Source organism: Centruroides vittatus, unplaced genomic scaffold (assembly GCF_030686945.1).
Source record: "Centruroides vittatus isolate TY-2023 unplaced genomic scaffold, ASM3068694v2 contig_747, whole genome shotgun sequence".
Classification (NCBI taxonomy): domain Eukaryota; kingdom Metazoa; phylum Arthropoda; class Arachnida; order Scorpiones; family Buthidae; genus Centruroides; species Centruroides vittatus.
This window is the reverse complement of record NW_027122483.1, coordinates 1,153,314-1,209,830: the sequence shown is the minus strand read 5'-3', so window position 1 is coordinate 1,209,830 and position 56,517 is coordinate 1,153,314. Positions and strand designations below refer to the sequence as shown.

The 56,517-nt window shown below is 34.8% G+C and overlaps 5 protein-coding genes across 7 annotated transcripts in view; 2 read left to right on the top strand and 3 right to left on the bottom strand.

Annotated features, from left to right (window-relative positions):
* The window catches only part of LOC136981152 (non-homologous end-joining factor 1-like), a 21,778-nt gene extending 3,167 nt beyond the window's left edge, over nucleotides 1–18,611 (top strand). For all 3 annotated transcript variants that reach the window (XM_067277426.1, XM_067277425.1, XM_067277424.1), the window contains 2 exons: nucleotides 18,235–18,347; nucleotides 18,418–18,611. In XM_067277426.1, coding sequence (XP_067133527.1) covers nucleotides 18,235–18,347; nucleotides 18,418–18,501 — 197 coding nt within the window. In that variant the 3' untranslated portion in view covers nucleotides 18,502–18,611. The remainder of the gene's footprint in view (nucleotides 1–18,234; nucleotides 18,348–18,417) is intronic.
* A 3,708-nt stretch (nucleotides 18,612–22,319) lies between these two features.
* Nucleotides 22,320–32,506, bottom strand: LOC136981162 (CDK5 regulatory subunit-associated protein 3). Its single transcript, XM_067277435.1, is given in 15 exon segments — nucleotides 22,320–22,464; nucleotides 22,534–22,705; nucleotides 22,774–22,812; nucleotides 22,814–22,980; nucleotides 23,214–23,305; nucleotides 24,007–24,094; nucleotides 24,159–24,245; nucleotides 24,318–24,480; nucleotides 24,550–24,686; nucleotides 25,271–25,360; nucleotides 25,786–25,874; nucleotides 25,984–26,133; nucleotides 27,301–27,432; nucleotides 28,793–28,844; nucleotides 32,467–32,506. Coding segments are annotated over 14 exon segments (1,530 nt in total). The 5' UTR covers nucleotides 32,467–32,506; the 3' UTR covers nucleotides 22,320–22,392.
* Nucleotides 32,507–34,500: 1,994 nt separating this feature from the next.
* LOC136981176 (pancreatic lipase-related protein 3-like) lies at nucleotides 34,501–41,895 on the top strand. Its single transcript, XM_067277459.1, has 8 exons — nucleotides 34,501–34,603; nucleotides 37,720–38,003; nucleotides 38,073–38,222; nucleotides 38,367–38,475; nucleotides 40,403–40,516; nucleotides 40,610–40,726; nucleotides 41,098–41,356; nucleotides 41,861–41,895. The coding sequence occupies exons 1-8, from the start codon at nucleotides 34,501–34,503 to the stop codon at nucleotides 41,868–41,870; spliced, it is 1,146 nt and encodes a 381-aa protein (XP_067133560.1). The 3' UTR covers nucleotides 41,871–41,895.
* A 3,227-nt stretch (nucleotides 41,896–45,122) lies between these two features.
* LOC136981203 (uncharacterized) lies at nucleotides 45,123–46,246 on the bottom strand. Its single transcript, XM_067277484.1, has 6 exons — nucleotides 46,228–46,246; nucleotides 46,073–46,158; nucleotides 45,921–45,996; nucleotides 45,719–45,850; nucleotides 45,564–45,649; nucleotides 45,123–45,203 (listed from the first exon to the last, which is right to left on the bottom strand). Exons 1-6 carry the CDS (start codon nucleotides 46,244–46,246, stop codon nucleotides 45,123–45,125), a joined length of 480 nt encoding a protein of 159 aa, XP_067133585.1.
* Nucleotides 46,247–46,653: 407 nt separating this feature from the next.
* On the bottom strand, nucleotides 46,654–56,062 carry LOC136981202 (pancreatic lipase-related protein 2-like). Its single transcript, XM_067277483.1, has 10 exons — nucleotides 56,029–56,062; nucleotides 55,582–55,865; nucleotides 55,363–55,512; nucleotides 55,189–55,297; nucleotides 55,008–55,124; nucleotides 51,518–51,631; nucleotides 50,762–50,963; nucleotides 47,220–47,274; nucleotides 46,930–47,079; nucleotides 46,654–46,860 (listed from the first exon to the last, which is right to left on the bottom strand). Exons 1-10 carry the CDS (start codon nucleotides 56,060–56,062, stop codon nucleotides 46,654–46,656), a joined length of 1,422 nt encoding a protein of 473 aa, XP_067133584.1.
* Nucleotides 56,063–56,517: the final 455 nt, after the last annotated feature.

The following is a 56,517-nucleotide window of genomic DNA, read 5'->3' as shown; positions in this document are numbered from 1 at the left end:
TCTTGTTGCAGGCGGAACAATAAAGATCCACCAACGTACACTTTCTCGATATAGATATCACGTTACAACATGGCTGATTAAGAACTAAGGTATTGGGTAAGATCTCGTATGCTCCACTTTTTATCCATGCAAAATCTCATGATCCTTTTGGTTACAAGATCTCTGCTTTTAAGGTCCTAGTAAGAGGGCTTACACCCATTGTTCAATGACAGAATGGAACTGGAGTATATTTCAAGTATAGCTAGGCAGCATGGTTACCCTGCACACCTAATTAATGATCTGGTCGCACGTCAGGAACAACCTGCGAAAACAGCACTTTCAGGAGACGAGTCCTTTTTACATATTACTTACATCAAGATCCTTACCAACACCCACAAACAAATAGCCTGCTTTACGAGTAATAGGATTGGTTACGGGAGATCTCCAATGGTTTTCTCTTGTTTAAGAAACAATAAGAACTGATTGGATTGAAATAATATCTTAATAATGTCTTAAAACAAGGATCAAGGAACATAAATACTCCATTCAAAAAGGTCTTTCCACTACAGCATTGGCTTCTTACGCCATTGATAACGACGTCAGGGTGGACTTTAATAATGCATAATAGTACAGCGGTGTGATGACCAGGCCAGCCTAAAATATCTCGAACAACTGGAGATATTTAAAGCATTTAAGAGGGGAACAACCGTCAATTTTAAAGAAATGGACTCGTTGGCAGCTGTACAGAGTGTGTATTTTGACATAAAATAGATCGTCATCAAGTTTATCTTTATAATTTATATAAACATCAAATTTTTAAAATAGGAAGGCAGATTGAAGACTCGTTTTTTAAAGAGTTACATCGAGCATGCACGTATCTTTGAGATGTGCAATTTTTAAAATTTTTGGAAGGTGCATTCTTTTACAAACATTCCAAAGCTTAGAAACCTGATGATGACCATTAAAGATGGAAGAAAATATTCATTTAAAAGAGAATTAATGCTGGTTATAGGTAAATGCTTACTTATTTATTGAATTCAACATCAGTAATATTTAAACAAATATCAAGCAATGGGATCGGTTATTGTATATTTAAAAAACAATAATCTCTAAAAAATTTGTAAAAATTTCTTAAAAATAAACGAGTTTCAAAAATTAACTCTTTTTTATCCGATTTCGAAAGAGCCAAGAACTGAGATGGACACTGTGAAATTAATAAATATTCCTTACTTTATTGTTCATTATCCATACGTTGTTATTCAAATTATCCAAATGCATTTCACAAATAAATTTCACAATTTCACAATTTCACAATTTATTAATTTCACAGTGTCCATCTCAGTTCTTGGCTCTTTCGAAATCGGATAAAAAAGAGTTAATTTTTGAAACTCGTTTATTTTTAAGAAATTTTTACAAATTTTTTAGAGATTATTGTTTTTTAAAAACCAGTAATATTGTGATGATTAAATTCCCTATATATACAGGGTGACTCAAAAAGTTAGTCTCAAACTTCAGGTGCATATAGAGGAGTTGAAATGGAGTAACTTTTGAATAGAAACCTGTGTTTGCTGACATAATCCTGAATTGTTACAAACTGTCAGAAGGTCTCTGAATTGTGTTGTTTGAGACACTAGTGGACAAGCAGGAAACAATGTTAGCCAGACTTCTTACAATGGCAGATATGGTTCGGGAGATGCTTGAGATATTTGAGAGGAATGCAGAGTTTCCTTTGAAGATACAATACCTGTTGTGAGCAATCTTTGAAGTGTGGGAGTTGCCAATTTATGTTGTCACACTATCTGCAGTAAAGATCCTTACTTTCCATGGGTTGTACTGATTCAATTGCATCAGTGAAGACAGATTCTCAACCCCTCTCAATCATACTGTAGAAATAATCCTGCCTAGTTTCAAAACTTTTAGTGTATCTAGTCCTATAACTTACCACCAAAATTTTTGGTTGTAAGATATTTATGCAGTTTATATTTCATTATGTTATAACTCGTTTCTAAAAATTAATACTAATTATGCTGCTGAATATAAATGTTAGTATTTTCATTTTACATTCTGCCTACATGATACACACATCATTGCATACTGACATATCTGGAGGATATATATAAATAAGGCAATTCTGAATGAATGATACACTTTCATATGTATATTATTGATAATGTACAGGGTGGGAAAGCAAGTCAGTACTCAGTACTCAGTTTTATTAAAAGGTACAAATTAATGTACATCCTGGCTCCGCAATTAGCACTACCAGGGTTCAATACAGAATACATAAATTGGAATTACAGATATATATAAAGTTACAAATGAATGTGAGAAATAAAATATGAAACAAAATAATAATAATAATAATAATAATAACAACAACAACAATAATAATAAAAATAATGACAAAAAAAAGAAGAAGAAGAAGACGAAGTGTCACAATGAGGTGGCAAAAGTAAAAACCTAATGACTAGTATGTACAATTATATACAAGTTGAACAGTATTGCAGAATGTATATAAGATAAGATAAGATATACTAACTAAAAGGAAAGTATTACAATGTGGTGAGAGAAGAAAGCCAATTAACAAATATGTGCAAAAATTTACATGCTAAACAGTATTACTGATGGTGATATAAGAAATGCAACGTAACAGGCAAGCAGGAGACAGACTGTAGTGTAAGTAGTACAGCCACGGGTAGTACAATGAGATCGTGTGATGGATAGGCTGCCAGCTGCAGAGGAAGAGTCCGATGGCAGCAGCTGAATCTAGTTGTTGATGAGCCTCATTGAGTGATTGCTGAAGCCTCTGCCTAACCTTGTCTGCCTAATCACATGTTATCAAGTAACCGGAAAAATAAAGACATCACCTATCCGTGTGATGGATAGTCGGTAGGGATATGATTTTAGAAAAGGGATGCCTCCTTGACTTCCGAAACGGGAGAATGACTATACCCCCGCGAACTATAGTACCTTTTCTCGATGAAAATAGGTTTGCATGCAGTATCGGGAATGAACCAATTTCCCCAAAAGGGAAAGTACAAGCGACAAAACAAAACAATCGGAAAAGAAACAGATCGGAAGTAAGTCAACCCACAGGGGCCACACCACCCCACAGTAACGAGATCCAAAACAAAAAACGACCGAAATTGCAGTCAGAGAAGGCGAAGGAAGAGAGTGAGGTTATTTTGTTAGAAACATGTACATTACCTCCAAGGGCTGAAAGTATAGTTACTGCCAAAATTTCCAGAGTTAATAGAAATATTAGGATAGGAGTAATAGAAACCGTCCCTTTAAATCAGGAAGGAGTTTCGGGAGTTGATCTTTTAGTTTCTCCCAATAAAAAGGGACAAGTTCCCATCAGACTTTGCAATACTACTGATAAGACGGTCAAATTAAATAAGGGCACGAAAGTAGGTGCATTTTTAGAAGCTATCGAAGAAGACGCGCCTCCCAAAAGTATTAATGAGGGAGCGACTGCTGAACTATCCAAAAAGGAGTTCAGCCAACTTTTTGATTGGACAGGGATTAATACAGATGAAAGGAAAGCATTAGAGATGCTATTATATAAATATAGACATGTTTTTGCACTTAACGATTACGATTTAGGATATTGCGACATAGTACAACATGAGATCAACACGGGCGATGCAACTCCCATCTACTCCCCTCCATATAGAATCCCTTACGCACAGAGACAGCAACTAAATGAAATAATTGATGGATTATTAGAACATAACATTATAGAACACTCGACCTCCCCTTGGAGTTCAGCAGCTCTGCTAGTAAGGAAGAAATGTGGGGGGCAACGCTTGGTAATAGACTATAGGAAGCTAAATAAAATAACTAAGGTCGATCCGTATCCGCTTCCTTTAGTACAGGAGTCTCTTAGTCTAATGGGAGAGGCAAAATATTTCTCCACTATGGATACACTTTCGGGGTTCTGGCAATTAAGCGTGGGCGATAAAGAGAAGATCGCCTTTTCTACGCCTGATGGTCATTACCAATGGAATAAAATTCCAATGGGTCTGAGAACCTCAGCCGTGGTTTTTGAAAGGACAATGGACTTCGTGTTACATGGGCTTAAGGGCAAAACATGCCTAGTTTACATGGACGATATACTAACGTTCAGTCCAGACCTCCCCAGCCATCTTGAACGCTTAGAACAGGTATTCAAGCAAGTTTAGCTACTGCAGGTATTAAGTAAAAGCCAAAAAAATGTCATTTTTTTCAACGCCAAATAAAATTTTTAGGCCGTGAAATATCCGCAAAAGGAATAAAACCCGATCCAGACAAAATCCAATGCGTTCTAGATTTTCCCAAACCTATATAAACCTATTAGAGCCTTCTTAGGACTAACAGGGTATTATAGGAGACACGTAGACTCATATACAAAAATTGCTAAGCCTCTCACTGATCTGCTAAAAAAGGATTCGACCTTCGAATGGGGTCAAAAACAACAAGAAAGTTTTGATGAATTGAAGAGAATTATCACCTCCGCCCCTTTATTAAAATCACTGGATTTTACGAAACTGTTTATCTTGGCTACCGATGCGTCGAATTCAGCTCTTGGGGCAGTGCTATCACAAGAAGAAAATGGAAAGGAGAAACCGATTGCTTACGCAAGTCGTTTATTAAGAAAACCTGAATTAAATTATAGTACGACAGAAAAAGAATGCCTAGCTACAGTGTGGGCTGTACGATACTTTAAGCCTTACTTGTACGGCCGAAAATTCACTATAATTACGGATCATCGACCCCTCCGATGGCTAATCAATTGTAAGGACTCAACTATGAACTCTAGATTGTCTAGATGAATTATCTTCCTCCAAGAGTTTGACTTCGAGATTATTCATAAGGCTGGAAATGCTCATCTCAACACAGACACATTAAGTTGCATCCCGATTAGATAAATAAAAGAAGTAGAACCTATCTTTTCGATGGTGCAAATAGGTAAGTTACAACAACAAGATGCGCGATGGAAAACTGTGGTCCAAGCGTTAAAGGATGAGAATGCCTCTGGAAAGCTTAACAATTTAGAACTAGATAAATTTTATTTGAACGAAGAAGACGTTTTATGTCATAAAGGAATAAATAAACAACAAACAAATTGGTGGGAACAAATAGTCATTCCTACTAGTCTGAAGGAATACATTATGTATACCTTCCACGACAATCCTATTGCCGGCCATTTGGGAGAAATGAAGATGCAAAACAAAATAGAAAAACTGTTTTATTGGCCAGAAATGAAAAGAGAAATAAAGGAATATTGTCAGAGTTGTCAGAACTGCGCGAAACATCGGAGACAAGGGCAAAAAACGCAGGCGAAATTGCAGTTGTTTTCACCGTTGACTTATTTGTTTGAACAGACAGCGATGGATATTGTAGGACCGTTACCCATCACCACAAAGGGGAATAAATATATTTTAGTCTTTGTCGACCACTTCAGTCGATATGCAGAAGCCATCCCGTTGCAAGAGGTCAGCAGCAAAAAGATTGCCAAAGCCTTCGTTACAAATATTATACTAAGACATTCAACCCCGACTCAATTATTGACCGACCGAGGACGAAACTTAATCTCTAAAATGTTCAAAGAAGTATGCGACTTGCTCCAAATTAAATGATTACTTACAACAGCCTATCACCCGGCATGTAACGGAGTCGTGGAATGGTTCAATAAAACTCTTATTGATATCTTATCTCATTACGTGGCTAAAGATCAAAGAGACTGGGACAAGTGGATTCCCTATGCCCTGTTTGCATACAACACTTTCGTACACGCGTCTACTAACGAAAGTCCGTTCTATCTCTTATACAGAAGAGACCCATCATACCCCTTTCAAATGGTTTCCAATCCAGCCACAATCTCTTACGACGTAGAGAATAACTACGCATCAGAGTTAGGACAAAGAATGATAAACGCTCATCGAACAGCCCAATATTGTGCCGAACAAGCGGCGAAAGAACGACAAGAAAGACAACGAAAACAAAATAAGCCGCCTCACTATCAATTAGGGGATAGAGTTCTGTTAAAAGAGGTCGTAGTCCCGCAAGGAATAAAACAGAAGCTAGCACCCAGATGGTCTGGTCCATACCAAATAATAGGAGTATTCAGCCCTGTCAATTTCCAGATTGAAGATCTAAGGACCAAAAGAACATTACGAGTACATGCTGACTGACTTAAACCCTTTGTCACTAGAGACGAGTTTGAAATCAGTGACGAGATAACCATCGACACAAGGGATAGTGTAAGGAAAGACAAAGAAACCGCACCAACAAATGAGGAAATAACTCCAATCGACCCCTGGGACGAGTTTATTTTAAATTCCATCTCTACTCCGCAACCGGAAGAACGGTCAGAACAGGAAAGAGAGGACGAAAGAGAGTTTGACCTAGAAACAGCCGACGAAAGCGCAGAGGAGAACGATGCACTGGAAATCGCGCCTCCATACGCACTTAGGAGTCAAGGTCATATATCGGACCAACCGTGGATAATGTCCCGACCAAGTCGAAGTCGTAATCAGAGATTTATTACTCCCGCCACCAGCCGACCGACTTCCCCTTAGATTTATGTTATATTAACCTTCCTTTCCCTTGTACCCGATTCTAACCCAAGCTAATTTTTCAGAACACTTCAATGTCGAACAATAAATTTAAACACGGTAATGCTGAGATCAATATACGCAAGGATCATCTTCCTCGTTCACCTATTCAGCCTTAATTCGCAGAAACCTCCAGACAAAACGTTAGAATTCAAAAAAGGAATCATTTTCATTCATCAGGGAAACTTTTTGATGACGTCTAGCCATTGGACTCTGGTCAGCGATGTCAGCTTCAAACACTTCGAGCGTCAGATACGATTTCTAAACCATTCCCTCGTGTACTTGGACAATATGATTCTACAACGTGAACAGAAAACTAATACAGGGGAGAAGGATAAATCAAGGTGGATTTTACCTACTAATGGGTTCGACATGTTAAAATCATCCTTTTACAATTATCAAAAGGAGTATTATGAACTAAAGGCTCTAGTAACCATTAATCGGTAGGCAAAAGAAAAAGGGGATTAATTGATTTTGGGGGCAAAGCTCTGAAATTCCTTTTCTGTACCGCTACCACTGAAGACAGAAAATTTGAACGTAAAAATCACCCAATTAAAACAGGTTAATGAAGGTGTAGTTCATTTGCTACGATCACAGGCAACACTATTGAATGATACTTTTAAGATTAGCAAGACCAATAGACAGCAGATAAACGTACTAATTCAAAGACAAGAAACCTTCGATGAATTAATAAGCATGTATAGATATAACTTAGCATTCGAAGTGGTAATTAGAACGATAGAATTTTCTATACAGGAATTCCATATGCAGCTCGTGGAGATTCGAGAAGCCATAGATATATTAGAACAGGGAAGATTAAGCTCTTATTTTATAACCTGAGCAGTGATGTTACACACTCTCCGAGAAGTACAACTCCAACTTCCGGAAGGATATGCAATGATCGAACCGATCAACGCAGATACTCTTTTCAAATACTACCAATGGATCACTACCATTGCAGTAGCTCTGCCCGGAAAGTTGAGAATCTTTGCAAAAATACCCTTAAGAACCCCGAGTGGATATTTCGACATGTACGAAATTGTAAAATTTCCTACATATATATCTTCGCTAAAGGCATATGCCTATTTCCAAACCGGGTATCCAATACTAGCTCTGTCTATGGATAGACAATCATTCATGCTATTGCAACACCACGAGTTGACTGTTTGTAAAACAGCCCAGTTTTCAATTTGCTCAGTAGACGTACCAATACGAAGAGCACCGCAATATAGTTGCGAATACTCATTATACACCGGAAACGACCCGAAGGTCAAAGAACTCTGTTCCAGACAGATTGTCTTGAGTTATGCCCCGATTTTTAAAAGAGTGGACGAACGGGGAACGTGGGTGTACTCTACCCCTACTCCGCTTCTATTAACTATCAAATGTTCCTCCCGACAGCAGAGATCCTCCACCGCCACCTCTACTATAGAAAAATTAAATAATATGGAAATTCTAAAATTACCGAATGCATGCATAGGATATTTACCAGGCATCATCCTTACTTCCCATTTTCATATGCGATCTAAAATCCAAAAGGAGATAGCTCAACGTTTGGTGATACCGCCTATCGAACATAACCTGAATGAAACAGAGTTACGACTTCTCCAGAAGCAATTACAAGGGCCCCATGCTGTAGAGGAATTGAAGGTTCAGTCGGGACATTAAATTGGCAGAGAGATCTAGCGAAGAAGCGACCTATGATTTGAACCATTTACTACGGACAACAACAAACACCTTGCCCATTTTCAACCCTTCCAGCCTGATGTCAACAATAATTGTTAGTTGTGTTGGTACAGCTATCATCAGCATCTGCGTCGTATTAACCCTTCGTTATTTCCTTGGGAGAAGAAAATGTACTAACTCATTCCACGGGAAACATCCAGGGAAAATGGAAGATATTCCCCTCCAGAAGGTTAAAAGAGAAACTGTTCAAGAAGACGTCATCGATACCGAGGTTTCGCACAATGCGAATCCTCAACCCGACTCTAACCATCATAGACAGAGGGATAGACAGGTTTATCGATTCTAATTCACTCCAAACTCAAGGGGGAACAGCCATGACAAGAGTGACGGTTGTTCTTACCACTTTTTTTTGTTGTCGGTTTTGTAAGTGTATACTTGACGTTATACTAATACATAGAATTATATTAGGGTATAAGTTAAGATAAGATCCCATGTCGGCCTGTTAATTATATAATACTAACCATGTGCAACCTATATTCAGAGGAAGAGAGAGAGAGAGACAAGGTAATGGATCCAGGCGAGGGAACGTCCGATTACAGAACACCTGTGAACAGAGAAATAGACCCAGCAACAGCAAGAGTGGCTTTCCTCCGCATGGTGGAGGCCATCGACAGCACGCAACAAAATAAATGGAAGTTACCGTTGACTATGGCTGTCCTCCCCGTTGGCTGTGAGGTAATCACTCCGCTCCAACACAGAATTGAAGTCCAACAACAATGGGTACAGCAAATGGGACGCTACATGGCGGCAGGGCACGTAGATGCACATAAAACAGATGAATACTCTGCCTTTCCCCCGAAACTACTGTGCACCTTCCCATCATCCAAATCAGAAAACAAACACGTGGAAGAAATCCGTTTCCCTTCCACTTCACCTCCAGCGTCCTCCTCCCCGGACTCAGCATCAGATTTGGAGTCTGATGAGTCTTCTGACGCATCATTGCCCCCGCTACCCAAAAGATGAAGACGGTTCCGATTTTAATTGCCACCAGGCAAAGAGCAATAGCTTATGTAGTTATAGGAATTTTTGTAATAATCCACTTTGTGTATACACCTTTTTCAGATGTCGTCGGAACGTAATGTTCGACCAGTACCTGCCAATCTCCAGGAGGCGTGTCTTTTGTTTGCCAGCAAACGGAGGAGGCGCCTCTTAGCGGAAGAGGAAATGCAGGTGAATCCTCACACCATTACTTTTAACATAGCATGTACCCTGCAACTCTCCACTATAGCACAGCTAATGCAGCTACTCCGTCACAAAATCGGCCCCATCCCCTGCAGAGAACCACAGCGCAGTAATATACCGGACCCGCACAACATCCCTTTAGAATTCGCTACATTAGAGCCATATTTAGGGCCAGACGACGACAATTACCAGGATGGATCACCCTCGACACGATTGGAACAACACCCTCAGGAGAGGGCAGCCTCTCCTCCTAAACGGGTTACCCGGTCAATAACCCGTAAACAATGTCAAGATCGGCAGAGACCCCATCGGCAATAGTTGAGCTTACGAATAGGTGCATCTTGTGGAATTGTAGAGGCTGTATTTTACATGGCAAAAGAGGACAACAGGAAAAGAAAATAGAATAACCATAGAATTACAATAAGATTCCTGACCAATTGATTGGAGCGATTACCATGCCAGAAAATTACCGGAAGAAAGTAGTCTAACTAAATTATTATAGATAAGGTACGAAAAAAAAAATTTTGAAAAACAGTAACTACTGGCATCGCTCGCTAATATTGTAACGGTATACCCGTTTTCACGGTGTTACCCAATAATATTACAGGTATGAAGGTACATATATGTATAGGTGTGTAGATTAGCATGTATATGTATGTATATATAGGTATATATATATATACAGATGCAATAATACTGAAATTTTTTTTGGGAGAAAAAGGAATGATGGGCTTGGGTGATTAAGGGAGAATCTGGGTGAAATATCGTGTTTCCTTATGGCTTTATTTCACCTTTTGTACTGTACATCTTTGGGCGAGGAGGAATCACCAAAGTACAGACGATCAAGGATACGAGGGCTTAAGACCCTCCAGCCTTTCGGACCGCCTCATCAACATGCACATGCGGCATTGATGAGAGATCGATGTGTCTCGTGGATCCGATCAGTTGACAGTTTGGGTAAAACTGATAAGAACACGCTCAGAAGTGTCTTGATAGACTCCCTCGGCAAATACATAATGAAGCGCATATTTAATGAACATCACTTTCAAGTGGGAGAATCCAGCTAACAGCGACCGCCATTTGATCGGAATCGATTCGGATTCTCCCTCGACCTGAATTACGCCGAAAGCAACCAAGAGGGTAATGCAGCTTTTACAGGGATGATGAGTGGGATGACAATGTAAGAGGTTACTCTGGATCTTAACCTTAGGTCTAAGAGATCTCTTTATCGCCCCGCTTTTTGAGGGTGATTTTGGTCAGGAGCATCCCCATCTCGAAGGCATTGGCGGGTCTGTCGGATTCCCTCATTCAGAAGTTTTTTTTGGGCGGAGGGTGGAGCATCCGTCCGCATATAAGTTTCGCTTATCGCCTCTGCAGGCCTTCCCCTAGGCTCTAGAAGGAGGATTCTTCGCACGTTTGTCCTCCTGACGATGCATATATTTCCACGAGGAAGGACTGTAGCTAGGCAGATACAACAGGTTTGCCCGCACGGGTCTCGCTTGGAGACAGGCCTAAAGTTCATGTATTGTTACAGTGAGTCCCCAAGCCTAATTAAATACGGGACCTGAACCCAATGTCTTGTACCAGACAGAAAAAGTGAAATGCGACACCAATGTAATGTATGTACAGCTTCAAACACCTGGTGAACAATTCTGTAACTGACTAACTGTGACTGAACGTGATGCCGAAGCTAAATACCTAAGCCCAAATACCTAAGCTCTAATTGAAGCGACTGATCTTACCTATGAAGATTGTTCATTGTGTCCATTTTACTGATGTTACGAAATCCATGGAACCCCCATCTTGGAACGTGTTAACATTTGTAAGAACCTACCCCATCTTCATCAGTACCTTACCACCTATTCTCCACTTGTCAAGTTCAGTTGAATCGTTTACAGACCTAGGGAAGCGCCATTGATATGTAACTTAATGTGAAGAATAAGCAGCAGAAAGCTCCAGCATAAGGAACCGCAAGGAAGACAAGTGCACCAATATTAATATACTCTTGTGTGTGTAATAAGGTGCCCGGACCTTAATGTATCGGTTTCCCAGCACCACCTTATGTGTAACCATTGTCACGTGCAACTAGAAATATATATATATATGTATGTATGTATGTATCTATGCATAAACTCTAGTAGCCCAGAATGTCCTCCTTAATGAACATTCTTTATAACTTTTCATAATAATCAAAATGATTATGTGGTATTAGTAAACATTATATAAAGTACTGTACATTAAAATAGTATGAGTTGTTACCTATCATTGAATATGTAGACAGCAATTGAGGAGAGGAGAGAGAGGAAAGTTAAAAACATGTGAGACCATAACGCACGGCCCTTCGATTATCCGGTCTTTATCAGATTTCTCCCTTCGTACTGAAAACGGACAGCTAACTCCTGTTACTGAATTACTCGCCTCCAGACGCTCGCATTGATACCTACTTCTCCGGAATCAAACAACGCCGCCACGTGGGTGACTCTTATGACAACTATAAGACCAGCAGTTAGCCGAGAACCCAGGACGGAAAATAAGAAGAGAAAAACACACACTAAAATCTAAAAGAAATAGTGTGGTTTTTGAGAAAGGGAAGAGTGATGTGATATTCTGGCCCCCTTTTTTTTGTTGTTTCACTATCGTTCTCCCCACAACACCAGTAATTAGTAACGAAAAAGGGAGATAGTTTACAGCGACGAAAGAGTCGATGAATATTACGTGGTTTTGAGTAAGCGTGCAGGTGTCTGCAGACATGTGCCACGTGCAGCAAAAGGAGGTGACAAAGGGTCGTGCATTGACGTCTTTTTTGTGTCCGTTATTGCATGGTTGAAGCTATCGGGGATTGAATTTATCACTTTTGTCTGTGACATTTAACCCAAAGAGAAAGTTTTGACTGTCGATTATAGACTGTCTGTCGATTAACACGATGTTAATATAAACAACCTAGAGTCAGTCGGCGAAATTGAGAAATTATTGTCAAACCTTACGATTATTAATAGGAAAGAACTGTCAAATTCACAGGAATTTATGTCATAATATTTCACCTTCAAGACACCAACGTCAACAATTCGACCAAAGAATATGTCTGTAACAATCCGTGACGGCTGGATATGGACCCGGCACAGCTGACAGGTGTCCATATTAATCTTCAACTATTTGAAAGTTCTTGCCCCTCGAAATTAGTATAAAAAGGGTGCACACCCGATTGCCTGATTGTCCAATTGACAAGAACTGGTCAACCCCATCTACTCCGTCCAACCAACGCCCGAAACAAAGACAAGCAACGAGGTAAATTTAGCTTTAGTTAGTTAAGACCTCTCCCCCCCTCAATTGACCGCAAGTTAACTTCATATAGTCGGAAATTGAAAGAGGATTAGATCTCTGGAATGTCGCGGACGCCGACGCTCCTCTTCCAACGTTTTGCCTTGTATCACTCGTTTATGTAACCACTTAGTTAATGTTGTTATTAAATTTATTTGATTAATTATGTGAGAGTGATTACTCGTGTATCGCCAACGCCTCAACGACTTATCCGCGACCTCCCACTCGATTTTTGCCCTCCTAAATTGCCATCCTCTGACCCCGTGAGCGGGACTCACCCCCCGTCGTCGGATTACGGGTTAAGCCTTGACTCTTAACCCCCAATTCTCACAGATTCGTCGATTCCAGAACCATCAGTATAAATTTCAAAGTCAGGTTGTGTGGGAGGATCAATCCGAAATAGGTTGTTAATGTATGGAGGTAGACTTTCAGCAGTTGGACTATGATTTTCATAGTTTTCCAATCTAATTTCACCGATAGAAGTGCAAATATTGGTTCCTATTTTCAGTTGGTGTAGATTGTATTCGAGTTGGATAATCTCTGTAATTGGAGGTTTTCGAGCTAGTACCTGTAAGCTACAAGTAGGAGTTGTCCTATATGCTCTCGTTATTAAAATCAGTGCTTTCCTCTGTGAAGATATTAATTTTCAATGTAGGTGAACTTTATGAATGGCGTTACCCCAACTACAGCAACCGTAAGTAATAATGGGGATGTAAATTTGATTATAAATAATATTTATAGCGTCTGATGTGAGTCCCCAGTTTTTCCTAGCAATTTGTGAGAAAGCATGAAAGATTAAGGTTGTTCTCTTAGCAATATATTTGACATGATCTTCCCAGCTAAGTCTAAAATCTATCCATATGCCGAGATATTTAATGCTTTTTTTCAATTTTAATTGGCATATTATTCATTTTGATTGAAGGTTTGCGAAGGTATAAGTTGGGTTGTCGTGGCTTGTTGAATACGATTCCTATAGTCTTATTCGGATTAAAGTTTAATTTGTATTGTTTTCCCCATTGATATATTTTTTCGAGTATCTCGTTGCAACGTTTTTCCAATACTGCACGAGATCTCCCACCAATAAGAATTAGCACATCATCTGCATAGGCGGTAGCTGAGTCATATCCAAAGTTTTCTTGTAAAAAAGCATTAAAAGTTAAGTTCCATAGCAGAGGTCCGCATACTGATCCCTGTGGGCATCCTCGTACAATGTTGCGTTCCACACAGCATGTTCCATATTTTAGTATGGCTTTGCGACCATGAAGATAATTTGCAAATAGATGATATATATTTGATGAGCAAGCAGTTTTCCTTAGTTGAAGGAGTACGAAAGGCCACCAGGCACTGTCGAACGCTTTAGATATATCCAAACTAACACCGAGCACGTATTTATGGTTATCTAGTAGATTTTTGATATTTTGTACGGCATCGTAAATAGCATCTGAAGAGGAAATTTGCTGCCTAAAACCGTATTGAATGTTGCTAAGGAGTGCCTTGTTCTCAATATGCCAAGTTAAGCGATCTGTTATTAGTCGCTCAAGGACTTTACCGAAGACTGATAGTAATGAGATCGGCCTGAGTTCATTAGGCTTATTTGGTTTAGGGACAGGTACTAATTTTGCAATTTTCCATGGGGCTGGAAATATCCCCAAGCTTAAACAGGTATTATAGAGTTGCAATATTTGAGAGGGAATAAGTCTCCATATGTTTTTGGCAATTGTGGCGTTTATGCCATCAATTCCAGGGGATTTACCATCTTTGAGTCTGCAAAAAGCGTTATTTATTTCATCATACGTAAAATCTGGAGAATGATCATTATTGGTGTACAGGGTTATATCCAGTCTTAATTGCCTTTGCCATGGGGTATCTTCTTCAGCATTGTCATTAATGCAGAAGGTATCTATTTGCCGTTCTAAGGAATCTAGGAGACAACGGTCAGTTATTAGCTGATTCGTTGATCCCGGATCAGCAGTAGTTAAAATTTGGGGTTTGCGTAGTTTGTTAGTGCATAATTTTGTTAGGTATCCCCATGGGTTGGAGGAGGCAGCACTACAGTATTTCCGCCAGGATAAGATCTTGGCATCTTTTATTTCTTTTTTGTAGATAGCCTGGTGGTCGTAATATTGCTGTTTTAAATTGGTTCGGTGTGGCTCAGTTCTGCATGATTGAAATCGCCTCCTTAGAAGGTTGTTGATTTTACGTAATTCTGAGAGCCAACTGTTCCACCAAGGGACAGATCTATGTTTAGGAGAGGTTTTAGGAATATACCTATTACAGGCGTAATTAATTTTGTGAATGTTATGCTCAAGAACTTCTGCAATTATATCAATGGAGTCATAAGTCATATGCTAGCATGTTATTTAACAGATAATTTTGTATGCTGTCCCAATCGGCGAGGGCAATGTTGAATCTGTCCTTAGTTGTAGTGGTTGCGTAGTTATTATCATTAATTTTTAGATTAAAAGAGATGTATGCATGGTCGCTAAGGCTACTTTCACGGTGTACTCTCCAATCCTCGAGTTCAGCCATGCATTCAGGACTGCAAACTGAAATGTCGATCCATGTGGTACCATGTCTGGAGACATAAGTGGGGGTGAAAGTGGATTGTTTAGTAGTTGTAGATCGTTAGAAGCAAGAAATTCCTCAAAAATTTCTCCACGGTTGTCTTGCTGGTCTCCTCCCCATGTAGGAGAGTGTGCATTGATATCTCCTACAATGATGAATTTTGCGTGTTGGAATTTATTAATAATATTCTGTATGTTATTAATCATTAAATTCATGTCCTCATGCTGTGGGCAATAAATATTGATAATAATGTAGGTGTTGTTATTAAAATATAATTCGTTACATACAAGGTGTTCATTTGATACACTCATGCGATGTAGAATAGAGAGGTTAGTATTGACAATGACATTTATAGCCCAAGGGTATAGATCAGTACCTTTTAGAATCGGATAGCGAGTGGGTAAACAAGCCGGATAGTTCTGTATACAATATGGCTCCTGTATAAATATAACATCGTATTTGTGACAGATGGATGCCAGTTGAGATGTTGAGGAAATTCCTCTCCCCAAATTTATTTGTAGAAAACGTAAGTAATTGCAGTTGTTAGAAGCCATATTCAGTACGTTCGATTATTGTATTTTTTATTCGTTGATAAACTGGACAGGAGCTGTCTCGAGCATTATGGTTTATATCGCTGTATTTATTGTGGTGACAGTTAATACATCTTGGTTTTGTGGATCTATTGGGACATTGTTGATACGAGTGTTCACCAGCACATTGGCTACAGGTAATTGTTTCTTGCTCACAATATTTAGTTGAGTGTCCGTATTTGCAACAACGAAAACATTGTAATACTGGACAGAAGTCCATTACATGACAGCGAGACCATTGCAGATTTATTTTACCCTTCATAAGTAAATATTTTCTTAACTGTGGTGAAACTTCCACCGCCCAGTTTATATATGGAGCGTCTTTCCGTCCCATGTTAAATTTAATTTTAAATTGGTCACAAAATTCTTTTTCAGAGTAATTTTCATTTAATATATAATTTTGTTCGTATATATGGGTTAAGAGTTCCTCACGTGATAGATGTGCTGGCGTGGAGTAGATTACGATGTGAGGATTCCTTCTTTTTGGTCTCTTAGCAACCAGTTCCGGAATTGTTTCCTGTATGCAATTTTCCAGCTTGTTAAGATCGTCTTTGTTGTGTAAATGTATTGCAACACCTCCCCTGCCAATACGACGAATTCTGTCGACTCCAATGCCTAATTTAGATGGGTTAATATGTTGTTGAATGATCTTTCGTGTTTCTTCACTGTTTTTGTTTTCTTCTTTATTGTAAATTAAAAGAATGTCTTTGGAGGGTTTTACTGGGGTATTCAAAGAAACAGGGTGGATAGCCCTTCCAGATTGTAACACCGCACTATATGTAGGGGTGATCATTTCATTTTTCTTGATATTATCAGTTTTGTCATCGAGTTTCTCAACTTTATCTTTTATCTCAGTTAACATAGTGAGGATTGTGTTATCTTCATATATTTTTATTATGCGATTTATACAATCGAAAATGAAATCGGTATGACGGAGTGGAGAGTTTGCATTTAGTATTTATAGCTATGTAACCCTTAAGCTCAGAAATTACTCCATTGGCAGCCATACGGGCTGCTGGAAAAGGTGAGTCATCAGATGCATTCATATTGTAGCTATATGGCAAAAGCAATTTACTAGGAATGAAGTACAATAATTGAAATCAACAGATAGTCCTGATTCCAAAAATATATGATATGCAATACTTCAGAGGAATAGGCAAGGAATGAAAGCAGCTTCTAGTTTATTACTCGAAGTTTTCAGACGGAAGGTCAATGACTGTTGTGATGGAAACTAAAAAGATGGAAATAGAATATGTTTTAAGAATTTCCATAATTTAAAATCTAATGAACAGAAATTGATGAAAATTTGCAATAATGTTACTTAATTGGGAAAGCAAGTCACTTAACACCCTTGCTACAGAATATAGACTGTACCCAAAGTTAATTCGTTTGTGTCAGGAACACAGATTGATGTGTTACACACACAGCTGCCATCTTGCTGGCAGCCATATTGAATGCAATTCTGAAACTGTAAATGGAAAGGGGGTCGTAAGACACATCATTTAGGGTCAGAATTTCACAAGAAATTCATTGCTCAAAGATTTTTATTGACCTACACTAAAACAGCTAGAGTTATGCATGTTACATGATATACATTCTATATTCTGTAGCAGGGGTGTTGAGTGATTTTCTTTCCCACCCTGTATAATCAGTGAGCCTTTGATCGTATAATATGCATCATTCTCTAGTTTAGTTCTGAAACTTTGCTTTCAAAACTTTCAGTCCATCAGTGTAGACAGTTTTGTTGAAGTACTGTTACTAATGCCTGTCGTTATATAAGCAGCCTCCTATATAATTTCTCTGGGAGTATGAAAAGGACATCCTTTGCGAGTCACCCTTTTATATGATTATTAAGAATTAAAGATTAGAACATCACATCAGTAAATCTACAGCGAGAGAATGCAAATAAAATTGATTATCAACTTGATTTCTGCCATACAACATTGAACACCAAACTTATTCTAGTGATTGCTAATTCACTAATTTCTTAATAAACATAAGAAAAAGTATCATTTATCTTTTAATTGCTCTATATACATTTATATGCTGTTAAGATTGAAATAATTAAGCTATAAATTAATAAGTATCATTTTGATGCTTCCTTCACATACGAAAACAATTAACACAAGTAGAGTCCACCTTTTTCTGAGGCTCTTCTCTTCTTATGAATATGCAAATTGATTTAGTCTTTAATTTTTTAAAATATATTTCATGCTGGATTTTTAAAAATTTTTCAAGAATCATTTTATTTAAAGCAAAAGCCACTCTTTATGGAAACGAAACAGAAACGTTAACGGCAGAAGAAGATTTAGCCACACAAACTCAACCTGCGACTCAATCGAAAGAAGAACTGAAACAACAAGAAAAGGTAAAGAAAAAATATATGATGTGTTTGTAACAGAATAATTTTGTGTAATTAAAAAATTTAAATATTTCAGGATTTAGAAATCTCTAGGAGAAAGGAATTGGAAAAGCAATTATATTCAAAACCTAAAGCAAAAAAGAAGAAAATTAATTTATGATTTTATGTATAGGTCTGTTCTGTAGGATTCTCTATTCGAAACTTGAATTTGTCAATACAATTTTTAAGATATTTTCATTGTAAATTATGACATTAAATAAGAAAATCGGACTTGATAAGGCCTTGTTATTTAACATATATATAGGATCCTTACACATCCACATAACTGACAAATGCAGATGGCTACAGTTATAAACATAAATTATGTGCTACAAGATGAGACCACTTGTGGCACCTCCAGTGATAAAATTTGGAGCACTCCCTTCTCAAAAACAATACACAATACAGGAAAAAAAATCTACTGCTAAATTATAGACCATGTATAGCATGATTTAGTATGAAAGGACAAACTGTGTACATGAAGAGCACAAAATGCAAATAGAGTGCAGACAGTAAAATGCATACTTCTTGTGTGTTCTCATTCATTTATGCATCACTCGTATGTTGGTGTATAAGGACTTGTATTCTCAAATCTCTGATAATTGCCACCATTTATTCAGGAACTGAAGGTTTTTGGGACAAACAGCAGCCAATTTTTTTGTTTCCATCAGTGGGTATTGTTCAGAGGCTTGAGTGTATTATACAGGGTGTCTCAGTTAAACGTTTCAGAACTTCTAAGAGGGGTAGGGTGTATTCTGACGACTCGGAATCGTATAGCAATGTGGGGTTGGAAATGCTTTCCTGATGCGGTAGATGGCGTTGCATGAAAATTCCGAGTGTTCTTGCAGGAAATCGTCATTTCACGCAAGGATGCAGAGTTAGCCGATATGCATTTGGTGTATGGGCCTGCAGATTGTAGTGGGCCAGCCGCGAAGCGCTTGTACGCGGAACGATATCTGATGAGACGTATTTCCAGCCATAATTTCTTTGCAAGCCTGCACCAGAGGTTAGCTGTTTCTGTGTACATCACCGTTTCAGGAAAGCATTTCCAACCCTACATTGCTATACGATTCTAAGTCGTCAGGATGCACCCTACCCCTCTTGGAAGTTCTGAGACACCCTGTATACAGTACATATCACTTTTCCAGATGTAGTGATGTACCATCAACAATATACTTTAGATTGAACATTCCATTATATGAATTATCCAGCTTCTTGTAAATGTGAGGTTAGCTGACTGGTTGTGTTTTTCAGGTTGTCGTGTGGTCACAACTATTGTGTGGGAATTGGAAAAAACTCTGAGACAGGCTTTCCATCTTTTAACCTGTTTATTATATTACAAAAAGTTTCTTACAAAGTTTTGCAAAGTTTCATCATAACACAGCTCAGGGGCGTGTTAAAAGTTCCAACAAGAGTTTGACGTACAGTAGGAAGTTCTTCTGTTCATCGATAACGGATGTTGCGATCAATGGTCCCAGGGCGTGCGACACAATCTTGGGGGAAGCATAAATCTGGGCGAAGCAAGACAATGAGAGTGGCAGTAAGTCCCAGGAGTTGACAATTCTGTCACTGCTGATCTGCAGCTCCAAGAACATCAGATCCTTGAATCGCGCGGTTTTATAAGTTTTACACCCAAAGTTGTCTTTTTTAGTCTCTCATCGTCACCTGGTGACAACCCGAAATGAGTGAGACAGGTCAACGTCACAACTAAACCCGACTCCTCCTAACCATGTTTCCCTCAACTTTGGTCTTTTCTACACAATTCATCCTTCGTTTTAATATTTTACAAAAAAAATCTTTTATTGTTCAACCAAAACCTTTAATTCTTCCTATTCATGTCTGAAAAGGAGATCTTTAATTTCTCGATTGATGGTCCACATTCAGACCTCTCAGTCAACTTCCATCCAGGTCCTCACATAAATACTGAGCAATTTCCATTATCATTTCTTTATAACTTAAGTTGGATAAAGAATATCAGAAAAACATGATGTAGAACTAACATTATTGCAAGAACGAAAGAAAATAGGATGATAATTACTAGATAAGACAAAATTCAAACATCAACTTTGGATATTTGTCACAGTTGTCAAGTTTTGTAATAAATTAACATGTATATTATGTTCTTGACATGATCTAAATCAGTGGTGCCCAAAATTTTCAATAGGCAGGCCAGAAATATATATATGGAATATGTAAAATATGTGTCAAATATGCCCATAGGCTGGATTAATGTATGCAGTGGACCATAATTTGGACAACACTGATCTAAATCATATCTGTTACCAATATATTTCTTGTAAAACTGCCAATATGGATAACCAAGCAACTCATAAGAATATTTTATGCAAGGAACCAGAATATTAAGACTATATGGCCAATCATGGTTTTGTTCCTCTATAGGCAGGCTGAAAGAGTTATACAATAACCATGTTAAATAAATTATCAAATCTGGATCTATGTATATTCTATTTCATACATCTCAAAATAGGGTCCGTCGACTACTGATCAGCCTAGTCATTTTCCAAAAGGCAATCTATGTTGTCTAGATGAAGAAAAAGACATTTTTACACTTCACGTATCTTATGCTAGTTTACTAGATAGATTTTGTGCCAAAATATTTTTATTAATACAGATATTTACAAGATAAGTGGATGGAAACTTAGGTGGTCTGCAATTCTTTTGTTGCTCAGCCAAAGAATCAATAACTTTGAGAACCCACTGGTCTAAATTTAAAAAGGAGAATCTTGTATAACCAATACTTCGTTGTTTAAGGCAACGCTATTTTATTCAATTGACGCGTATGGACAGTTTTACACGTGACACCTTGTATAAATTCCAGAAATTATATTGATAAAATGTAATTTATTTAATCTCAACCTATTATATCTTTACAGTATTAATTATTCAGTGGTTAGCAAGTAAACCAAAAGTTTTGATATAATTTGTTTAATTAATAAATTTTTTTTTTTTAAATCCTAAAAAAATTTAAAATTTAATTTTTGAATTTTATAGCTGTTTCTCACACTTTATTTGGTGTCTACTTTCATTTAATACAATGAAAGAACACAACAATAGTCTGAACTAACATTTTGTATCATCTTTGATAGAGAACGGCTTTAGGAAATATTTTAGAAAAATAAAACGCCAAAATTTATAACAGATTTGTATTACACTTCTATGATTTGTTTTGAATTTTGTTAAATATCTGTGTTAATTTTTATTACAGGTACTCCTCACTTTGCGACCGAGTTCCATTCCGACGACTATGTCGTTACGTGAATTGGTCAATAAGCGAGGAGCTTGCGCCAAGAATATAGGATCGTTGTAAAATTATACAAATTATGCAACAAACTTCAAATTTATTCATAAAAAGACTATTATAGTACATGCAAGCCTATTATAGTACGCTTAGTGCGCATGTCACCATTCGCCACCGACCGACACTCAAGGTGAGAAAGCGGATTCCCCGAATTGCAGGTCGAAACTCGATTGGTCGTAAGTGCGAGTGGTCGTTAAGCAGATAGGTCGTAAAGTGAGGAGTACCTGTATTTATGTTTATCAATAATGATGGCAACGTGCTGTTATATTTATTTGTATTTTTTGAATGGAAGGGTCACTGTATTGATTATTACTTTGGTTAATGATCATTTTTCTTTTCCTATTTCTGTGTAATTATTAAATAAATATAAATTATTTATACAAACTCATTTCTACTGATGTAGAGTACCTTTCTGACTTTCATCTGGCTTTCACCATTTTGACAATACTAAATAAGGAATAGATTTTTAGTGCTGTAAGCAAATTATTAATACTAGTGATTAATTAAATTAAAATTCTTTTTTTATCAACAGCAATCTAAAATTTTGATGCGATTTCTTGCATATAATCAACTTCTTGAAAGTGAGAAAATATTTTATCTACAATTAGTCTAGACAAATATATTTTTTGCAACAGTAACCAAAATATATTTATTTATAACAAAAATATCAAGGCAAATTCAAATATTAATACTTCACATAACATTGACTCCTCCCATTATATTTACGGGCCGATTCTTGTAACGTTTCGAAATTTCTCCTTCAATCTGAAAAGTTTTATTGAAATATTTAGTAATTATATAAAGATATTGTAGTACATTTATTAATACAATTACCTGTTTTTGTAGCTCTTTTGTCTTTTCTATAATAAGATACAATTTCGGTTCGAGTTCTTTCTGTTCGGAAAGCATTTCTTGCCTTTTAAGAACCACGTTGGCTTGAGATTCCATCATTTTATTTACGAGAGCAAGTTTCTGTTTTAGTAAATCCGTCAATCGTTCCACGTACCTATAAAAATAGTAAGGATGTAGAATTGCTTAATAATACTTTAAAATTACGGAGACGTAGATATTTACTTAGGCGAACTTTTTATCAGATATAAATGCTGCAATTTTTACGGTCGACATTTCGGATATGATATGTCTGACGTTAGAGAGCATTTCCTGAATATCTCCCGTAGTTTGTAACTGAACGATTGAAGGAGCCGAATGAAACTGGTTTGCCAGCAGAACGTCTTCGGAACTTGACATCTCTACAATTCTCTGTTGTAAGAATCCTTCCAGCTGAAAAATATTTTCATTTTTTAAAAATATTCTAAAGTAATTAAGGAATATAAAGCTATGGTAAGATGATGGTAACAGAACCAACTTCCCAAAATGAAAATTTGGTACTGTAGTTATTTTTATATTATATTCTTATAGCTTCTGTAACTGAGAGTAAATGAAGATAACATACACTTAATTTGTCTAAAATTTTACTGAAAGTATTTTAAAATAACTATTTAGTAATTAATAACCTCCATTAATTCATTCAAAAAATTATTCCTTGTCGTCGGATTATCCAATATACTAAGAGCATCGTCTCCTCTAGCAACTTTTCCGCCTTCGCCTACAAATAAAAAGTCAATAATAAGATAAAAATGCAATAATAATTTGGTAAATTGACGAAAAGAAATAAAATCAGGGAGAGAAGTTTACAAGATTTCATAAGGATGGTCAATAGACGAGACAATATAAGAATTAGTGAAAAAATTTAAATGAACAGAATGTGTAAATGATGAAATATGATGTTGCTCCTCATCATTATCCTTAAAATATTCAGATTATATGAACGAATGTTTTCCAAATCACTGCATCAGACACAAAAATATTAGGTCTTGATCAACTAGTACAGATGTGATCTTTTTAAATTTATTTGTCAAACTGTACATCTATCATACAAAGAGTAGGAGTACGGAAAATTTATGTACATTCTGTACAAAATTATTTCATTTTTTAATCTTAATAGTTATGTAAAGAACACTAAATTATCAATAACAGTTCATTGCGCATAATCATCCAAATATAAAAACATCTGCAATGTTTCTGCAAAGGGATTAATACTTGCCACAGACTTGCTATGGACTTAACTCACTCGCTGACGAGCTAGTCCATGATGAGTAGTAAGAATAAAGCACAAATACCCATAAAATTTATGAATATTCAAATGAAATTGAAGTGTGTAGCCTAACAATAAGATTTTCAAGATAAATATTGATTAAAATCTTTTTGGAATTTATTACTTTCAAAATATTTAAAAATTAAACCCACCTTGAATAGAATCAACATTTGATTTAGATGTATCTGACATTATTTCCCATTTAATATCATTATTTTCTTCAAATTCACCAAAATCAATCTGAAAATTAATCATTTACGTAATTTCCACATTAATAGTTTTAATTGAAGTAAACTTTGATTACCTTATCCACGTGGACGTAATCCCCGTTCGGGCTCGAAGAGCTATCATCGCCGAAGTCAATAGCACTTCCCGAATCACCGAAATCAATCTGAAATAAAAACAATTCAAAAATATTTTATTAACGCATATTAAATCCCTTATTTAAATAGCAGGAAATTACCTGATCATCTGTATCACTATGAATATCTCCCGGAAGAGTTAAATCTAATTTCGGCTCTTCCACAATCTCGGGAGTCTCTCCGGTCCTCCATTCGTAAGTTGTTGTGTTTCCCTTTTCGATAATATGACGTAAAAGGGTTACGTATTCATTTTTCAGATTGTCTCTGAAAGTAAATTACGCATAAATAAATAAATAAGAATTTCTTTTAATTGTTGTAATTAATTTACTTTACCTGTTTAAAGTAAATTCCAAAAATGTTATATAAAATTCCATGGTGGGTTTCAAACTATCGCACTTCTTGACTATTTCTGAGAAAACTTTCGGCAGTTCATCTAACAGCTGAATCAGTTCTTTACGGATATCATTCCCCTTTGAAAAAGTGCACAGAAGAAAAATTTTTGGTATAATTTTGTATCATATTTAAAAAAATCCAATTCAAAATAAATATGAATAGGGAGGAATTGAAAGGAATTAAAATCTTTTATATTTCTTCCACAATTTGTGAGAAAACTAAAATTTTTATACACTATTTCATTAAAATAGCCCCGAAGTGGGTATGCGAATTATATATCGTCTACTGAGAACATTAGTGACATAACTCCAAAAATACTGTTTTTGAGATAATTGCCGTCATAGTTTTTATTGAAACTGCAATCTTTCATTCCTATTCAACTAGACGTGTCCAAAATTTAAGAATGGACATTTGTACATAAATAGCCTAGATATGACACTACCACAAACAAGCTCTCTGATGCTCTCGGGATACAGGCACAAAGACTATTGGCCTTTGAGCATATAGCCCTAATTTTCACAGAGGTCAAGCCACAGTTTTGTGGGTTATTCTTGTGCCGGTACTGGAATGTCGTCCACCTTTTATTCATGATCGTAGACATTTGCCATCTGCTCTGTAATTTATAGAGAATTATAATCAATAAACCTTATTATAAACTTACTTCAATCCCAATTTCTTTACAGGTAAGCTGAAACTTCTCTTTAATTTCGTTGGCATTTTTAGTTAAATCTAATTCTTTCTTTACGTATGCCTAAATTATAAAAACAAATAAAATTTTTAAAATTTCCAGATAATGGTTTAAGAATATTGTTAACTTTGATTGTATGAATCATAATATAATAAAACTTATAAAACAATGGATAAAATCTAGTCATTCCAAGTATTTGAGAGTGATTATCTAGCGTAGAATGTCTGCTACATGGCAATTTGGCAGCTATTGTTTATGTCCTTTCAGAAATATGGTGTCTTTTCCTCAAATCTATCATAATTTACACTGTGTTTCTTATCAAATCTCATATGAACTTCATTTTGTAGCTGACAATCACATTTTTGACAGACAATCGGTATAATTAAACCACTGCTTCTCCCTACTAGTCCACTATATTGAGGATCAACAGTATTCATTGTAAACAAAATATTAACATTAAAATAATTTTAATAAAAATACAGAATTACCTCTTGTAACTGTTGACATTTCAAAATTTGTCTTTTCATAAAAGGAACTTCATAATTCACATTCCTAATTAACATCTGAGCAGCTTCAGCTATGCGTTTTAATTTCAATTGTAAAAAGTTTTGCATTTAATTTTAATTTTAAAATATTTATATCAAAAGATTATCATTAATACAGATGCAAAACGTAAGTTAACCAACCTAAATATACATTATCTTTCTCGTACAGACGCACAATTTCTTGCCAGTCCTTCATGCGCTGTGACGAATATTGCCCGAATATATTTTTAGTGCTAGCTTCAGTAGTTTTCAATAACTCTATTATTTGGATGCAATGAAAATAATTTATATCTAGAATAAAAATTTTTGATTTAGTTTTAATATAATATTTAAATAAATATTTTATAGTTTATCATATTTTTAAGAAATAAAGTTAAATTACCATATTCATTCAAATATAAGACACTATTGAATCTAAGATACTGATCTTTACATGCTTGTTCACTAATGGATGTTTTTTTTAAATTAAAATTGACCAATGGTATCTACATATTAAAAAAATATACAATAGACCCCCCTATAACACAGGTTCATATAAGACGGATTCATATAACACGGCAGAAAAATTGCGATCGTGTTCGTATAACACGCTAAAAGAGGCTCGTATAACATGGTAAAAGAACGAGACAGATTATCATGGCCAACTCATGTCTTGACAGGATTGGTCGAATCTGGACCAATAGTGAACATTGCACAAACCGTCGAGTTTAAACGAGCAGCGGACCTACTAAAAAACGTTTATTATTCAACGGCCATAAAAATTATATTTCGATTAATGATGTCTCCAAAGTTTGGCGAATTTTTCGCAGAAAGAATAACTTATCCGGAAACACATCCACCGTTTGACGAGCTGCTCCACGATGAAAACAAGCTTAAGCAATGGCGTCTTCAAACGATGTGCACTCGGTAAGTATTCCTACAATTTTTTGTTTATAGTATAGTTTATATGGATTATTCCCAAAAAATTATACGTGTTTTGGAAATGTTCGAGTCAAATTAGTCTAGAGTCGGTTAATTTTATGGAAGAAAACCTTTCAATCAGCCATACTCTCTAAACTGCACAAGTGCCAGGCTGTGAACGGCTCATGTATTTGTAAAATCTAAGTGACTCGTACAACACGGAATTCATATAACGCGAAATGTATCTACCGTGTTATAGGTACTGAACACGGTAGATACAGGTAGAACACGGTAGAACAGGGTATACTGTACTGAAGAAACCTAAAACTGTCCTATTAAATCTGTCATTTATATTCACCAAAAACAAAAGCAGTTTTCAACCACAGAGATGACCTTTCATTTGAGGATATGCCTCAAAGGATAAGTAGTATAGTAGATAAAATGAATAAAAATGATTGTTCCTAATGCTAAACTGATACATAGGTAATTCTTTATATGCATAAATAGTATAATTAACTACAAAAGATATTAACAAATAAATTTAAAATTGAAACTTACAAGACCCTAATAATAACTTTGTTATTTCCTCAGTTGCCGGCATGTCTTGGATTGCATTACTAATTTTTTCTCTGATAAGAAAAGCCGACTGTTGCCAGTCTTTCTGGCAGTGTCTTCTGCTTATAAGCCATTCTGTAGAATAAAAAATACTTCATTTGCATGTACTGTAGGTAACAAAATATATCTAATATGTAAAAGAGAAAGTTAATTAGTTAGTTAATTTGTTTGTTCCTTAAACACATTCCAAATGAATTTAAATCTTCTATCCATTTTCCATGATATCTTATAGGCCAACCAATCAAATATCATGATTATGCATGCAATCTCCTGGATATTATGTGCATAATCATGTGCGAACCCTTTTCTAAATCTTCCTAAATACCCTAAATAAAATCTTTCCTGATTGCAATAGGTATGCTTCATCTCACAAAAGAAGGTAACTAAAACAAATTGAAATTCTCTCAGAAAAAATAAATAAAAAGTGGCAATGACAAAAGCGAAAAATGATAAATTTTCGGTGGAAAATTTGAGTTTCTATGGCAACTACAATTAAATACAGGTACTCCTCACTTTACGACCGAGTTCCGTTCCAACAACTATGTCGTTAAGCGAATTGGTCGATAAGTGAGGAGCTTGTGCCAGGAATATAGGATCGTTGTAAAATTATCCAAATTATGCAACAAACTTCAAATTTATTCATAAAAAGACTATTATAGTACGCTATTAGCCTATTATAGTATGCACAAGCCTATTATAGTACGCTTAGTGCGCATGTCACCATTCACCACCAACCGACACTCAAGCCGAGAAAGGGGATTCCCCGAATTGCAGGTCGAAACTCGATTGGTCGTAAGTGCGAGTGGTCATTAAGCAGATAGGTCGTAAAGTGAGGAGTACCTGCACAAATTTTCCCCTTAAAATATTCCATTAAATATTAGTGGTTAAGTGATAGTAATATTCTGGTAATGCTATTACAAGGTGTGTCTATTAAGTTCAGAGAATGAATTTATCAAAAAAAAAATTTTTTATATCCTCATGAAAGATTCTCTTTGGAATGCTGTTTAGTTCTCACATTACAGCCTCATGCATTTCCAAAATTGACTGAAATTGTCTCCTTTTCGAAGAAAATTTTAATTTGGGAACAAGTATTCGACTGAGACTATGTCTAGCAAACCCCAAATTTCAGAAACCCAAGAAACTGTAACAAGAAAAATAAACAGAAATCCCAAACGAACCTTTCGTGAGAGCATACATAAATTACTAGGGCCAAAAAAAAATGCATATAGATCATAGAAGAGTGTATTTTGAAGGTGAATACTATAACTTTGTAAATAAAATCAAAAATCTTTATATATGTATACTTATTTATAATAAATTTATATCTGAAATAAAAAATAATAATAATAAAATATAATACAGTATTTATATATAATTAAAACATTTTTAATTAAGAAAAAAGCTTTTACATTTTAAAATAAATTAAATTACTCACCTAACAATTTATTAGTGTGTATATCTATAGGTAAATTCTGTTCATTCTCCATCTTTAAAAAATTAAATAAATCAATATAAATCGCATTAAAATTTTTACAATTACATATCCAATAATTAATATTACATAAAGTTAATAATTTAATTTGATATAGGACAAATGACTTCCAGATAACGTCGGGCTACTTTTTCGCAGCTATATTTAATTTGACATTTGTTGTAGGAAATTATTTATGGGAAGAAAGAGCGTTACACGATACCACCTTGAAAGCTGCTGCTATGTCTGGTTGAACCCTATGGTTAAGAAACGTTGATCTTTTAATTGTTTCTTCATTCTGGAGAAAAGAAATAAGTCCACAGTTGCTAGGTTTGGAGAGTTAAGGTGGTTGTGCTATATCATGACAATGTGCCAGCACATTGATCCATTGGTCGCAAAGTACTTGTCCATGAACAATGTGTTCAAGCTTCCAAAATCCCTTACTATTCTCCCAAGCTAGCACCTGCAAGCTAGCACCAGCTGAAAGGTTACAGTTTCACGACATCTGATGAGGTTGATGCAGCCAAGACAACAGCTCTCAAGGTGGTTGCAAAAAATGGCTTTGCCAACTGCTTCCAGTAGTGGTATGGACATTACTAGAAGTGCATAGCTGCAAAATGCCACGTGTAAAACTAAATACTGTCATATATAAAATGAAGGTGGAGAAGGTGGTATTATGGAACCCCATTTTTATTATAGTGAATTGTAAACAAGGTATCATAACTACACCCACATTTTTTGTCAAAAAGTATTGGTAACTATTAAACTAAATGTTCCTAATTGGATTTCTCGCTACTGTAGTATAACTATAAGTATGGTTTTTGAAGGCTTTTGTAAAAAAAGTCAGAAAGTAGGCTTAGGGAAGCTTGGTGGTAATATGGAACCTTACTGTATGTTTTCAAAAAATGCTTTAATGTATCCAAAAACAAATAGGAAAGTACAATACAAGTTAATTAATTACAAAATCATTTACTCCAATGTATTTTATCGGAAAAATGCTTTTATAATAGAAAAATATGACCTCCATCAACAATACAGTATATATTCCAGCAGCTCTTTTTCGATATCCTCAGGAAAAATTGGCTTTCTACCTAGTGTCTTTTTCAAAAATTGCTCCAGAGGAATGTCTGTTTGCAAAGAGAGAGTTTGGTGGAGTTGGGTTCCATATTAAAAGCACCGATGGGGTCCGTATTTCACGCATCTCTATCTTGGGTTAACTTAATTCCTGTCAACTAAACTTTAAAAATGTAAACATCAGACAGATTAACATGTACCCCAGGCCTCTAGAACATGACACATGCACCAGTGACCTACAATTATATGATTTATATTTTAGAAATAATTAAATTCACTTATGATTCAAAATTTTGGAATTGCGAAAAACACAAATGTCAAACTGCATTCTACTAACAGTTCAGAAATAACATTTTTTGATCCAAGTTTGAGGGATTTCCTTTGTGGTCGATCTCTCCTTTTGAAATGTGCTACTTGGTCTCTGCTATCCCTCTCGCAGAGAAAACAACAGTACTTCACATACCCCAGCTGAAGACCAAGTAATAATGCTATAACTTTGAAATCACAACACACCTTCCATTTATGTTCTGATAATTTACTTTTGCAAAAAGTTGCTTCATGCTTTTGTACAATTCTTTCATGTACTTTGCATGGCCAATAGGAATAGAAAGCTTTTGTTACTGTTGTGTAACAACAGTAACAAAACAGTTTTAAGGCTCACCTTGGAGGAGTCAATGAAGAGTCTCCATTTGCATTGTTTGTAGCTTATATTGAGAGCTGTCATAAGAATGATTGTTTTCTTTTCTTTCCACAGACATTCAAGAAAACGTACTTCAAGCTGTATTTCAAGAACTACAGAAAAACGGCAATTTATCCAAAAATTTGATATATTTGGTTCAAAATCTTAAAAACTAGAGCCAAGTTAACATTTTTATTGTCATATTCATATTCGGCATCCTTGAATTAGTAATATTCAGCTACTTTGGTTTTGGAAGCTTTTTGGCTGTTGACCAGTGATAATAGGATTAAAACTGTTTTACAAAATTCATTAAATCTTTTCATAAATGGCATGTAAAATGTCTGTCTTCTTGTATATTTTAATTACATTTGGATTAATAATACTTTAGCCATCAGCCAGACTAGCATGGAAACTAGGATTAATATTTCTGTGCTTTTTACATTCCCCAATATAATCCATGTGCTAATCTCTTCATGTATTCTGATAATTCACTCATAATATTGTCTATCAAGGCAGAAATTAGCAAAAAGGTTCCTTTTGGTAAAGTAATAAGAGAATTTGTCCAAAGAAAAACTCAAAAATATGCTTCCCAATTTGATTCTAATCAGTTTAGGCTGCTGTTGTATTGTAAATGTGTAACGTGCAAATGTACAAATAAACAACTACAGTAGAGCATCGATTATCCGACTTAACTGGGGACTGGGGTTGGTCGGATAACTGAAAAGTATGAAAAAATACATTATTAGTATAGTGTATTAGGCCTGGTTTAAATACTAGCCTCCCTTTCATGGTCAAGCCAGTGCTGCAAGCTAAAACATGCAAAATTTAACAAAAATAATATTAAAGTAGCCAAGACATAACCAAATATTGTAGCGCCACATCACTAGCAGACACTTGAATTTGCCGACTAGAACGCGTTTGGTTAATCGGGGGTCGGATAATCTATGCTCTACTGTAATTAACTGAATGCTTCACTTAAAATTTCATTATGGATAAACAAATGAAGTGTCCAACATCACATTTCTGCCTAGGGTCCAAGGCACTGTTAAAATGTCTCTGACTGAATATACTCTTTATCATGATTTTTTAAAACTCTTTCTGCCCTGTGGGCACTAAAAGGGTCTCTTTTTAGCAAGCCCATTATGGGTTTGGCCAGGCCCACAATGGGGCAGCCGGGTGGTGAGGGATGGGGCCCAACATATCCAAATGGACCACCGCCAAAAAATTTCTGAGGATTATTCAACCCTTCTGGATTCGATCCCGGTCCCCCAGAGCGGTAGTCTGCCACATTGACAGGAAATATGAATAAATGGTTAATGTTACCCTAGGTATACAAAATGGCGGCTCATCTCCAATTCCAGCAATCAGAGGACAGGGAACAGCAGGGACGCACGTTCTAACCTCACCTAACCTATTCTAATAAATAACCATAATTATTAGCAACCAAATTATTATAAAAGGTTAGGTTGGGTTAGAACGTGCGTCCCTGCTGTTCCCTGTCTTCTGATTGTTGGAATCGGAGACGAGCCGCCATTTTGTATACCTACGGTAACATTAACCGAATAGATTTAATGTACTGCAGATATGTTTTATAGAAATATAGAAATACTTGATTTTAATATCAGAGGATGGCAGATCAAATGTGACATCAGCAGGGGGGAGATCAGGTGTGACATCAGCAAGGGGTGTCTAAAATAGGTGACATGTGACAGGTAGAGGTCAACTTTCACCTCATATTTAAATCACCCCATACAAAAATTTAATTTAATAAATATATAAAGATATTAACTTCTTTATAAACTTTTCGATTCTTCTCTTATGATTTTATTTAATCTGTAATTTATATAAAATAAAATAAAAGTAAGATAAGGAGACGGTAACTTGCCTCGCATATGTTTACATCTGTCTTGTATCGAACGTGGCGTCTTCGTCAGTGTTGCCAACTAAAAAATTTGAATATTAAAGCATTATAGTTTTTTGAAATTAACTAATAAAATTATTCAATATTATTTAAATATTACTTTCTGACTTCTTAATATAAATTAAAAATTTAAATAATTACATCCTATTTCAATTTTTTTTTTTTTTTTCAATTTTCGATTGTGTTCGATGGGCGGATGACCGAGTGGTTAAGGTGCAGCCTATCGCAATAAATGTTTTAAAAAAAATAAATAAATATTTCTGTCTTACAGTTAATAAGTTGATAGTTTTTAAAAAGTACTCATTAGTAATTTTTCCAGACAAGTTTGTAGTGAGAGACAGGGCCGGCCATCGGGGGGGTGCGGCGGATGCTACGCACCGGGGCCCCGCGATTGAGGGGGCCCCAACATTATCAAGAATGCAGTATTTTTAGTAATTTTTCTGAAGTAATTAATGTATTAGCAAGAACAAAATCACGCTTTAAATAAACATGCATTAATATATGTTCGTGTTTGTAAATTTTTTTATTTTAGAAAAACATTTGGGCCCAAATAGTTTCTTGCACCCGGGCCCCTTTATCGAGAAGGCCGGCCCTGGTGAGAGACGGCCTGGCATATCTAGATATCCGGGACAGATCGCCCATGAAAAAATTTTAGTTTCTAATCGGTACTCGAACCCGAATCTCCAGAGTGGGAGCCCTTTATCGCGGCGGCTAACCCATCGATATGTATTGATGGCATCGTACCTAGAACTAGATTTAAATAGTCTTTACAAAGAGGCCTTTGTACCAATTTACTATATACAGTATATGGTTGTACCACCGCCCGAAAAATTCCTGGGGAGTTTTCGACCCGTCTGGATTTGATCCCAATTCCCCAGAGCGGCTTAAGGTGGTGTGTTACCACCTTAAGGCCGCTCGGCCATCCGCCCTATATTATATAGTATATATGTTACGGTAAAAGTAATTAACCGGTAATATTGCGTTATTATTTCAACAATTATAGCAATATCTCAATGCCTAATTACTTTTCACCCTACGGAATAATCACTTTTACCATAACGTGTATATTATATCGATAGTTATAAACGATGGGTGGAAATTAACTAGGCGTAATAAAATTGTTATAATTTGTACAATAATAAGGAAATCGTAATAAAGTTTATGTATTCGTGTACATACATCAATGAATTTTTATAATTTCTTCATCAATGGTGTGAGCAATAACCGAGAGAGACTGCATAAGTTTCGGGGATGTTGGCTGGGATGACGAAGATCTCACGAATGGTTGAATTTGAGGAAGTTTATGTATATATTATACAGTATATAGTATATTAGATATATAGAAAATATATATATCTAGTATTTTATTATATTTTGTTTTCTTATCTTTAAATTCCATCCCTTTTTAACTATTATACAAATGGAACTTTTGCGTGTGTTCGTACCAGGAAAATCAAGTTTCTTTGTTGCTCCATTATAATTTTTTATTAAAATGAGTATAGTTTTTATTTTACCACTTAGATATAAAATCAAGTTAATTTTAAATATTTTTTATTCAATCATTTAATGTATACATGCATGTGAACATATGGCACACCTGCATGAACAATACATGATATACACAGATATATCATGCTCTATACAATAAGAGTTTGACGCTCTCTGTAAGCATGAATTATATATGATAAATTTATGTTTTTACACGTAATATGGGTTCATTAATCATATATTTTTAGGTGTTTTATCAAGGAAAGGTGTGACAATATCACTGAATTATTGACGTAATGCTGATTTATATCGTTTATATCGACGAATAAGAAGTGCAGGAAGTTACGTTCCATTCGTCTTTATATCATTCGCACTGTTACTAAAGAGAAATATTCCAAATTTGTCGATGACGTAACGGATGAACGGACGTATCGAAGAGAAATTGTGTCAAATGATTATTTTAAAAATCGCTTATAACACTCGATAATTCACAGTTGAATGTAGGTCACTATGAATTTTATAACCATTTTTGTATTGTTATCGAAGTTATTCGGGTTTTCTTTCTGTTGGTTTTCTTCTTCGGATAATGAAAACTCTGCCAAACACGTGACAGGTATGTAAATTACTTTTATTTTGTCAATAGACACCTCCCAATTCTAAATTCAGGGTCGGATTTGAGCCTATGCTAAACGAGCTGCAGCTTAGGACCTCGCACATTTACATGTATCATGTATCATTATTTGATCGGTAAAAAAGGGGCCTGGTCTTAGATTTGTTGAGGCCCTAAGAGATTGTCGCTTCTCCTTCAACGTTTGTAAATTATATATAAGAATAGCAGTAATATTGTTATCGCTAGTGAGTCATTGACAGTTTAAGGTTGTTCAAGGCCCTATAAAAGGCCTTACATTTACATTATACTAGACGCTGTACTAGATTCTTGAATCCTAACTGGTTTCTGTATACTTAAGTACTGACGAGATGTATTTGCTAATGTCTGAGGCCGCTACAAGCTCGAGGCCTTAACCAACTCCCTTGATTGCCTACGTCTAAAACTGACATCGCTGATATTAAAATTAATACGTGGAAAGCGAGCATCGTGCTACAGTGACGCAGTTTAAGGCCTCACTCTTTCACAATTTATTATTATAACAGGAGAAGGGCCTCTTGTGTTATACCTATGAGTAACAACTCGAAATAGAACCACCCTTATCTTTTAATAAGCAAAATTTACAAGAAAACTGTGAAGAGAAATTTTCAAGAAAAAAAAATTGCGGGAATTTTATTGTTAAATGTTAAATTTTTAGAAAGAAATTTACAAATTTCTACCATAAAAACGGACAAATCTGTATTTCTTAACAATACCCTTATTAACGTTAATAGCTCCATTTCCATCAACATATTCAATTATACTCTATCTCAGAATGACATCTGGTCAAAATGATTAGTAAAACACGCACGTATATTTTTTTTCGGTTGATTTAATAAGCTTATTTGCATTTTCCTCACGTATAGAAATACTAAACTGTTAAGCTACATTTTCCTCCCCTGTTAACTTCAGATCTGGATCAGAAGACGTAGAGCAAACGATGCTAGAGGCTTAATCGTTAATGACCCTGACGAAAAATCGCCTCTGGCCTTTCATTTATGACGTAATAATGCTACAAATAGTATCTACTTCGATTACATAAGAATTAAAACGGTTGAATGCTATTATTTAATAACTAGGAGGGGTTGAATTGTATTTTAAAAAAGCTCTTTAAACGATCATTTTCTGATGGTTCCAGCACTCGAAGTCATTGTATACGTCAGATTAGACTTGATCTTGAGAAGACAGACACGCGAACGGATCAATTCAATGTCACGCAAATATTGTTTCGGTGTCAGGGTCCCGATAATCAGATCGGAATTTTGTACAGGAATTTAATCGGGTTTTTAAAAAAATTATTTATTAATTTATATTTCGTATATTCTAGAAATAATTGGGGCAATGTTGGGCTTGAAACAGCTGATCTAGAACAAGATTATCTTAAAAGTAATATATTTTAAAGACAGATGTATCGTCTTTTTAACAGATAACAAGTTAACTTAGTTATTAAATTCTATTTTTTATAGAAATTACTCAAACTTACTTGATTAATTTTATTTAGAAGTGGTCGTGGCATTACTACAGCCTCACTTTAATATCTTTTACCATAGAATTAAAAAGGTTAAACACTAAAATTTCGTATCCTTTTTTGCATAATTATTTCTAAATGTATGCTCTAGTTTTGTAATTGAATTTGCTGAAGTACATATTTACAAATCACTGATATTCGTCAGAGGCATATTCGGGGAAGGGCAGAAGTACTGTATGTATGTTTTCCCTTAATCAAAATTTAGATTTATTTAAAGATGTATTACACATAAACGTATATCTAATGTCCTCCCTAAAAAGAATACAAGGACATGCCGTCCTCTTCTTCCACCATTCCTCGTTATCCTTCCAGCTTCTTATCATCCTTCTCCTCTTACTCTTCCACATACTCCTCATCTTTTTCTCGTCTTACTTATCCATCTAATTATAATTTGTTTTATTTATTCATCTTAAAATATAAAGATAGAGGAAGTCACCTATCTAATAGTGGAATCTTTAGAAGGGAATGCAGAAAAGATATACCTAACAAAACTTTAATTAAGTAACAACCATTTAACGTGCAAAGTGTTTAAATTAAGATCAACATAATATACAATAGGTCCCCGTAAGTTAAAGCCTCAACGAATCGGCGGTTGCCATAAAGCCCTCTGTTTATTGTATAGACCTTTCAGCCCTCTATCATTGTCTGTACAGAGTCACGCTCCTTTGTGCGCTATACCATAGTGCAGGAAGGAGCGTAACGTATTTGAAAAAATAAAAAATGATAATAGATCACAAGAATCTAATTAGAATGTCTATTTTTGTATTTTTAAATCTAAAAAATGCATCGATTTAATCTTATCAATAAGCCAATATTTGAGGTTAAAACTAATTTTTTAACGACCAGTATAAATTATTTCTTATAATTACATGAAATGCCTTACATTTTTTGTAGTCATTACTGTATTGTATTATCTGGTTTAAAATCTCATCCATTAGAACGTAATTTCAATTAGTGATATTGAGCCATGGGAAATGGAACGACTCGCTTTACGATGGTCATTCAAGAATTAATTAGGTCACGAAAGCGGGATGCGCTGTATTATATTCTTACATTTATTTCATAAATAATGAACACGAGAATAATTTAATTTTAGCAATCATCAAACTACTCGAAAAAATTTTGAAAATGGTCATATTCCCATAATGGACGGATTCTTGAGGAATCTTGAAGAAACTATTTACGAAAATTCCGAGGATCCCTCCTGCACTCCAATCTCATCCTTTATAACAGCTCGATGGATCCGATCCTTTACAAGTTACTCTTCTCTCTCTCGGTGGCACGTTATCTTATGGGCACAAAGGGCAATTGTCTGGGGCCCTCACCGACTGGGGACCACAAACCAATCTTTTATAAAAAAATATTTCTCCAGAAATATCCCCCCGAAGAGAAATATCTAAAGTCAGCACTGCGCTGTACATGGGATCCCCTAATACAAATGTGCTTGGGCCTCGTGAAGGTATCACGCGCCATTTCTCTGCTCTCTCTCTCTCTCTCTCTGTACACTATTATACTATAATTCCATAAATGATAAAATATACTTTTAATTTTGCAGATTCTACAAAACAGAGAATAACTTGTACAAAGAATTCGCCTTGTTTCGATCCTAGATCAACTTCACCTCTTCCTGTTGATCTGAAAATTGCGTACGGTGCAGAAGACAGGAAGAGTGTTGGTACAGTATTTTATTTATATACTACTCGACACCCTCACGTAAAAGAGGTTATTAACGTAGATAATTCTACAACAATATGGCAAAGCAGTTTCAATCCTGAATGGCCCACAAAATTAATTGTTCATGGATACATGAACGGCGTGTTTCTTACCACTTGGATGAGGGTAAATTTATAATTCTAATTATTCCTATATTTTATTATATTTCGATTGATGACAAGAATATTTGTATAGAGGATGAAAGACGAGCTATTATCTGAAGGGTATTATAACGTGATATTAGTGGACTGGAGTAGAGGAAGTTCATTCACAATAAGAGATCAAGCCATAGCTAATTCGAGAGTAGTCGGAACTGAGATTGTTATTCTTATCAAAGGTCTTCAGGTAAAAATTGTCCATTTTCTATTTATAAATTGAAATTTTTCTGGTAATTATAACAGTAATATACGGATATAAGGCATCAATAGATTTTAGATATACCTACGTATCAAGAGATATATATGTAGTATAGTAATTTTTATCGTTCAGGTTATCAAAGGAGCTAGACTAGAAAAGTTGCATATCATTGGACACAGTTTGGGATCACACGTGGCAGGTTACGCTGGAAAGCATATTAAGGGAATCGGAAGAATTACAGGTAAAAGTTTACTTATCTTTTATCCTAGAAACGTACACAGACTACCGATTGGTAGAGTGGCCAATTGGACAAAACCACAGAACACTGGTAGTTAGTGGCGCCTCACTAACAAGATGGCCACGTAAAATTTTTCGAGTTTCTTCACATGACAAAAATATAGAGTATTTGGTTGTGGCAACGCGATAGGTGGGGATATAATTATTACATCGCCCAAAATAAGAGCTATGCACTTAGGTGTAGTATATATTCTGTCGCAGATACTGAGCGCAGTGTCTCCATATAATAGGTTAAAATAGCGTCAGGACATTTATGGATGCGACTGCTACTCTCCTTTTGTCTTCCCCGAGCAGGAGGGGATACCATAAAACCCTATTATACCTATATACAATTAAAACCTATATATAAAACCTTGTATATAATCTTCATAACTATATTAAAACCGTGTATAAAAAAACCCATATACTTTTTAAGGTATGTAACTTTTATTTATAGGTATATAGGTATATCTTGTAATTGGTCTGTATTTTCTGGTCGCACCGATGTACCAGTGCGCCCAGACATAAAGACCCAGACTACATTAAACATATATAAAATCATTTATATATAACCAAAAATTACCATAATATACTCATATATATAAACTTATATAAAACCATATAAAATACCCTTATATACAACATATATATAAATTTTAAAATACCATACAATAAAGTATAGTAGAAGCCCCATAAAACATCTTAACTAAGTTAAAAACCGGGACCTCACGTCCTACAATATGCAATAGAACAATATAACATAAAATCAATATAAATCAAAACCTGGGTAACACACCAACCCTTAAAACCATCCTACGTACTAACATACCCTTTAAAATTTTGTATGCACAATTATATATAACCTTAGTGCGCACTAAGTTGGTGCAGACCTCACCAAATGCAACACTATGACAGGAGTCAATGTTTAGTATACCCTTTAACTTCTCTATCTCACTGTTAAAATTAAAAATAACATACCCTAACATCAAATGTTGGAGGACGTCGACTGCACCACACTCACACAAGTCACTACCGATAAGGTGGAACGACTTAAGTTTACTTTAAAGTCACCATGACCACCCAATATTTGGAAGAATAATAATTAAGCTGTACTCATTTTGCCTTCAACCTCTTATTTATATCAGGGAAGAATCTATAGGTTATCCTTCTCTTCATACACCTGTTTCACCGGTCTTGCCACATGCCCTTGACTTTTTCTGTCACCTCTTTTCTTAGCCTTGGCAGAGCTACTTCTGCCGTCGAACATCTCTCCATTATACCTTAAAAACCACACCTTTCTATATTCAGGCATTACAATACGACTTATCTAATTCTAGATCTATAGGTAAAAGCTCACTTATTATGTGTAGGGATACCGTAGTAGTAGTACTATACGCCGTAGTTAAAATCAATAGGACCATCCTTTGGGCACTTTCTAATTTGACCGTATTTTAGTCTGGCACGACCTTTCAGAATGTCATGCCATGCTAAAATACAATATGTCAATATACTTAAAAGTAAACTCTTATGTAAAATATAAAGAACGTGAAGTTGGAGCCCCATTTTTTCTTAATATTCTGCTTTAACAATATACTCCACGCGACATTGTTAAAACCCTTAGGCAAACCGTCAAACACCAAGTTACAGAGGATAGATCAGAGAAGGGGTACACACGTGAAGAAAACCCACGGAACTCCATATCGGTGAGGCGCGAACCCGCGACTAAACTACCACGTATTTGGTGCTTTATCCACTCGGCCACTGGTTGGCCTTTATTTCGATGTAAACTCAAAATTCTGTACAAGAGAATCTCTTTAACAAATCATAAATATCTTATTCGTAATATTTCTATAACAAAGTATTAAGAAAGTAACTGAAACTGTATTTTTCAGGCTTGGATCCTCACATCAGAAATGTTCCATCCGAACTTCATTTGAATGTACACGACGCCATGTTTGTCGATATCATTCATACTGACACTGAAAGAATTATGTTTGTACTTAGAGGTTAGAAAATTATTCTAACAAAATTATATTATAGGCCCTATATTTATTATTTTTAAATTAATTTCTTCCAATTTATATTACTTCTATCCTTAGATTATAATACAGTACCAGTAATGGGTGACGTTGATTTTTACGTCAATGGGGGAGACTATAATCCTGCTTGTCAATCATTAGCCTCAAGAAAACAACTTGTCAGAAACTTTTTCGAGGGTAAGTTATTTTAGTATATAGTAGATTTAATTTGTAAATAGTCTCGGATATATTGGCCTCGTATTTCGCCATTGTTGGCCTGGCCAAATTGATAATGGTTGTAATTAAAATGGACGTGTTATTACCCACAGAGCAAAAAGATTCGAAAATGCCCCAATTGTCAATAGGTCACGTATATAAAATAGTATTGATAAGTATGAAATGACCTTTCTGAAAATGATTCCTTGGTTCCTCGGTTCGAGGGATCTAATCTTTTTCAACATGGCATCACTCTTCTCTGTCATACTTCGCTTATACACTACGAATTTGCTATTTTTATACAGTATATAATGGTAGAATTTGTTTTAACACCAATTAATTTTTAATTTCAGTATTATTGTACACAGCAGCTTGCGATCATATGATTTCCATCGAGTACTTCATAGCCTCAATAAGACATCCCAATTGTTTTGTGAGTGTTTCGTGTTTCGACTATTTCGGATTTCTTTCTGGAAAATGTACATGTAACGCAAGCAACCCCTGTTCTGTTATGGGACTACATGCCGATAAATATACCTACAGAACGCCATTCAAGGGTAAAAACAGAAATTTCTACCTGCAAACTGGTAGCAAATATCCATTCTGTAGAAGGTATGTGTTATGCCATATTATTATTACTTAAGCATGCCATTCGCCAGTACAATTAAGAATTTCGTTGAATATTTATTATTTATTGTACATGTGAATTACTTGTGTTTCTGGCTACCACGTTCTATGGTATCATTAGTAGTATCACATAGACCTTTCTAGTGTCTTACTGCATGAAACTTAGACTAAATATGTGGCTTATATTTTAAAATTCATACATAATATTTATAAAAATATTAATTAAACCATTTATATAATATTGTTCGAAACAATGGAATAGCAATTGGCAGAAATTTAAGTATTTGCACTATGATTTTTATGTCGTGTCTCTCCAAAGAATTAACTTTATCTCCACTCGTGGAACCATTATGGCTACTTCTTTTCTAAAATTAGCATGTATATAACATGAATTTAACATATTCATAAGTTTATATACGTATATAAATATACTAATAATTTTTAGAAGTTATTTTGTTTAATTAATGTGGGGTATTTACTATTTTTCAGCAGAACGTGAGGTCGTGTCGAGGGTTTGTCTCCGTTTATACATCTTTTTGCGAAGATAAAATACATCGTCATGTCAAATCATGTTATCATTAAATTTATTAAACAAATAAAATTATACTTTATACATTTATAGAAGACAATTATGCTTATTGATTCAAGAAAATAAAATATATATATTTAAAAAAATACATGTTGGTTGGAAAGTAACTAGGCATTAAGAAATCGCTATACTTTTTGTAATAATGAAATCTTAAAGTCTATGTGCGAATGTACAACAATCAACGAGATTTTATACTTCCTGTATTAGCGATGTGGACAGTGATCGAGAAAAGCTGCGCACCCAGTGGCAGAAAGAATGGGTGACCGTTTGTCCGTTCAGGAGCAAATGCAGATTGCTGTACGCTATGAGATGTGGAAATCAGTAGTTGCTGTGCAAAGATGGGGGAGTACGATGAAGTGATGTCATGCCATATTCCGTCCGGATACAATCAAGAATTCGAGTGACCACACGTTCGAATGGTTGGAGCAATGGTATTCAAACATTTTAACACTGCGATCCCAAGGTAATTTTCCACGACCCCAAATGGGGTCGCGACCCATAGATTGAATACCACTGGGTGGAGGAATGACCACACAGTTGCCATTGTCCTACATCACGATTCCCGGTTGTTTGAAGATGTTGGTGAATTGAATTTTAATTTATTCAGGCACTTTATAACATGTAAATATGAATACATATAACTATGAGCATCTAATAAGGTACACAGGAAATAACTTTTTATCACTTTTGCATTAGGAATATAGAAATTATAGCGATTTCTCAATGACTAGTTACTTTCCATCCACCGTATAGAAAGCTAGTCATGACGGAAATCGTCGAGGGTGGTAGGCAATTTGCAATGATCAGTCATTTTAGAAAAAGGCAACACAGGTTTGGAATAACATAAAAATATTATGTATAAAAGTAAAATTAAGGGGATATTTAATCTATTTATTTATTATAAGTAATATTTATTTAATTGGAGAAGATTAGTTGCTCAGTTAAAGGTACAGCAACGCAATACAAAGACAATGTGACAGTGCCTCGCGAGTGGCTTTCCTATTGCGAACTAATTTCTATTCAGGTGTTATACTAATTCTTTTTGATACGTCAAGCATGACTTGTTCCTTTTCTTCTATATTTAACAAAAATGATGTAGATTATTTTATTTCTTAATGGTGTTTTATTTCTTAAAACAAAATATAAATCTTGTAAATAAACAAATAATAAATAATTCTAATTTACTATTCCAATAATTATATTTTCGTCTGTGTTTTATTTCTGTTAAGAGAAATGTCATTAAAATAATCAGTAACATATGAATAAATTCTGTTTCTAGTCTTAGTTAGAAATTTACTCAAAGATGTGAAACAACTTTTCAACCTATGATTGAATATAATCACCGAATTAAATATAAACAGCTTCAAAAAATTCCACAGAAAATAACTTGAATATAATGATTATTATTAAACGAATAAATGCTTTTCTTACAAGGAAAAATATGTGAAGTTATACTCGTGACATAAATATAACGTTACTTCGTTTCATGGAGCATAAAAATCATTCTAAATAAGAAAATTGCTTGCTTCAGAATGCAAATAAAGGTGACTGTGAAAGTGGAAACAGTAAAAATAATATTGTTCGTACGAACTAGCTAGAATATACTGCACACAGTGGCTGTAGCGACGCCATGTTGAAAGAAAACCGAATAAAGTTCGCCATTTTCTTTGTAGTCAAGTTCATATTCCAACTTGTTGCGTAAGTGTGCAAATAAAGAAAAGAGCTTTAATCCTTAACTGAGATTGTACGAGTCGAAATACCCTACTCAGTTTTTTCAATTATGAAAGTAAATAACGATACTTAAATTTATCTTTGTATATATATAATTTTCCAGTATAATAAGTCCTGATAATTGATAAATGTACTTAGTATACAAAAATAAATTTAAGCTATAATAAAGGACACAAAGGCATAATAATTAAATAACGATACATTTCTTTCTTTAACCCTTTATTTAAACGTTTCTAAACAAGACAAAATATTCTGTAGTGATAAGTTAAATGCATTTCTAAACATTCTTAATTTTACTTTCCCGGCTGTTTATACTATATATACATAACAAGTGAAAGCATTGGAATCGTGTCAAATTTGACTCTCAGAGTCCATGTTAATATACTTTTTTTTATCCAGAATGGTGCATATAGTGCACAATTTATACACATCCTGACGGTACAGTTTCTAGTTTTCAGTCTCTTTCACTTATGGCATGGTTTCTTTGTCTATTTTTGATGAAAAAATGCAGCACTTGTTCCATTTCCCATAATTATTAGCTCCTTATTACCTCTTAAAAGGATTATAAGTTCAATAATGTAATTCATAAAAAATGTGAAAAATGCTATTTATATTCTTCAACAGATAAAAACACTGTTTAAAAAATACCTACAACGTACTGAATATGGTAAGTATCAGACTGACCTGAGTGCACTATAAATAAACAATCATATGGCTAAGACCAGAGTTCTTCAAGATCTGGCTCGTACTTAGATTATAAAAATGTTATTGTAAACCCTTATATTGAAAGTCAAGTACTACACTTACCACTTCAAATTCTGATCTACATATATACCTTTGAGTCAATTATTAATGATGCAGAAAATACAAGATGCACGGCTTACTGATCACGACTTAGTGGAAGTGTTCAAATTTAATAGAAACTGGAGTTTTAACAAGTGGAAGCACTGTTGCCAAGCCCTGTGAAACAGTGTCAATATCAGAGAATAGTCCAATTTTAGATTACTGAACATGTCGAAGTAGCAAACAACCGAATTGCCGATATTGTATCGTATGCGTACACATAGAAATTACTACGCGCCCACGAAAAATTTAGTAAATATACAGAATTCGCCGACGAAATAAGAGATGTGACAAATGAATTGGGCCTAAATTACCGTCGGCCATTTTTAATGACGTATTCTTGTATACTTTATCCTTACTTGTACATATTCAACCGTTACAAATACGAAATAATTATTTCTAATATAGTTGCTTAACGAAAAAAATTCAACACACGAACTACAAGAAACAATCGAATTAAATTAAACTTTATTTACAATGATCAGTCTAAACCATTTAAACGTGAAATTAATTGTAAATTATTTATAAGTAAAACTAACAAAATCAAATAACAAATTGATTTTGAATATGTTCATTGACCAGTCAAAATTAGACCAATTCTGGCCACGGGACTCCATCAAAATACACGTGTGTACCGATGTCTGTTTCCGAAAGACGATTATTCGGGTCCTAAAATGATCAAAAAGAATAATTAGCTGCGGTAATTTTACTCGAGAAATATTTTTATCTCAGAGTAAATGCATTAAAATAACCAGAAATAAGTCAATAGAAAAAAGTTATTCAACGTCATTAAATAATCGCAAATACATTCACAACTTATCGTAGAAATTGCGTTAAACATAATTAGTGTTAATAAACAAACGAACGTTTCTCTCGTTAACTATAAAAATTCACGAAATTCTCTCATAACACATGGTAAAAAGGCCGATGTAATATTCAATGCTCGAGGCGTAATGATAAGTATTGTAAACAAAGACTACGTCACACGACGAAACTCAACGAGTTAAGTAAAATGAAGTATAAACTTACTCTCTGTAACAAATCGTCGATTATGAGTTTTGCATCGGTCGACAGTAGCAAATGACTGGGATACACTAAGTCCATGTTTTGGGCAACTGAAAAGGCATTTTTATATTTATCATTGTTCTTTTATTGTGGATAAATTCCAAGTTATACTCGCTTACTGTTTATCATGTCGATAAGAGAAAACGAATTGATGTCAACCTGCATTTTTTCTAAGTAAATGTCCAGTGGGGTCTTTCCGATTAACATTTGGTATAATACGGTCCCAAATGACCACCAATCGCAGTAAGCGTCTAAAAATAATATATTGATTACACGAGTGCAAACAAAATGAGCTTATTAAATTCGAATAGAACACCTTACCATATGGCCTTCCCCGAAGAATTTCTGGACATAGATAGAACAAAGTGCCGCAAAATTCGGTCGGGTTTGGTTCGAACTGACAGAAAGAAAATCAGCCAATAAGAATTCTCTAGTTTAACGAAAATTAGGCTATTGCTGTACACACTACTTACTGTGCACAGACCGAAATCGATTAATTGGGCTCCTTTGGTCTTGTCAAGCACGATGTTACTGCAGCTTATGTCTCTATGAATTATTCCTGTCGAAGAGAGAAACAAACTTTATCATACACTGCCATTAGTTGACGAAATGAGATTTATAAAGTTACCTTTATTATGAATAAACATAATGGCCGAAGCCACTTGCGTAGCGATCACTTTGGATTGGATTTCTCCAAGGCGGCCATTACTTTCTAAATAATTAGTCAAGTCCTGTCCGTCCACGTAGTCGGAGACGAAACAGAAACTAAAATAGACAGTTATTAGTCCATACAACCATAATGCATTAGCAATAATTCGAATGGAAAGGCTTCAAATTTATTTACCTCGTATTTGTTTTGAAGCAACCAAATAAAGTAACAACGTGGGGATGGCTGGATGAGGATGCCCACGCTTCTAATTCTCTCTTTATTTCGCGCCTCTGTAAATAAAGAAATTCTTTTTAATATACACTAAATACAAACGAAGAATATTCTGTAGACATTTGTAATTAATGTTCATAGAACAATATCGAACGAAGAATATCGGAAATAATGCTATGAACGTACTTGAAGACGAAAGCGCTTCTTGTCTATCGTTTTTATGGCAACTCGTTCATTGGAAGTTTTACATAGAGCCAAATAAACGGTTCCGAAACTGCCTTTTCCAATTTCTCTGAATTCAAAATCCTCGATAACGTTTTGATTATATTTATCAAATTCGAGTTCGGAATTGTTTTCCGAATTATTTCCCGATTCACATTTCTAGAGTGATGAAGTTTTTCAATTGTATAATTTGATAATTGAAGGGCGACAGAGCGAACGACGTCTTACCTGAGAATCGGAAATGCAACAAAAGAATTTGCAGAATGCATTTCTGCAGAATTCTGTAAATTTTCCCTTCTGTTTGGGTTTCGTTTCTTGGAACGTCGACTCCTCTTTCTTAAAAGGGTGACACTTCGTTTCCAGAAACTTGTCGTCAATCTAAGAAAAGCGAAAGACAAAAACTGTTGTTGCATGTGGCATTATCGGAAGAATATTTATAAAAACATAAACAATCGTTATCAACTGAATCTTAGCTAAGAAATGTGTTTGATTTTTGTATGGAGAGAGTAACGACTTACATTTATGGGATCATTTTTATCCTGCTGACCATTTGGTTCAGCCTCTTCGTCTCTCCTGTAAAGAAATTCGATTATTTCGTAATTGGTATTAAATAAATCGTAATTATAAATGTAATTAACGTCGGAATTTACTTTTTTCTCTTCTCTCTCTCACTCCACATTCGCAAAAAGAACTTTCGAAGACAGCGCATAATTTTCGCCAAGCTATTTAAACAATTGAATATTGTCAAATGCGGCGTATTGTTAGCAATTGTTGTAGATTTTTGTTATGAAATCACGTGACTAAATATGTGAAATTCATCTCTAGTAGGAAAATGAACTTTTTTGAAGAAATCGTCACGAAAAAATATCATTGTTTTCGTATTTTTCTTGCATTGTCATTAATCGAAAAAAAGGGATATCAGTTATAATAAACTGTATTGTGTTTAATTTGATTTATATAAGAAACGAAATCATTATTGTCATGATTTATCCAAAATAAATGTGTAGAAAAATCACTACCTATATTTATTTTTTAGAACCTACTTTTATTTGTCAATATAAGAAATCAGTAAAATAAAGGTCCTGTTAAAACCTGGATTTTTGATACTAAACACAGTCTGATACTTAATGGAATCGAAAATATTTGTTATAATTAAGCAAATAATAATAGCCAAAACCTAATTTCATTTTTCCAAACTAACACAATGTATTTTTTTTTCACCTGACATATTTATAATAATTTGTGTTTTGTGAAGTTGCATTCTTTTAGCTGTTGTCCTGTCTCGGATTTGATGAACGGAAAAAATGTCACTAATTTCTTAAAAGAGAATGGGTCTTTGACAGAGAGTAAAGCTAAAGTGTTAGCTGCTCGAGTGGTGTATGAATGATATATATTCATAGCAATGGCGATTATTTTATATAGATTTATATGCTTAAATATTTCGTAAATATGTGAAGAATGACAAAATATGTTTCTATTCTGAATAGGAATTATACACTGAGACGCGAGTTCGAACAACATTATGTTAGATAAGTGCAGAAGCACACAAGTAATTGATTTTGGTTTGTTCACAGTAAGTGTTATATGTATAGGCCTAAATATACATTGAAAGATTTTTTGAACTGCAGATTGTTAAATGACTTCTTGACTGTTGTATCTTCTTTAGTACGAACGAAATCCAAAAGGTTTTTGTGAAATGTTATCATTTCTTTGTCCTGAAATTCTTCAGAAGAAGCCTTTAGGTGAAGGCTTGTGTTTTCAAATTTGCTCGTATTATTTTGTTCGATGTATTAATAAATATATTTATTGCAGATTCCTATTGTGACTGGTGGATTTTCGGTCTCGTGTTATTCCATGTGTTGATTGGAAGAACACCTCTGGACATTTATGTGTAAAAAGCCCCAAACGTTGACAATGTGAATTTAATACCGTGTTTCGATAGAATACAAGGTAAAGTATCAAAATTTTTAATTCATTTATTTACTAATATTAAATAAGTAATATAAAAATATATTTGCTGCTGCTCTAAACGTGAAGGTGTCGTATCCTGCTACATTGTCCGATGATTCCAGACATATTATTAACGACTTATTGCAAAAGATATGTCTATAACTAATCGTACCTAACACATTCAGATTTTTTCTGTCTTTAGTATGCAGTGTTTTGTCTTTTTTTATTTAACTACACAAAATATTTTGTTTCCTACATGCAACGAACTACTCTTATACATTTAAGTCTCGAGTATAACTTCACGTGTTTTTCCTGGTAGGAAAAGCATTCATTCGTTTAATAATATTGATTATATTTAACAAATTTTCTATAAGAATTTTAAAGCACTGGTGTTAGATACCGGCCTCTTCGGAGTTGTCAATTCGCATCTCACTCCTATAGTTGCGTTGAATGTTATTCCGTTTTTGTGAAGTATTAGGAGAACTTTCGACTTTGGAAATGTCTTGTTTATTTTAGCCCAGGTTCTCTCTTTTAAAATCAAATTTCTTTTGCTTATCAACATTTTAGTAACGAACACTGTAGAACAGAAATCGAAATACTAGCTCGGTGTTAAAAAAAGTGGTTTATTTAAGTAATTTCATACGGTCTTTATTTCCCTGTTTGCAAAGTTTTTCAATTATCTTGGTAGTTTCTATTTTCGCAATAGTTCCTGAAATATTGGACGGAGGAGGGAGAGAGGGGTCGTCGGTAAGGTGTATGCGATATACGAGTAACAGACACCATTAAGAAGAAAAATCAAAAATTTAATAAATAATAAAATAACAAGATTACAGAATGACAAGAATACATAAAATCGAACACGACATAGATTGAGCTATTCGCTTGTGCACCAGTTAAGAATTCGAAGAGACTGTCCTCGAGAAGGGGGTGTATCTGTCTTACATTCGGATCGGCCTGAGAAAATGATCTTGTGATTAAGTGTTGACGATGATGAAGGTTGCTTTTGGCAGGTGTAGGGTCATAGGTGTTCCTGGGACAATGCGAAGATGGTGAAATCGGACGTCATCTGTACTCTTTAAAACCTGTAACGTTAGATCGACCATGTTTGTACGGGCGAACGTTGACGTTCTCGAAGTAGTATTATAAACTTTTAACGGTTGTTGATGATGAGGATTATATTTAATCTCTTTTTCCGATGATGTTATTTTTACGATCGCGTCAGGTTAAAATTTTGCGAAAATTAGGCAAACTTTCCTTTAAAAATATCGGATCTCACAGTTATGTAGAATCCTCATAAAAGTATATTTTATCATTTATGGAATTATAGTAAAATAGTGTACAGGAGAGAGAGCAAGGGAGCGTGTTTATTAGACAACGTGGCGTCCATAGCGTATAGCACAGTTTTGCCTATTAAAAATGCCCGCACCCGCAAAGTGCAGCATATCCGATAGACGGGTTACTGAGAATAACAGTTTTTAATTCCAATAATGTGAAAAGACCTGATCGAAACACTCGGGAATTTAAATACGCAGTAATCAGATAAGACATTGAAAATTTTCATTATCTTTTGTATCTTAATCGTCATTAAGTCCGACCCTACTAGAGATACATACGATCCCCATTATCTCTCCACCCCCTCGACCTTTAACTATCAAATTTAATAGCATAAACCCACCATTACACAAACTTCCCTGAAAAATTTCAGAAATTTTCGGAGTTATTAAGCTTCAAATGGGGAAAACAAAATCGTGCCCCCCCCACACACACACTAACATCCATATATAGAGAAATCCCCCCGAATTTTTTAAAATATTTCTCGACGTTTCAAGGTGTCCGTTGTAAGTTCAAAAATATAAAAATCTGAAGGGACATTTTTTGACCGATCGCCATACTTTCTCCCTGTTATACATAACAGCCGGAAAAGTAACATAAATAATTAAACACAATTAATATAGAGACTACATAATTTCATAGCCATCTTTCTGCAGTAGTGAAGTTCGAGTATTAATAGTTTTTTGGTAATCGATTTTCCGTTTTATAATTGAAAACAGGTCTATTTTTAGCACAGTAGGGATAATCACTGCTAGTACTTAAGTAAAATATCCCAGACGTATTCCTTATGAGATGTTCGAATTGATTGGCATGAAAACCCATGAAAGCACAAGGTGTAACGTCGGAGCAATTGCATTTTCCCGCTGTGAGATCCAAATAACTGCGGCACGATACAGCAACGAAGCATTCCGGATAACTAATGGATGCGATGAAAAATTCTATGGAACGTCTATGATCGCATTCTTTTTGAGGTCTGATGACTGAAAATATAACAAAAATAAAATTTTGATAATTAATATACTTAAAAGAAATATATTACAAAATGATAAATTGCATAGCAAAGTACTTGAAAAATCGAATTGCAACATAATCGTTTTCACTGGATAAGGCAATGAAATACCGTGATCCTTCGGGTTCCGGATTTAGGAACTTCAACTGTAATACCCAAAGCTGCCTACACAATACGAAATATTTTGGTTTATAATCAAGATTAAAATGTATATTCTCTGAACGACAGTACAATGTTCTTCTATTATAATAAAGAATCCAAGTTCGATTTTTATTTGAATGTCCACGATCAAGTTATTCTTCGTTATATAATGATTTGAATCACTGTTTATTTGTACACATTACATTCATAAAAGACTAATTTTAGTACTGATTACAGATGGACATGATACAAACTCTATTTAGATGTACTCGTAATCCACATTCTGATAAATAGTACGTAGATCGAGTAACCTATTTGAGATAAAATTCTAGCCCTGTAGCCACTTGTACTCAGTAGATACAAATGAAAACCCCATTAACTTACATTCTAAGAAGGTCCTAGATTTTTTCTTTTCGCGCAGAGTTTTACATCCAGGATTATTCTGACCTCCATTAGGAAAGAAGTCGAAATCACCAATCACTTCATTTGTCCCAAGACCTGAAAAATATTTTCAAATAGCCATGAAATATCGAAAGTCACGTCGTGCATCACTCATAATACAGGCTATTTATTAAGATAAATTATCCCTCAGATAGGATTTTAGAATATATCACAGCTTTACTAGATTCTGTTCGAAGAAAAACACTCAAACTATAGCTTGACAAATGGATCATTCATCAAGCCAAGTCACAGTGCACTCATTGTGGGACATTATCCAATTTTTAAAGTGCATTCGGCAATTAAATTCTCACACTTTTGAATAGCAAGTCTTTATTAGCGTATACAACTTACATCGATATATCTAATAACAAACGTAGTATACTACAATCTCGTTAATCCGTCACTGTTCCTGTGTCGGGATAAGGAGCTTGCCAGTATATTGGAAGTAAGGTAAATTCAGTGGCACATAAACGAATTTGACAGCATCGAGTTAACTATTAATGATAAAGTTGGAGATAGACACGTGGACGTATAATGATAATAAACTATTGATGTATTTATTAACTATATATAACCAAATATAACCAAAGTTTCCAATAGACAACCTAATATTCTATCGAGAGAGAGAGAGAGAGAGCTTACAAGGTTACAATCAACGCAATGCCTTATTTCTTTCCTTTATTTTCTTCTTGTTCTTCTGAAGCGTTGATTGGGCTGGCCACATTTCTGCATTTTTGTCGGGAAACTCCTTGTTATTCGGACATCGAGTTAGGCTTCCATATTTCAACTCAGCTCTGGACGTTGGTGTGAACCCTACTCATAGCACAATCGTCTGACTAATCATTGGGGCTATTCGAGTCATCCGAGGGCAGAAGCAACGAGGAACTTTCTTGTTGGGTTGACATTAAAATCAGCATCTCTCTCAGGAACTTCCTTCATTTTAAATTAACATTTACGAATTGGAGTATATTGCTTAACTCTTTTAATGTTAAACCCTCAAACTACATTTGTTGTACAAAGCTGTCTTTTGTAAAATAAAAATAAATGCTTATTTGAACACAATATTCTTAGTCATTAAAGATAAAAATGAATATCGCAAATGTATATCATTTTACTTATATATAAGTAAGATGCCTTTGATTTCATTCAGTAAAGTATGTTATGAGTTCTTACACACTTTATTAATACTTTATACTTCCTACATACTGTCACATGACCAAAAAGATTAAATAGTACTGTTATATGGAAATTTCTCGTCTCTATTTTTTATTTATTTTATACTATTTTATATTGTGTTTATGTTTTTGTTTTCAGCTAAGCTAATTCAAACAATGCTAAATTTATTTTAATTTAATTCCTTTTCTTTTAACTTGCATTTCCCTCGATTATTATTTGTGCGTGTGTGTGTGTTTGTTATTGTCAGAAAAACAAATTGCTGATTACCTTATTGGCCTAGATTGTATTAATTACTATATCTTATTGTGCTATTGTACCGATTATTTTGTTTTATAATTAATGTATTTAATAAATTTGCATTTCTTTAGAAATAATGTAATACAGTCAAACCTGTTTTTATGCGGGGGATAGGGACCGCATTAAAAAAAAAACGCATTAAAAAAATCTCACGAAACTTCACGAATGGCTGTAAATAATAGTTTTCGCAACACAATTTAAAAAAATATTTTTTTATGCGGTCAACAGGGACCGCATAAAAAAAGTCTCACATAGAAAATAACTCAAAACCGTACGAAATAGAATTTATTGACAACAGATGTCAGCACTTGACTGCATCGTCTGGTCTATCGTCTGTTTTACATATTTTTGTCCAGGTGGTGTTTTGTTGACTTAAAAAGTAAATTATTTCATTTTTCGCATATTCATGCAATAATATTACTATAATAAGTGCATTTATGCTATAATAAGTTTATTTAGCTATAATAAGTCAACGTAAGACATGACGAATCGCACGAGACTAGTCGCCAACTATACCGCACAAATTAAAAATTCGCATTAAAAAAATCGCACAAATAAAAATCGCACATAAAAGGAGCGCATAAAAACAGGTTTGACTGTATTTTCATTATTAAATAGTTTATTCTTATTAGTTATTGAAAATTTCAAATTAACTTACATTTATTATGACACAGGAGAATTTTTTGTATTAAAATTACTTTAAGAATTTATGACTCAATTTATCATAAATTCAATATTTTTTTATTTATAAAAAAATATTTTTTCATATTAAAACATTTTAATTATAAGTTTCAATTTTGATTTGAATAAAACACAACATGGATTCTATCTGATTTTTTTCCTTAACACATGTTAGTTCGTCTTACTGATTGTTAGTTCACTTGATGTATTTCGCTAGAGGCGCTACGGTCGGTCTCAGCCAGCCAATGTGTTTCTGCAGCTAGACGCTTGTTGAGAAATCCTGTTTATTCTTTAAGTTACCATTTTTGACCACTAACAATAAGAGCGTCGAAAAAGACAATGTACCGTTTTTCAGCAGCCTAGCATGAGCAACTTAATAATGATTAATATGAATATCATGTCATGTTTAGTGGAAACTGGAGTTTAAGAAAGCTTGTCATCAAGTGGTAAGCCGAGAGACGACCAGTGTCGGATTACTGGACATGCCAAACTATCAAATGGTTCGATTATCGAAATTGTACTACATATGAAAAGCTTTCACACACATAAATTACTATATATCTTCAAAGAGTTTATTAAATAATTAGAACTCGCCCACGAAATAAGGTATGCAAGGAATGAATAGGGCACTTATTGTACTGTACCTATTATCTTCTCTCGCACAGGCGTCATATCAAACACACCATACCCAAAGAGTCCTTAGAATAACCTGACGTACTGTATGTCAAAGTACACAAAATAGCTATCCTAAACACATATCGACGAGGCAGATAAAGCACCAGCTTACCTCTTCAGAGAAATTGAGCGAATTAACTCCGAATAGATCGAGATATCCCGAAATTCTTTCGGAGGTGTATTTATATTATGACATATTCCATTTCACAGAAATAGGCTGGCCTGTGTACTGTATATCAGATATTACATCTATGATTAAGAAAGCATATCACGTAAAGTTGTATCATCTTCTCGTGATATGCTTTCGTGATCACATGTTATCAAGTAACCGGAAAAAAAACTGTTAATTATAATCCTTCTGTACTTCATGCTTGATCTACGAAGTTACAAATGTATGTATTTTTGTATTGAGCTATATAAACGTCATTGCCAACCTTTCTATAGTGTGAAATCCAGACCTTTTGAATAAATATGTCGCATTTACTCTAAAATAAAATAAAATGTGCACGACACGAACTTTACTCGGCAAGATTCTAAAATATGCCCATATGTTAAATTTTCCTTAAAAATGCATGCCGGAAATACTTCTATTTAAAACACTTGCCTTTAAGTATTGATTCAGCTGCATTCGTATGAATAATGTCGACAAAAGTTGCATCCGATGCATCCAATCGAACTTTACTTGAAACGTTACGAAAATAAGGACCTGCCGGATCCAAACCTGAAAATACCAAACCAATTGTAAATATTTTATGGAAAATTTGGCTGAATCACATTCCAATTACCCGTTATCCTTCCGAGATTGCTCAGTCGTTTCCCCGCATATCCACAAACGTGTGCTCCTAAACTGTGACAGATCAGATGAAAATCCTTTAATTTAGCCCCCTTCACGAGCTGCAAGACACAGAACATTCTTAATGAAGCAATTTTTTTTTATAACCGGTGTGTCAAAATATTACCTGAAGACGTTCCATGAGAAATGCAATTTCTGCTCCCACTACTCTTGCATTAGCCACTGCTTTACCGTACGAAGCGAAAGTGCTTCCTATAAACCAATCCACAATAATCACGTTATAATCTCCGACAGAAAACAATTGGCGTGTCAACCTCTAAAAGAACGTCGCCTGTTAAACTCAACGGAAAAATCGCATGTTCAATAATACTAGAAACTAATTTACCTTCATCCAAGTGGTTAGAAGGATGCTATCCAAAAAGCCATGAACTATAACTTTAGTTGGCAATTCGGAGTTAAATTTCGAACGTTCGATGGTTTCTATTTGATCGGGAATCAAAAGCTCGTTAAACCAAGGATCTCGATGAGTATAGAGAAGGAATTTTGTTCCGATGAACTCTCTGCTGTTGGGTATGTAGCTGATCGGACGTCTTTTAGGTTGGGCGAAAGGAGGTCCCACTCCAAAGCATCCCAAGTTCTTCAAACATCGAACTCTTTTTCCAATGGAGACTATAAAAATATAAAAACTTCTGGTTATTTTTGGAAATGCTTACTTTTCAACACGGTTATTTCTTATATATTTAGAGGAAAATCATAGTATGTATAATTGATTCTAATACATTTTTTAAAATGTTTTTTTTTGTCAAGTTTAATGAACTTTAGTGTGAATTACACCCCACCACATAAGCTACATTACTACAGGGCATTTACACGTGATTAAATTCTATATTTCAGTGGCGTGCCGTGACATTTGACGATAGGGAAGCTGTGTTTCTGTAAGAAGCCGACTTACATAGGCAATCAATTAATTGCGCGTCAGGGCCAATTCGTATTCGTTTGTTCGATAAGCCAGTAAAAACCGTATACTTCTTTAAATGTATTTTTAATAGATTATCCGACGTACTTAATAAATAAGAAAGTTCAATATAATTACCTCCGTTATTAGATTCAATAAATTCCCTACGCCCTCTAAATGCCAATTCTCGCTTTGAGAAAAAACGTATAACATCTATTAATTTAGATATATCTATTAATCGTAATTATCTCGTTATAATTCTCAATATTTATTTTATATTGTCTACCAATGTTAAATTCTATTCTATTTTGATTTCCAAATTGCTTCAATTTTACGAAAGAATCGTCATTCGTCATAAATTTTATC

What these genes read in the sequence shown, in the direction of transcription:
- LOC136981176 (XM_067277459.1), top strand. Translation starts at nt 34,501, where the DNA reads ATGAATTTTATAACCATTTTTGTATTGTTATCGAAGTTATTCGGGTTT. An exon ending in CTCTGCCAAACACGTGACAG is followed by an intron (nt 34,604 to 37,719) that starts GTATGTAAATTA and finishes TTAATTTTGCAG; the next exon opens with ATTCTACAAAACAGAGAATA. An exon ending in TGTCAGAAACTTTTTCGAGG is followed by an intron (nt 40,727 to 41,097) that starts GTAAGTTATTTT and finishes TTTTAATTTCAG; the next exon opens with TATTATTGTACACAGCAGCT.
- LOC136981202 (XM_067277483.1), bottom strand. Translation starts at nt 56,062, where the DNA reads ATGCCCTGTAGTAATGTAGCTTATGTGGTGGGGT. An exon ending in TTCTCATGGAACGTCTTCAG is followed by an intron (nt 55,298 to 55,362) that starts GTAATATTTTGA and finishes TGTGTCTTGCAG; the next exon opens with CTCGTGAAGGGGGCTAAATT. An exon ending in GTTGCATTTCCGATTCTCAG is followed by an intron (nt 46,861 to 46,929) that starts GTAAGACGTCGT and finishes TCATCACTCTAG; the next exon opens with AAATGTGAATCGGGAAATAA.
- LOC136981203 (XM_067277484.1), bottom strand. An exon ending in TCTTCGGGGAAGGCCATATG is followed by an intron (nt 45,851 to 45,920) that starts GTAAGGTGTTCT and finishes TATTATTTTTAG; the next exon opens with ACGCTTACTGCGATTGGTGG. An exon ending in TCTTATCGACATGATAAACA is followed by an intron (nt 45,650 to 45,718) that starts GTAAGCGAGTAT and finishes ATGCCTTTTCAG; the next exon opens with TTGCCCAAAACATGGACTTA.